The sequence below is a fragment of the Hemitrygon akajei genome, chromosome 6 (assembly GCF_048418815.1).
Source record: "Hemitrygon akajei chromosome 6, sHemAka1.3, whole genome shotgun sequence".
In the NCBI taxonomy this organism is placed as follows: Eukaryota; Metazoa; Chordata; class Chondrichthyes; order Myliobatiformes; family Dasyatidae; genus Hemitrygon; species Hemitrygon akajei.
The window spans coordinates 101,764,275-101,836,363 of record NC_133129.1 but is presented as its reverse complement, the minus strand read 5'-3'; the positions used below and the strand labels follow the sequence as shown (position 1 = coordinate 101,836,363).

Here is a 72,089-nt window from a genome sequence, read left to right as displayed (position 1 = left end):
TTAAAAACCATTTGCTCTAAGTACGGTGGAGTGTCTAACAGTCAGAAAATTCCAGGCGACAGATGTGAGTTAGAAAATGTTTGGTAACAACCTCCTGTCCCAATTAAATGGCAGAGTATCCCAAATAAATGAAGGGAACCCTGGCTATTTTCTCTATTAGTTTTTGTTCTTTAAGAAATAAGCAGCTGCCTCGATTAACCAACACGTACAAACAAGCTGGATGAACTCAGCAGGTTGGGCAGCATCCGTTGAGATGACCAGTCAACGTTTCGGGCCAAGACCCTTCGTCAGGACTGAAGAAGGAGGGGGCAGGGGCCCTATAAAGAAGGTGGGGGGAGGGTGAAAGCCAATCGGAGGAAAGATCAAGGGGTGGGGGAGGGGAATCAGGGAGGGGATAGCCCGGAGAGGTGAAGAAGGAATGTAAGGGGAAAGCACTATGGGTAGTAGAAGAAGGCAGAATCATGAGAGAGGTGATCGGCCGCTGGAAGAGGAGGCAGAGTGAAAGTGTGATGGGGGAAGGGAGAGGAAGGGAATTACCGGAAGTTGGAGAATTCGATGTTCATACCAAGGGGCTGGAGACTACCCTGACGGTATATGAGGTGTTGCTCCTACAAAGGCTCAATTAACCAGAATCCAATGACGTGGCCTTGCCAACTGTCTGTGGCGATGAATTCCACAGATTCACCATTTGACACTCAGTATAAAAACTGTCAAGTCATGTTGCAGCTGCATCTCATTTTGATTAGCAGAACATCACCGGGGTGCAAGTCTGCCATCTGCCCTCTTTACCACCTGTTACATCTTTCGGGTAGCTGAAGACTTGCAACCCCTCCCCCCCCCCACGATCTGTCTGCCCCTCACCATGCTCCCGTGGATCCTGCCCTTCAATGTGAATGGCCAGGAGGCCTATTCTGCCCTCCTCTGTAATGTGTTTATTAATGTACTGATGACGGCTGGGGGACTCCACTCAGCGGCTGGTTGTGCCTGTGGGATAACCACCCCTCACCCACACAAACTGTGCAGCTGTTCACAGCTGGACATGACAGCTGCTGAACCCCGACACCTTATCCTGCACCCAGAACCCTTCACCAGCCAGCTGGTCAGTGCTCACTATCTACGTCAGATTCACTAAAACATCGAACAAGCCCTCTCGGGGTGTTACATACCCCGTAACTGAGTTAACAAACCAGCAGAAGTGGAATGATACGTTGGAGTCTGGTGGTACTGTAACTAAAGGTGTTTGTTAGTAAACTAAGCAATGCAGTATCAAAAATGCAAATATACATATAAAACATTTTTTCCAGAGGTGCTGCCTGACCTGCTGAGTTCCTCCAGCATTTTGTGTGTCTGCTGCTCGGTAACTTCCAGCTTCTGCAGATGTTCTCTTCTTTCTGATTGGACACCTTGGATTGGACTGATTTTATTAATTCTGACTGAAGGAATGGGATCCAATTTTCACTGAGTGTAATGGTAAGTATTTCTGCTTCTTGCCCATCAAGATTCATAATTATTTATTTTCACTCTTCACTACAGAAGTGTAAATAACAACAAAATGATTGCACTGCGGATTCGATGCAGCATAAAAAAACAATAAATGAAAGAACACAATTTAAAAAATATAAAAACAATCCAATCACACACAACATGCAATTAACTGTTATATGCATAGAGTGACTGTATGTCCACAAGGTGATGCTCACTGAAATGTACTGTATGAAGTGGTTCATTGCCCTCTCGAAATGAATGTTAACGTTGCAGATGCTTTTCTTACCACCGACTCCTGGTCAGACCCCACTTGTGCTCAATTCTTATCGCCTCACTAGAAGAAGGATGTGGAATCCAAAGAAAGGGTGCAGAGGAGATTTACAAGGATGATGCCTGGATTGGAGAGCATGCCTTATGAGAATAGGTTGAGTGAACTCGGCCTTTTCTCCTTGGAGCGAAGGAGGATGAGAGGTGACCTGATAGAGGTGTATAAGATGATGAGAAGCATTGATTGTGTGGATAGTCAGAGGCTTTTTCCCAGGGCTGAAATGGTTTAAGGTGCTGGGGAGTAGGTACAGAGGAGATGTCAGGGGTAAGTTTTTTACACAGAAAGAGCTGAATGCATGGAATGAGCTGCTGGCAACAGTGGTGGAGGCGGATACGATAGGGTCTTTTAAGAGACTTTTGGATAGGTACATGGAGCTTAGAAAAATAGAGGGTTATGGGTAATCCTAGTAATTTCTAAGATAGGGACATGTTCGGCACAACCTTGTGGGCTGAAGGGCCTGTATTGTGCTGTAGGTTTTCTATGTTTCTACAGATGCGCTGGGCTGTCCGCACCACTTTCTGCGATTAAGGGAGGTACAGTTCCCATATAGGGAATCCTGTACGAAGCCTCGAATGTCCCTTTGCATCTCTGATTTCTAATATTTCCTCATCATTTAGAAAATACTCTGCGCCTTTATACCCTTTACCAAAGAGGATGACCAGTCACCTCCCTACACGTTATTGCTTTCAACAACCCCTGCGGCACAGTAGCAAAGTCAACCAACCATAAAAGGCTCCCTTTATTCCCACTCTCTGCCTCTTGCCAGTCAGCCAATCTTCTATCCATTAGTATCTCTCCTGTAACACCATTGGTTCTTGTTTAGCAGCCTCATGTGCAGCACCTAGTTAAAGGCCTTTTGAAAATCCAAGTAAACAACATCAACTGGATTTCCTTTATTGATCAGCCTGCTTTTTTCCTCAAAAAATTCCGACATTTGTCAGGCAAGACGTCCCCTCAAAGAAACAATGCTGACTTCAACCTATTTTAGCATGTGCCTCTCAGTTCCTTGAAACAATATCATTAGTAATCAACTCCAACACCTTCCCAGCTACTAGTCTGGCTAACTCTGATAATTTCTTTTTAACTGCCTCCCACTCTTCCTAAACAGTGGAGAGAAATCTGCAACTTTTCAGTCCTCAAGGAACTTTCCAGATTCTAGCAATGTCCGACAATCTCTTCAGCTACCTCTTCCAGAACCTGTTGCTATATTCCCTCTAGTATAGGTAACTTATCGACCTTCAGACCTTTCAGCTTCCGAAGCACCTTCTCCTTAATAATAGCATCTACACTCACTTCTAACCTCTGACACTCTCCAAATTCTGGCATACAGTGAAGACTGACACAAAAAGCTTAATAATTTTGTCCACCATTTCTTTGTTCCCCACTGCAAACTCAGCAGCGTCATTTTTCTCGCGGCACGATGCCCATTGTCACTTCTCTTTTACTCTTTGTATACTTGTTGCAGTGCGGTCTACCTCACCTGTTCCACCGGGACAGCTGGGAGCATTGCAGCCGTGCCCACTTTAGCTGCTGACATCACAGAACCGGTCTAGTATCAATCCGGCACGCAGAAACACTCGGTTTCTTTTGCCCTCTGAGTTACCGATGGACCAGTTCGTGGATAGTGCCAGGGTAACAGTGGAAGTGTGCTGCAGTAAGAGTGGGCCAGGGCGCACGCTGCAGTTACGTATTTGTAATGAGGGTACTGAATATTTAATGTTCGTCTTGTGATGACTTGCTTGCTCACCAGTAGTAAGTGTCTTCAGTTCCCACTAGCGGAACCCGCGAACATGATTTTATACAACAATTTGCAAAGCAACTGGCTTCAGATTGAACATGAAAAATATATTTAAAAGAAAACATAAGAAATAATTCCCCGTGTGAGGAATGCCGAGTCCCGCGGTGGGATCGATGACGGTGCGGTTGTCAGTAGACTGGTCAGATAAGCTGGTCTCCTGCGGGGTGAAAATGGGACACCACCTCGTGTCTGCATTTAACGAGGTAGGTGTCCCCTAGAGGAAGGGGAGCCTGAGGGATTTATTTGTGGATGGTGGTATACATAGTGAAGCAGCAGTACGGGATAATTTTACAGAAAGAGAAAGCGTTATATAGCTTGAGAAATGTTCTGGAAGTACTGAGCCAGCCATGTTTTACCATGCGGGAGGCAGCTCGGTCAGCGCAGACTAGGCTAAAGAGCTAGAGGATAGGAGTACAGAGATAGCCTGTCAGCCAGTAAAGGTGCAGCAGCTAGAACCTGCCCATTGGTGATTGGGTTCCGTTTAGGTCCGAGCCCTGATGTTGCGGGGTGGTGACCCCGACGCGTGGGTGGGGATGGGGATGGGGACATTTGGTTAGATAGTGAGAAGGGGGAAGAGAGGTTAGAAAGACGCTCAGAATTCCTCCTCGAATTGAGAACCCACAAAGGTGGTATGCAGTCTAACAGTGAGTAATCGCACTAGTCGCTTTTCGTGAGATCGCAAGACCCTGTCGGACATTGTTAATGCGGAATGTTGCAAGTTCGATTCCCTGATTTATTTGCGGATGATGGGGAGCTGCGTGATCTCGGTCATAGCGAGGATTAGGCCTCCAGCCACGATGTCGACTGTTTACAGCCGCCTAGGAGAGAGGCGTCCGAAGCGGCGCAGCGCGGGGTACAAGCTGGTGTCAGAGGTGCCCAGCAGTATTCGCTTGGCAGAAGACAAGCCACATTGTGTTCAACTGCACAGTTCCACAACACTCATGTACTCGTTGTCTTCCGACTATATTTTTGTATGACTGTACTTTACTAATATCTTATATTTGCTTGCTACCTTATATGCGAGTTGAACAGGTACTTTGGATCTGTCTTCACTAGGGAAGGCACAGACAATCTCTCAGATGTAATAGTGGCCAGAGGACCTAGGGTAATGGAGGAACTGAAGGAAATTCGCATTAGGCAGAAAATGGTGTTGGGTAGACTGATGGGACTGAAGGCTGATAAATCCCCGTGGCCTGATGGTCTGCATCCCAGGGTACTTAAGGAGGTGGTTCTAGAAATCGTGGACACACTGGTAATCATTTTCCAATGTTCTATAGATTCAGGATCAGTTCCTCAGGATTGGAGGTTAGCTAATGTTATCCCACTTTTTAAGAAAGGAGGGTGAGGGAAAAAAGGGAATTATAGACCAATTAGCCTGACATCAGTGGTGGGGAAGATGCTGGAGTCAATTATAAAAGATGAAATGGTGGCACATTTGGATAGCAGTAACAGGATCGGTCCGAGTCAGCATGGATTTACGAAGGGGAAATCATGTTTAACTAATCTTCTGGAATTTTTTGAGGATGCAACTATGAAAATGGCAAGGGAGAGCCATTGGATGTAGTGTACCTGGACTTTCAGAAAACCTTTGATAAGTTCCCACTTGGGAGATTAGTAGGCAAAATTAAAGCACATGGTATTGGGGGTAGGGTACTAATATGGACAGAAAATTGGTTGGCAGACAGGAAACAAAGAGTAGGGATTAACGGGTCCTTTACAGAATGGCAGGCAGTGACTTGTGGGGTACCGCAAGGCTCAGTGCTGGGACCACAGCTATTAATAATATACATTAATGATTTAGATTAAGGGATTAAGAGCAACATTAGCAAGTTTACAGATGATACGAAGCTGAGTGGCAGTGTGAAATATGAGGATGATGTTAGGAGAATGCAGGGTGACTTGGACAGGTTGGGTGAGTGGGCAGATGCATGGCCGATGCAGTTTAATGTGGATAAATGTGAGGTTATCCACTTTGGTGGCAATAACAGGAAGGCAGATTACTATCTGAACAGTGTCAAGTTAGGAAAAGGGGAAGTACAACGAGATCTAGGTGTTCTTGTACATCAGTCACTGAAAGTAAGCATGCAGGTACAGCAGGCAATGAAAGCTAATGGCATGTTGACCTTCATAACAAGGGGAGTTGAGTATAGGAACAAAGAGGTCCTTCTGCAGTTGTACAGGGCCCTGATGAGACCACTGTTGGAGTATTGTGTTCAGTTTTTGTCTCCAAATTTGAGGAAGGACATTCTTGCTATTGAGGGAGTGCAGCGTAGGTTAACAAGGTTAATTCCCGGGATGGCAGGACTGTCATATGTTGAAAGATTGGAGCGACTGGGCTTGTATACACTGGAATTTAGAAGGATGAGAGAGGATCTGATTGAAACATATAAGATTATTAAGTGGTTGGACATGCTAGAGACAGGAAACATGTTCCGGATGTTGGGGGAGTGCAGAACCAGAGGCCACAGTTTAAGAATAAGGGGTAGGCCATTTAGAACGCAGTTGAGGAAAAACTTTTTCACCCAGAGAGTTGTGGATCTATGGAATGCTCTGCCTCAGAAGGCAGTGGAGGCCAATTCTCTGGATGCTTTCAAGAAAGAGTTAGATAGAGCTCAAAGATAGCGGAATCAAGGAATATGGGGAGAAGGCAGGAACGATAGATAGATAGATAGATAGATAGATAGATAGATAGATAGATAGATAGATAGATAGATAGATAGATAGATAGATAGATAGATAGATAGATAGATACATAGATAGATACTTTATTCATCCCCATGGGGAAATTCAACTTTTTTTCCAATGTCCCATACACTTGTTGTAGCAAAACTAATTACATACAATACTTAACTCAGTAAAAAAATATGATATGCATCTAAATCACTATCTCAAAAAGCATTAATAATAGCTTTTAAAAAGTTCTTAAGTCCTGGCGGTTGAATTGTAAAGCCTAATGGCATTGGGGAGAATTGACCTCTTCATCCTGTCTGAGGAGCATTGCATCGATAGTAACCTGTCGCTGAAACTGCTTCTCTGTCTCTGGATGGTGCTATGTAGAGGATGTTCAGAGTTTTCCATAATTGACCCTAGCCTACTCAGCGCCCTTCGCTCAGCTACCGATGTTAAACTCTCCAGTACTTTGCCCACGACAGAGCCCGCCTTCCTTACCAGCTTATTAAGACGTGAGGCGTCCCTCTTCTTAATGCTTCCTCCCCAACACGCCACCAAAAAGAAGAGGGCTCTCTCCACAACTGACCTATAGAACATCTTCAGCATCTCACTACAGACTTTGAATGACGCCAACCTTCTAAGGAAGTACAGTCGACTCTGTGCCTTCCTGCACAAGGCATCTGTGTTGGCAGTCCAGTCTAGCTTCTCGTCTAACTGTACTCCCAGATATTTGTAGGTCTTAACCTGATTGTGGATGATCACATTGAATGGCAGTGCTGGCTCAAAGGGCCGAATGGCCTACCCCTGCACCTATTATCTATTGTCTATTGTGCTGTGTGCAGCTGTTGCTGCTGATCTTTGCACCTTGGCCCCGGAGAAACACTGTTTCGTTTGGTTGCATTCATGGGTATTCAAGTATGGTTGAATGACAAATAAACGTTAATTGAACGAATCATCTATCATGGCATGGAATGTGAACTGTAGCCTCTGAAGATGAAACAAAGTTACCTTGCTGTGACTCTGCACACAGAGCAATTACTGTCAGACACAACTGAAAGTTTTAGCTATCAGAGGTTGAAGGGGCGAAGAGGGTGTGATCAAATTTCTGGAATATTTTATTATCATCTCTGCTCGGTCTTGTAGATTGGCAATTAGGAATGATAGGTAGTCTATTTCTACGTGCACTTATGGACATGATTGGTTCAAAATTGTGGAAGGGATCTGAAGTGAATATCATTTTCCTCTCCTACTTTGTTAGATATGTAATTAGAGTAATGTTTGGAATTTCTGGAACAGATTTCTGTCCAGAGGCCCAGAGGATGGTGTATTAGGGAACATACTGTAGTTTTGTGAATGTGGCATATGCATCAGCCAAACGTTAAGACAGTGGGGCATGAGGAGGTTGGTAGACTGATGTAGTCCACTGTGTAGCAACTGGCGACTGATAGTTCTGGGTATTATGGTTTTACATTCTATATGTAGCAGAAAGGGACGTCCGCAGGGATTATACCAGTTTGGGGACTGGGTGTCACAGTTTTGTGCCTTTCGAAGGGTGCAATGTTGCAGTAAGTGTACATCTCACCTGTTCATCAAAAGCTGTTCACCTGGGGATTGGCCCGTTTAAGGAGCATTGCAGCTCCTCCCATGAGCTACCGTTTAGATGATGGTGCTACTGAAGAATAAATCTAGTGCGCTGAAGGAACTTGCTCTCTGGTTGACTGATGGACCAGGTCACGGATGGTGATATAGAGACCATGGAAGTGTGCTGCAATAAGAGACGACCTGGACGCAGACGTCAGATAACAGTTTGTAACTGAGTGTAACTTGAATGATTTACTGAATGCTTCGTGTTTGATGTGTCCTGTAAAATGGGTTTTTCGAATCTACCTGCATATTGAAATCCCCATCAGAATTGTAACAGTGCCCTTTTTACGTAACTTTTCTATTTCCCTTTGAAATTTATACCCCATATCCAGTTCTGAGGCCCATATATATTGTCCATAAGGGTCGTTTTATCCCTGAAGGTTTTGAATTCTACTCGGAAGGATCCTACCTTTTCCGACGTTAAGATACCACTTGCTGATAATTTGATTTCATTTTTTTCACCAAGAGAGCTATCCCAGCCCCTCTACCTACGTGTTTGTCCTTTTGATACAATTAGAATCCTTGGATTTTAAGCTCCCAACTGTGATCTTCTTTCAGCCATGACTCAGCAATGCCCACAGTGTCACATGTTCCATTGTTACTGCACTACAAGATTATCTATAAATTGGCGCTAGCAATACATGGTGGAAACAGCTCGCAAAAGTTCTCGGTATATTTCTAAATTACTTCACCTTGTAATTTCCCTTTAAGTCGCGTACTTTTGAACAGTCTAAAGGAACTGGTGATTTTGAGATATCCTGAAGGACTCAGCAGGCTTGTCTCTTGAGAATTCAGTTATGCTCTGACCGGAAGATAAGTTAGCAGGGAGGACTCCAGGCTAGACTAAAGTGGCAGGGTGTAAAATATCCTCTACTCAGTATTTTGTTAGCATATATACAGTCACCAGAAAACAAGACAGAGGACGTGAGGGGAAGAATGCTGTATTGGTGGGAAATGAGGAATTGCTGTGTCTTCTGTTTCACGGCGACATGGCTTACCCAGTACAAGCCAGATACAGTGGGAAGCATTGAGAGCTTCTCAGTCTACTGGATAAAATGAAGAGAGTGAAAAGTAGGGATCTATTCATAAAGCATGTGGTTAACATGGTCAGTTAAACAATAGCAGCTATTTTTCGGTAAGAAACCACTGATGATCAACAGATGCACTAAGCCACGCTGAGCCATATTTCTTCTTGGAGTTAGACAGTGTTTCAAGATCCCTGTCTCTCTGTGCAGTCCTGCACATAGGTAACGCCGGCTCCAGCTTGGTCTGTGTGGGAGCATGTGAATAACTATATCTTTCGTAAGAGGAACTGCCAGTTAGTTGGTGGACAGAGCAGGAACAGTCACAGACTGTTCCTGTTTGAGTGACTAACTGAAGTGCCCTGGAGGCTTTGAATAAAGGGTTTATACTTATACGGTCTCTGAGTGAGTTTATCAGGATTCAACTTCCACATTTGGTGCTGCAAGCAGAGTACCAACATGGGGATTGTGATACGGAGACGGGCTGAGTAAGCGACAGACCGAACATCCTCTGTACAGGGACCCATCAGGCCCACAAAGACAAATTGTCTTTGTCGCTCGCTACGATACCAGTCTGAGTCTCTGCCCCTCACCCAGTTCTCAGCACAGGACCCTATTGGGACCCGGATCGAATCTGCCGAGAGACTCGTATAAGGTAGGACAATTATTTGAAAATTGGACAGCTGACAGGTGTCGGGTAACAGTTAAAATCGGGTAAGAGTTAAAGTCGAGTAAAGAAAAACCAGGAGAATTGAGCAGCAGACACCGTGTCTGATAAAAAGACAAAAACATGGGACAAAATCTATCGTGCGATAAAAATAGCACAGGAACTTCACTGGGCAATAAGTATGAGTTGTTTCATGATAAATAGAGAGATTTACATGTTTTAAGTGGTATTTTACATAAGAAATTGGGGGACGAAGTGTGGCCATGGAGAGGGACTTGGGATGTGACAAGCTGTGACCAAGCTGTAAAAATGGTCTGGAAAAAGAACCGTGGTAACAAATGGAAAGCCTTGATCAAGGAATAAAACCGAGGGCCAAAAGCTACAAATGCAGGGACAAATAGGAAATGAGATATGGGATCCCGGGAGCATGTCTGGCTTACCGACCCTGTGTGATGAACTTCATCGCGATAAATAGTGGCTAGTAATAAGACTCGGGGTCCTGAAATTTCCCCAGGGTTCTCTGACACGGTGGGAGGAAGGGTGAAACAGAGGGGAAGGGGGAGGACAGATCCCCTATATCCAACCATCCCACGAGGTGATACTGAAGAACGGATAAGCTCAGTCCCGGAGAAAAGTCCCCCACCCGAACCCCAGAGACAGTTACCTATCCAAATGATGCCAAATCCTAGGGCGGGGGAGCAAGATCAGCCGGCGGTTATCTTTGTCTATACCCCATAGAAGCCATAAGAGATGATCATGATAATGTATCAGGCCCCTGACAGAAAGGAGAAACCGGCGCTTTTCGCACAAAATGTGCGGAGCACAATTCAGATGTATGATGATATTCCCCGGGATCTTTTCGGACTTTGTTGCATGATATTATCTGCGGACGAGGGACGGAAATGGAATGCAGAACTGGGATACCAGACTTACCAAGAACTGAGAGGAGGAACAGTCTAATCTGATAATGCAAGGCTCGGAAAAAGCACTTCAACAGTCTGTTCACATCACGAAAGTACGAGAATGTAAGCCGAAACCCGGGGAATCAGGGCCGGATTACTGGGAGCGCTTTCTATTATGCAACGGGACTTATGCGGGGTATCAGATCTTCAATAACGGGAATACCTCCCGTCAATTTAATGCGCTGCTGACCCAATGTCTCCCTTTTAAGTTAGCCACGACGGTTAAGACTAACAATATGGACTGGCCAGATAATGACCGTAATCGGATGCGGCGGGCCATAATTTACTACTGTAATCCCAGAGCAGAGCCCAGACCCGACTCAAAGGGAATTGCAATCAAGAATGAACATGTCCAACGGGGTGAGGGACACCGACGGGGGTCAGATAATGGCCGGCATCGTGAACATAAGCTGGGAAACCGGGATTGGGATCAATTCCCTGATTGTCCTTACCCCCACCCCCCATTTGATCCCATATGATGACCTATCTGCTCCAAGACACGGCCAAGTGATGGCAATAAGGGGACCCCAACGACCATATCCTCATGGGCGAAGGAATGGGTCAACCCAGCGAGCGCCCATGCCCGGGGGAGCTCAGCCTGGAGTGTGTTTTAACTGTAGCCGACCATGACACTGCAAGACAAGGTGACCCTGAGGACAGCAGAGACATCCAGAGCGAAACCGGGCAGTCACCATGAACATTCCTTTTGCTAACTGACCCTCGAAAATGTTGGCTGTTGTAAGTAGCGACCCGCTAGAGGAACCCAACATAATCCTTCAGGTAGCAGGAATTCAACTTCCATTGTGATTGATCACTTCCACCCTCGATAGTGTTGGAACATGGATTCCGGCTTTCCGGGGCCACCATTGCCCTCTCCGGTTTCGAACGAACATGCCAACGGCCGCAACCCCTATGGGTGGAGTTTCAGGGAAGGCAGTGTATACCCTGGTAGCTGCCGCTTCTAATATTACCCTACATCAGCTTGTAAATGTGCTCTCTTCCCACTCGGTGCTGGAGCTTTTGACCTCCCGACAGACACAGCACCTCACTCAGGCACGACAAAATCGCTATGAGACAGCCTTAATGAGCCACCCGCTGCTGACATTTTCCCACTGCTCCACTTTAAACCCGGCCACTTTCCTAACGTCGCCAGCCCAGGTTACAAACTATTCTGAACACGACTGCGTGCTGCGAGATCAACTCCTCACTACAGCCCACGAGGACCTCATGGACCAACCCCTACAGGACCCCGACATAACTTTTGTGTGTCAATGGTAGTTCTTCCGTGGGCCATCAAGGCCAGAGATATTCCTGCTATGCTGTGGTCACAGATGTCGTGGTGCTCGAGCAGGTGGCCTTTGAACCAGCCGTGTCAACACAAAAAGCTGAATGAGTTATTTGCCCTCACTCGCGCCTGCACCCTCGCCGCCAACAAACGTGCAAACATCTGCACTGATTCTCGATACGCCTTCGGGGTAGCCCATGACTATGGAGCACTTTGGGAATGCCGGGTTTTCCTCACCTCCTCAGGATATCCTATTAGTAATGCTGCCTTTGTACAGAATCTCCTCACTACCTTGCAGCTTCCAAAACCATTGGCCATTATCAAATGCTCCGCTCATACCCGCCAGACTGATAAAATCTCCACCGGTAACGCCATAGCCGGTGAGGCTGCCAAAGACACAGCCCAGACACTCGAAATCATAGACCCATCGGAGCCCCGCCAAAACCCCCTGCGCCTCTCACACAGCACGGGTATGCCAGATATGCAAGCCGTACGTATGTTCCAGGGGGATGCCCCTGAGGAGGAACGCAGACTATGGTCACAGATGGGTTGTAAGGAGGGTCCCGTAACGGGACTCTGGTACACCCCTACTGGGACAGGTTTGCGTCCCTACCCAACTTCTACCAATCCTCCTTGATTACATTCATACTTGTACTCACCTCGGAAAGGAGGGAAGGGTAAACAGTTTGCTGCAAACATAGCGGCATCCGAGATTGCAGCAAGCAGCAACAAAGAGGACAAAAGCATGTTTAATATGCCGTAAGAACAATATGAGAAAGGGGACACCCTGTGTGCCGGGCGCCACTCCCCTACCTGGAGGCTCCTTTTCATGTTTCAACTGTAGAAACCCTTCGGAATTTTTTCACCTTACTTGCCAAAGCAACCTCATATCTTCTTTTAGCTTTTCTAATTTTTTTCTTAAGATTCTTCTTACATTCTTTATATTCCTCAAGCACCTCATTTACTCCATGCTGCCTACATTTATTGTAGATATCTCTCTTTTACCAAACAAAGTTTCTAATATCCCTTGAAAACCATGGTTCTCTCAAACTTTTAATCTTTCCTTTCAACCTAACAGGAACATAAAGATTCTGTACCCTCAAAATTTCACCTTTAAATGACCTCCATTTCTCTATTACATCCTTCCCATAAAACAAATTGTCCCAATCCATTCCTTCTAAATCCTTTCGCATCTCCTCAAAGTTAGCATTTCTCCAATCAAAAATCTCAATCCTGGGTCCAGTTCTATCCTTCTCCATAATTATATTGAATCTATTGGCATTGGGATCACTGGACCCAAAGTGCTCACCAACACATACCTCCGTCACCTGACCTATTTCATTCCCTAACAGGAGATCCAACATTGCCCCTTCTCTAGTTGGTACCTCTATGTATTGCTGCAAAAAACTATCCTGTACACATTTTACAAACTCCAAACCATTCATCCCTTTTACAGTATGGGCTTCCCAGTCTATGTGTGGAAAATTTAAAACTCCCACAATTACAACCCTGTGCTTACTACAAATATCTGCTATCTCCTTGCAAATTTGCTCCTCCAGTTCTCGCTCCCCATTAGGTAGTCTATAATACACCCCTATAAGTGTTACAACACCTTTCCCATTCCTCAATTCCACCCAAATAGTCTCCCTAGATGAGCCCTCTAATCTATCCTGCCAGACCACCGCTGTAATATTTTCTCTGACAAGCAACGCAACACCTCCCCCTCTTGTCCCTCTGATTCTATCACACCTGAAACAACGAAATCCAGGAATATTTAGTTACCAATCACACCTCTCCTGCAACCATGTTTCACTAATAGCTACAACATCATATTTCCAGGTATCAATCCATGCTCTAAGCTCATCCACCTTTCTTACAATGCTCCTAGCATTAAAATAAGTGCATTTAAGAAATTCTCCACCTCTTCCTCTCTGTTTATCTCTAACAATACAAAGAACTTTACTGTCCTCTTTTTCTTCCTTCTCCCATACATCTGTTACTACACTCTGGTTCCCCTCTCCCCTCATATCTAGTTTAAATCCACTGGAGCCTCTCTAGCAAACCTACCTGCAAGAATATTTGTCCCCCTCCAGTTCAGATGTAAACCATCCCGCAGGAACAGGTCCTACCTTCCTTGGAAAACTGTCCAATTATCAATAGGTCTGAAGCCCTCCCTCCTGCACTATGTCTTCAGCCACGTGTTGAACTGCAATATCTTACTATTTCTAAACCCACCTGCACGTGGCACTGGTAGCAATCCTGAGATTGCTATCCTGGGGGTCCTGTTCTTTAACTTGGCACCTAGCTCCCTAAACTCACCTTTCAGGACCTCCTCACTCTTCCTACCCACGTCATTGGTCCCTACATGGACGACGACATCCAGCTGCTCACCCTCCCTCTTGAGAAAACTGAGCACTCGATCTGAGATATCGCGGACCCTGGCACCAGGGAGGCAACAGACCATCCAGGATGCTTGATCTCTTCCACAGAACCTCCTATCAGTCCCCCTAACTATTGAATCCCCTATCACTACTGCTCTCCTCGTTTCCCTCCTTCCCTTCTGAGCTGAGGGTCCAGTCTCTGTCCCTATCCGCTTGGGTTGATTCCAGTTCCGAGGGCAATGGGCTGGATGAAGACATAGCCTCCCAGGCTGGAATAACTCATGAGCCGCAAACTGCTGAATTTTATTGTAAAGGTAGAAATTCTAATTTTGAAAGCCTTTTGTCAATTTTCAATCCGGTTCAATCAATAGAGACTGCAGAAGATCCAATTTGACAAATGTTGGCAACCAATAATGCAGTTACATGACGGTTAATTGGGAGACAGATTCATACAACACAGACACACATCCTTCAGCCCACAAAGTCAATGTCAACAAGAACCGAATTACACTGTAACACAGTGAAAATGCTGGAGGAACACAGCGGATCAGGCAGCATCTATGGAAATGAATAAAAAGTCAACATTTCTGGCCAAAACCCTTTATCAGGACTGGAAAGGAAGGGAGAAGAAACCAGAGTAAGAAGGCATGAGGGATGGGGCAGTGGAAGGGGTACAAGCTAGAAAGTGATGGGCGAACCCAGTTGGTGGGGGGGGGGGGTGAAGTGAGAAGCTGTGAGGTGATAGGTGAGAAAGGTAAAGTGTTGGAGAAAATGGAATTTGTTTGGAGAAGGTAAGGGCCAGGCTGAGAGTGTGTGGAGGTAGAGGTAAAGTTGTGTTTGGTGTATGGTCCTGTGTTTGTGTCTGGTGTATGGTCCTGTGTTTGTGTCTGGTGTATGGAAGCTGTGGAGAATGATGTGCTGGAGGTAGAGTCTCATAGGCTGGTAGGAGAGGGCAAGAGGGCCTCTGCCCCTGTTAAGGTGACGGGATGGTGAGATGAGGGCAGATGTTCAGGAAATGGAGGAGATGTGGATGATTACTCCTGCACTGGTAATTTTGCCACTCCCCTTTCCCTCTTCTTCAATTCACGTCTCCAGCTTCCCTCTTCCATCTTCTCCTAACATTCTCCTGGTGTCCATCCTTCTTCTGATTTTCCCATGGTTTCCTCTCCTCTCCTATTGCATTCCTTCTTCTTCATCCCTTTATTTTTTACACTTATCACCTCCCAGCTTCTTATTTCATTCATCTCCCCCCCCCACCCACCTGGCTTCACCTATCACACTCTCACTTGTTCTCCTTCCCCTCTCCCTACCTTCTTATTCTGATTTCTTCACCCACACTTCCCCATCCTGATGAAGGGCCTCGGCCCAAAACATCAACTGTTTATTCATTTCCATTGATGCTGCCTGACCTGAGTTTTTCCAGCATTGACTGTGTGTTTCTCTGGATGTTCAGCATCTGCAGAATCTCATGTGTTCCTTACTATACTAATCCCTTTTATCAGCATTTGGTTCACAAACTTCAGTAATCCCAGTGCTGATCTATTTCTTAACATTCAAACAATCTAATCTCCAGCAGTCAGGTGGATCAATCCTTCAATTTATTTTTGTTTGGGGAAGAGGAGAATGTACTTCCTCCCCTCGCACTGTGGCAAAGAGATTGGCAAAAATACCTGGCTCTCAAACAAAGGACAAGAAAGTGTTTGCATAGATTAGCAGTGGATGGCTCCAGGAAAATAGCAGTGTGTGCATAATGCAAAGCACAGAATGACACCAAGACTGACCAGCGAAGAGCTGGTAAGCAAAGTAAATATAGAATAGGAAAACAAATTGAGCTGAGACAGAGCTGAGAAGTCACTGGGGTGGATTCACTAAGTTAAATTGTTAAGGCGTTTCCAGGAGGCTTAATATTGAGGCACTTTAAAGTATACAACCTGAATGGGTGGGGAGACCGGATTTCCTCTTTCTGAGTGTGCTTGCAGTAAATAGAAAGTGAACCTTTATCATACTCAGAAAAGCACAATCGGACCATTTCCTTTCAGATGGGATTGGACAAACGTTCACATTTCATTGCATTTATTTGGCACTGCCTGCATTTAAATGTTGTGAAGGCTCTGCTGAAATCTTTCGACATATTAGTTGAGACTCAGGAACTAGAAATGGAACCAGCCAAAACCCATCATGACCTCAATGACAGTACACTGAAATCTGTACAGAGAAATAGAGTCATAGAGTCACAGAAAACTACAGCAAAGAAACAGGCCCTTTGGCCCATCTAGTCTGTGCCAAGCCATTTAAGGTGCCTTGCCCCATTGACCTGCACTGAAAACACAGCCCGCCATACCCAAATCATCTATGTACTTATCCAAACTTCTTTTAAATATTGAAATCAAGCTCGCACGCACCACTTGCACAGTGGGTTCGTTCCACCCTCTCAAGACCCTCTGAGTGAAGTTTCCCCTCATGTTCCCCTGAAACGTTCACCTTTCACCGTTAACACATGACCTCTAGTTGAAGGCCCAGCCAACCTCACTGGAAGAAGCCTGGTTACATTTACCCTATCTACACTGCACATAATTTTGTATAACTATCAAATCTCCCCTCTGTCTTCTACATTCCAAAGAACAAAGTCCTCACCTATTCAATCTTTCCCTATTACTCAAGTCCTCCAGAACTGGAAACATCTTTATAAATTTCCACTGTGCTATTTTAACATTATACACATCTTTCCTGTACGAAGGTGACCAAAACTGCACACAATACTCTAATCACAAAGAAGAGAAATCTGCAGATGCTGGAATAGATTAGACTAACCAGTTCGCCTCCACCACAACTCTCGTCCGCCTAGCAGAACTCGTCCTCACCATAAATGATTTTCCTTTGTCTCCTCCCACTTCCTTCAAACCAAAGGGGTAGCCGTGGTCCTGCCTGTTTGTCGGCTATGTGGAACAGTCTATGTTCCAAGCCTACACCGGTGACCATCCGGCACTTTTCATACGCTACATTGACGACCGTATTGGTGCTGTTTCCTGCACTCGTGCTGAACTTGTCGACTTCATCCACTTTGCTTCTAACTTCCACCCTACCCTCAAAATCACTTGGTCCATTTCCAATGCCTCACTTCCCTTCCTCGATCTCACTGTCTCTATCTCCAGAGACATCTTATCCACTGATGTCTATTACAAACCCATGGACTCTCACAGCTACCTGGACTACACCTCATCCCACCCTGCTACTTGTAAAATCGCCATTCCCTTTTCTCAAGTCCTCCGTCTCTGCTGCATCTACGCTCAGGATGAGGTTTTTCATTCTAGAACAAAGAAGTCCTCCTTTTTCAAAGAAAAGGGCTTCCCATCCTCCACCATCAATGCTGCCCTCAATCACATCTCTTCCATTTCATGTACATCTGCTCTTACCCTATCTTCTCAACACCCTACCAGGGATAGGGTTCCTCTTGTCCTCACCTACCACCTAACCAGCGTCCACGTCCAGCACATAATTCTCTGAATCTTCTGCCATCTTTAATAGGATCCCACCACCAAGCACAACTTTCCCTCCTCTCCTCCCCCCCCACCTGCCACAGGGGTCATTCCCTACATGACTGCCGTGTCCATTTGTCCCTCTCCACTGATCTCCCTCCTGGTACTTATCCTTGAAAGTGGAACAAGTGCTATACATGCCCCTACACCTCCTCCCTCACTACCGTTTAGGGCCCCAGACAGTCTTTCCAGGTGAGGGGGCACTTCACCTGTGAGTCTGTTGGGGTCATATACTGTGTTCAGTGCTTCCGGTGTGGACTGCTGTATATCAGTGAGACAAAATGTAGATTGGGAAACCCCTTCGCCGAGCATCTATGCTCCATTTGCCAGAATAAGAGGGTTTTTCCAGTGGTCACCCATTTTAATTCCACTTCCCATTCCCATTCTGATACGTCCATCCATGACCTCCTCCGCTGTTGGGGTAAGGCCACACTTAGGTTAAAGGAACAACACCTTAAATTCTGTTTGGGTAGCCTTCAACTTGATGGCATGAACATTGATTTCTCAGAATTCTGGTAATGACCCCCAACCCCCCCCCCCCCACCTTCTCCATTTCCCATCCCCCTTTCCCCTCTCTCACCTTATTTCCTTTCCCACCCATTGTCTCCCTCTGGTGCTCCTTCCTCCTTTTTCTTTCTTCCATGATCTTCTGTCTCTTTTGCCAATCATCTTTCCAGCTCTTTACTTCATCCCTCCCCCTCCAGGTCTCACCTATCACCAGGTGTTTCTCTCTGCCCTCCTGCCACCTTTTAAATCTACACCTCATCTGTTTTTCTCTCCAGTCCTGCTGAAGGGTTTCAGCCCAAAATGTCGACTGTACTCTTTTCCTAGATGCTGCCTGGCCTGCTGAGTTCTTCCAACATTTTGTGTGTGTTGCACACAATATTCCACATTAGGCATCACCAGTGATGCTAACATAACATCCCATCTCCTGTATCAATAACACACACAGAATGCTTGAGGAACTCACCAGGCATCTTACCACAAGTCACAGGTCTCAAGTCAGAGAGGCAGCCATCTACGACCACTCTCTGGCTCTCCCACAAAGCCGCGTTATAGCTGGAGCTTCAATAAATCATTAATCAATGTCGTCTCTCCTCCAGAGGTTTCACCCTGAGGATTTCTAGTGAATAAGTAGAAATACCAAATACTAATTCCACTTTTAATAATTTATATCTTTAGTTAGTTTCTAATAGTTTATTGCGTTTCTGTCATTTGTCCACACCTATGTCAACCATGCCTCATTCTCACATAGGTATCTTTATCAAGTTCTCTTTTTTAAAAAATTATTTTCATTTTCATCCATCCTAAGCTGGAGGTTTCTAACATTACATCTTTGGGTTGATGAATACACCAGCAAATTTCTAGAGATGAATGGTGGAGAGCATTTTGAATGGTTGCATCACAGCCTGGTATGGAGGGTCCAATGTGCAGAATCAAAAGGGGCTACCAACACCATCATAGGCCAAAGCCTCTCTAACATCAAGGACATCTTCAAAAGGCAGTGTCTCAATGCACCATCTATCATTAAGAGCCCTCACCATCCAGGACATGCCACCTTCTCATTGCTACAATCAGGGAGGCAGTCAGGAGCCTAAAGACACACACTGAATGTTTTTGGAACAACTTTTTCCCATCTGTCCTTAGATTTCTGACCCATCCGTGAGAACTACTTTACTATTTCTCTTTTGCACGATTGATTTATTTTTTATTGCTGCCATAAAATGTCAAATTCCATGATATATGCCAGTGATAATAAATTTGACTCTGATTAAGATGAAGTTGAAACACAAAATAACAGTAAAACAAAATTTTCAAATTTCATGTCTTTAAATAATTAGATGCAACTATAGATGTCTTATTTTCATCTGCTAGTGCAGTGGATTCTGGTTAATTGGGATATTGGAACCAGTACGTATTGGCCGAATTAGCAGTTGCCCCAGTTAAAACAGTATGAAAAAGACAGACCACCATTCAACTGAGTAACAAATTATGCATTTAACTGAAATACAGACCAAACCAAAACTCCACTACTACCACCACTGTAATATAAAACTGTCTATTAGTTCCCGGTAGTTATGGATGGAGGAATTCATCCAGTGTATACCACCACAGACCCCAACCGGCAGCCAATGAAAAAAATCAGTGCAGACACTTAGTGCAGATAATGGACTATCTTCAAACAATGCCATGTGGAAACTTCCCTGTTTTTTGTGTATTTGGAACACAGGGTTGATTTTCATTCAATGATAATAAGGCTGATTTTCCAAAAAGACAACACTTGACATTCTGCCAATCAATAAAACAGTTATACTTCTTGTTTCTGACATTTTCTTTACCAAAACTGAAATGGGATTCTTGGTACAAGGATTCAAACCATTCCTGATTTCCCATCAGGAGAGAAAGAGTGAGGTAGTTCTCTTTTGGAAGAAGACAGCGAGGCTTTGAGAGGAAGTGCGGCGGCGGCGGCCATTTTCAAATTGCTTCTCAGATCGGAGTTCTGAGAGGCGGGACTGCGCAGGCGCGTGAAGGAGGCCTGGGAAGGAGGGAAGATATGAAAAGAATGCAGCCTTAAGCAGCGGGCAGCGGAGTGAGCCGGGAGCAGAGTGTAGGGCTTAGGCGGAAGAGGGCACAGTAAGCTTATCTTTTAGTTCTCCTTGTTATTTTCAGTTATTCGGGAAGTATGAGTGTGAGGGCAGCTTGTTGTTCTCGGTGTCGGATGTGGGAGATCCTGGAGTCTCCGAGCCTCCCGGACGTCCACATCTGCGCCAGGTGCGTCGAACTGCAGCTCCTGAGGGACCGAGTTAGGGAACTGGAGCTGCAGGTCGATGACCTTCGGCTGGTCAGGGAGAGTGAGGAGGTGATAGAGAGGAGTTACAGGCAGGTGGTCACTCCGGGGCCACGGGAGGCAGATAGGTGGGTCACGGTCAGGAAGGGGAAGAGGCAGGTACTAGAGAGTACCCCAGTGGCTGTACCCCTTGACAATAAGTACTCATGTTTGAGTACTGTTGGGGGGGACAGCCTACCTGGAAGAAGTGACAGTAGCCGGGCCTCCGGCACAGAGGACGGCCCTGTAGCTCAGAAGGGTAGGGATAGAAGAAAGAGGACCATAGTAATAGGGGACTCGATAGTCAGGGGTTCAGACAGGCGGTTCTGTGGAGGTGATCGGGAGTCCCGGATGGTAGTTTGCCTCCCTGGTGCCAGGGTTCGGGACGTTTCTGATCGCGTCCAAGATATCAAGAAGTGGGAGGAGAGGAGCCAGAGGTCGTGGTACATGTAGGTACCAATGACATAGGTAGGAAAGGGGAAGAGGTCCTGAAACGAGAGTATAGGGAGTTAGGAAGGCAGTTAAGAAGAAGGACCACAAAGGTAGTAATCTCGGGATTACTGCCTGTGCCACGCGACAGTGAGAGTAGGAATGGAATTAGGTGGAGGATGAATGCGTGGCTGAGGGATTGGAGCAGGGGGCAGGGATTCAAGTTTCTGGATCATTGGGACCTCTTCTGGGGCAGGCGTGACCTGTTCAAGAAGGACGGGTTACACTTGAATCCTGGGGGGACCAATATCCTAGCGGGGAGGTTTGCTAGGGCTAAAGGGCAGACTTTACACTAGTATGATGGGGGGGGGGGGGAATCAATTTGAGGAAACTATGGGAGAGGAGGTTAGTTCACCAGTAGAGCAAGTAAGTAGACAGTGTGTGAGGGAGGAAAGGCAGGTGATGGAGAAGGGATGCGCTAAGCCCGAAGATGTAGGGGAGAAGAAAGAAAAGGATAATAAATTTGAATGCATTGTTAGGGATGAAAAGAGAAGAGGAGGTGGAGAGTATCTTAAATGTATCTATTTTAATGCTAGGAGCATTGTAAGAAAGGTGGATGAGCTTAAAGCGTGGATTGATACCTGGAATTATGATGTTGTAGCTATCAGTGAAACATGGTTGCAGGAAGGGTGTGATTTGCAACTAAATATTCCTGGATTTAGTTGCTTCAGGTGTGATAGAGTAGGAGGGGCCAGAGGAGGAGGTGTTGCATTGCTTGTCCGAGAAAATCTTATGGCGGTGCTTTGGAAGGATAGATTAGAGAGCTCCTCTAGGGAGGCTATTTGGGTGGAATTGAGGAATGGGAAAGGTGTAGTAACACTGATAGGAGTGTATTATAGGCCACCTAATGGGGAGCGTGAGTTGGAAGAGCAAATGTGTAAAGTGATTGCAGATATTTGTAGTAAACACAAGGTGGTGATTGTGGGAGATTTTAATTTTCCACACATAGATTGGGAAGTTCATTCTGTAAAAGGGCTGGATGGTTTAGAGTTTGTGAAATGTGTGCAGGATAGTTTTTTGCAACAATACATAGAAGTACCGACTAGAGATGGGGCAGTGTTGGATCTCCTGTTAGGGAATGCGATAGGTCAGCTGACAGATGTATGTGTTGGGGAGCACTTCGGATCCAGTGATCACAATAGCATTAGCTTCAATATAATTATGGAGAAGGACAGGACTGGACCTAGAGTTGAGATTTTTGATTGGAGAAAGGATAACTTTGAGGAGATGCGAAGGGATTTAGAGAGAGTGGATTGGGTCAAGTTGTTTTATGGGAAGGATGTAATAGAGAAATGGAGGTCATTTAAGGGTGAAATTATGAGGGTACAGAATCTTTATGTTCCTGTTAGGTTGAAAGGAAAGGTTAAAGGTTTGAAAGCGCCATGGTTTTCAAGGGATATTAGAAACTTGGTTCGGAAAAAGAGGGATGTCTACAATAGATACAGGCAGCATGGAGTAAAGGAATTGCTCGAGGAATATAAAGAATGTAAAAGGAATCTTAAGAAAGAGATTAGAAAAGCTAAAAGAAGATACGAGTTTGGTTTGGCAAATAAGGTGGAAGTAAATCCGAAAGGTTTCTACAGTTATATTAAAAGCAAGAGGATAGTGAGGGATAAAATTGGTCCCTTAGAGAATCAGGGTGGTCAGCTATGTGTGGAGCCGAGGGAGATGGGAGAGATTTTGAACGATTTCTTCTCTTCGGTATTCACTAAGGAGAAGGATATTGAATTGTGTAAGGTGTGGGAAACAAGTAAGGAAGTTATGGAACCTATGACAATTAAAGAGGTGAAAGTACTGGCGCTTTTAAGAAATTTAAAAGTGGATAAATCTCTGGGTCCTGACAGGATATTCCCCAGGACCTTGAGGGAAGTTTGTGTAGAGATAGCAGGAGCTCTGACGGAGATCTTTCAGATGTCATTAGAAACGGGGATTGTGCTGGAGGATTGGCGTATTGCTCATGTGGTTCCATTGTTTAAAAAGGGTTCTAGAAGTAAGCCTAGCAATTATAGACCTGTCAGTTTGACATCAGTGGTGGGTAAATTAATGGAAAGTATTCTTAGAGATAGTATTTATAATTATCTGGATAGACAGGATCTGATTAGGAGTAGTCAGCATGGATTTGTGCGTGGAAGGTCATGTTTGACAAACCTTATTGAATTTTTTGAAGAAGTTACGAGGAATGTTGACGAGGGTAAGGCAGTGTATGTAGTCTATATGGACTTCAGCAAGGCCTTTGACAAAGTTCCACATGGAAGGTTAGTTAAGAAGGTTCAGTCGTTAGGTATTAATTCTGGAGTAATAAAATAGATTCAACAGTGGCTAGATGGGAGATGCCAGAGAGTAGTGGTGGATAATTGTTTATCGGGATGGAGGCCGGTGACTAGCGGGGTGCCTCAGGGATCTGTTTTGGGCCCAATGTTGTTTGTAATATACATAAATGATCAGGATGATGGGGTGGTAAATTGGATTAGTAAGTATGCCGATGATACTAAGGTAGGAGGTGTTGTGGATAATGAGGTGGGTTTTCAAAGCTTGCAGGGAGATTTATGCCGATTAGAAGAATGGGCTGAACGTTGGCAGATGGAGTTTAATGCTGAGAAGTGTGAGGTTCTACATTTTGGCAGGAATAATCCAAATAGAACATACAGGGTAAATGTTAGGGCATTGAGGAATGCAGTGGAACAGAGAGATCTAGGAATAACAGTGCATAGTTCCCTGAAGGTGGAGTCTCATGTAGATAGGGTGGTGAAGAAGGCTTTTGGAACGCTGGCCTTTATAAATCAGAGCATTGAGTACAGAAGTTGGGATGTAATGTTAAAATTGTACAAGGTATTGGTAAGGCCAAATTTGGAATATTGTGTACAGTTCTGGTCACCGAATTATAGGAAAGATATCAATAAATTGGAGAGAGTGCAGAGACGATTTACTAGGATGTTACCTGGGTTTCAGTACTTAAATTACAGAGAAAGGTTGAACAAGTTAGGTCTCTATTCATTGGAGCGTAGAAGGTTGAGGGGGGATTTGATCGAGGTATTTAAAATTTTGAGAGGGATAGATAGAGTTGACGTGAATAGGCTGTTTCCATTGAGAGTGGGGGAGATTCAAACGAGAGGACATGATTTGAGAGTTAGGGGGCAAAAGTTTAAGGGAAACACGAGTGGGTATTTCTTTACTCAGAGAGTGATAGCTGTGTGGAATGAGCTTCTTGTAGAAGTAGTAGAGGCCAGTTCAGTTGTGTCATTTAAGGTAAAATTGGATAGGTATATGGACAGGAAAGGAGTGGAAGGTTATGGGCTGAGTGCGGGTAGGTGGGACTAGGTGAGATTAAGAGTTCGGCACGGACTAGGAGGGCCGAGATGGCCTGTTTCCGTGCTGTGATTGTTATATGATATGATTATATGTGTAAATGTGTAAAAGACACTAAAGGCCAGGGTTCAGAAATGGGCAATATTTATTTTTCAGACAATGTCAAGTACAAGTCAGCATCTTTAAGTGAAAAATAATGTAATAACAAACAGTATTCCGTAACGGCAAACCACCCGTCGACCTGGAGCGGCCATCTCCCGTGGGCTGAGTACGCCCACAACTGTCTGGTGAGCTCTGCCATTGGAAGGTTTCCATTCGAGTGCTCCCTGGGGTACCAACCCCCGCTGTTCCCCGAGCAAGAAGAGGCGATTGCGGTACCGTCGGTTCAGGACCATATCGATCGGTGCCTTAAGGTTTGGGAGGAGACACGCACGGCAAATCGCAATAAGAAGACGGCCGACCGACACCGGCCTCCGGCGCCTGAGTACCAACCGGGGCGGATGGTGTGGCTTTCATCGCAAGGACATCCCGCTCAAGAACGAGCATAGGAAACTCGCCCCACGCTTCCTGGGACCATTCAAGGTGGAAAGTGTAATCAATCCCGCAGCGGTCTGCCTAAAACTGCCAAGATCTGTGCGCGTCCACCCGAATTTTCTTGTTTCCCAGTTAAAGCCATTTTCGTCAGCCCCTTGTGTCCCCCGGCTGAGACTCCCCCACCTGCCCGTATCATCGACAACCACCCAGCATACACCATCCGACAATTACTGGATGTGCGCCGTAGGGGCAGGGTTTACCAAGACGTGGTAGACTGGGAAGGGTACGGTCCAAAAGAGCGTTCCTAGGTCCCCCGCTCCTACATCCTGGACCCTTCCCTCATCCAGGACTTTCACCAGGACTATCCAGACAGGCCTGGAGGATCGCATGAAGGCTCCCGTTGAGGGAGGAGTACTATCACGGTCCCTTCTGACAATCCCCACCTTGCTATTTACCTCAGGAATTGGGCCTCAATCCCCTCGTTTAGTTTCCAATCATTCCCAGGTTCCACTAACTACACACACCTGCTTTCCATCAGAAAATGCAGGATAAAGACCCTGTGATCACAACAAGGAGCTGCCAGTTCGTTTTGTCGACTCCGGTGTGAGTAATCTCTTTTCATGGTTCTTAGGACTGTCAGTTCTAAGTCTCGCATCGCTCCTGGATTCTCTCCATACGCAGGGCTCCGGGTAAAAACTCTCCTGGATACCTGTTCCACCATCGCTACGTCAATAACGTCTCCAAACTCTGCCTCCGCTCCCGTGTTCTGCACTTGGGTTCGCCCACCGCCACGCTCGTGTAACATATTCCTTGTGTGTGCTTTCAGAGGGAGGGAGAGCTCTTAAAACAGGGGTAGACATTCCTTGTATTCAGAGTGAGCCCCTGTGAAACTGAGCCCTGACCCAAACCCTCACTCACGGTCTTTGAGGGGCTGTGTCCGGCGGGAAAGCCCGTCAGCTGGAGGCTGAATTGGCCAGGAATCTGTTAGCCCCTGTTCTTGCCTCAACTTGAAACATTTTTTCTTATTTTAAAACAGATTTTATTCATGATGATAAATTATTTACGAGAATTATTTTCATTCTGACATTCACAGTCAAGGCTTTCGGTACTGTTGTATTAGTTTTCGTAAAAACAACAGATTTATTGCCACTCCTTGGTCTCCTGGGGTGGTTCACGATTATAATAATCGAGGGGCTTACTCACCCAACCCGGCCACACCATCTGCAGTTGCGGAAGAACATGTATCGTGGTGTTTTCCCACCGAGTCCTTGCAGTGGCGACACGACTTTCTCCGGCCTGGAATGTGCCAGTTGGCAGCATTTCCTGACGGATATCTCGAAGTGCTGACAGACCAGGGTGGCTCCACCCCCTATTCTATCCGATATAAAGAAGCAGAGACACCTCCACACACCGTCGTCTTCACCTCAGTGTCGAGATGTCTGTTAGATACCACGTTACCGTATATACTGGGGACTTGCCCCTCGCAGGCACAACGGATAAAATTTCCCTGTCTTTAGTGGGGTCGCTTCGGAGCTCGAAAACATTTCGTTTCTGCTGCCTGACTCTGTTTAAAAGAGGGGGCGTGAGTATCTCCTTTCTTTCAAATATTTTCTTTGATTGATAATGAAAGAACTGCCGAGGACGGAGTGCTGGGGTGGAGTCGCAGACCTCGCTCAGTGTGGTACAGAGCACAGCTCACGTACGCAGCTGCTCCGGTTGGGTCTGTGCTCAGTGTTCCCGGTGCCGGACACAGTCGCGTTGGTATCTTCTCCTCTAGAGATTCCTGGCTGATTCAGCCTCCTAGTGACGGGCTTTCCCACCGGACACAGCCTCTCGAAGACCGCGAGTGAGGGTTTGGGTCGGGGCTCAGCGTATGGCGTTCAGTGGTTAGCGTATGGTGAGGGTGTGGGTTTGTGGTCACCGTACAGTGAGTTAGAGCTCAGCGTAGCTGAGGCTCGGGGTCAGTGTACAATCATAGACCACTACAGCACATAAACAGATTCACCAGCTCAACTAGTCTGTGCCTAGTACCACCAAGCCGCAGCTACTGCAGCCTCACTCAGGGTCACGTACTTATCGAAAACTTACTTAAATGTTGCAATCGAACCCACATCCATCAATTCCACCGGCAGCTCGTTTCACATTCACACCACCTTCTGAGTGAAGATGTTCCTCCTCATTTTCCCTTAAATAGTTCATCCTCTTGTGGCGACCCACTTCCTAGCGCACTCGAACCGGCTCACAAATAGCCAGCGCGCCGGCATAAAGGCCAGTCCCAAAAGGGTACCAGGTCTGCTTCACCAACAAAGGGAAAAGCCCGCTCGGGACTGTGAATATGTGCCCCCTACAGCATCCGCGCCCGGGGAGGGCGGGATCAGGGAGGCTTTAAAGCGAGGCCGCGAAGTTCGAATAAAATCTTTTTTTAACTGCAGTTTACCGACTCCGTGTCGTTATTTCAGCGCTGCGTGTAGCACACCGCTACACTCTACCCTTAACCAGCGTCACTAACGTCTTATCCAACTTCAACATAGCGCCCCGACCCCTGTACTCAGTACTTTGATTAATAAAAGCCAACGTGCCCACAGCTTTTCTCACGCTCCTATGTACCCGTGACACCGTTTTTAAGGAATTATAGATCAGTATTCCCAGATCTCTCCGTCCTATCTCACTCCTCAGCGCCCTCCCATAGACTGTGTACGCCATAGAGTGGCTCGTTCTCCCAGAAGGGGAGACACGACAGTGTAACGGTTAGCACAACGCTTTAGTGCGACAGTGATCCGGATTCAACACTTCATGCTGTCCATAAGTAGTTGATACGTTATCCCCATGACTGTGTGGGTTTCCTCCGAATTCCTCCTCAATTCTAAAGACTTTCGGGTTAGGATAAGTAAATTGTAAACATCCAATGCTGAACCCGGAAGCGTGGTTACACTGGGGTCTGTCCCCAGCTTAATCCTCGCTGACTTGACAGAGGTATTTTGCTATGTACATGTGACAAATAAAGCTGATCTTTATCAAAGAGCGACACTGAACAATGAGGGCTCAGCAGACTTCGCAATGTGAAGGTCGGTATAGAGTGAGGGTGGAGAACGCAGAACACAGCACAGTGCAGGCGTTTCACACACAGTGTTGTACCGATCTTTTAAAAGATACAGTCGATCAAGTGCATCCTGATGTTCGCATCTCTTCTGTAATTCAGAAGAGGTAGATTTGTAAGCAGTCTGCAACGTGTCGTTGTGGATCACCAGCACCATCCTGGATAAAATTAACCAATCTCGTTAAAATTTTACTCCCTGCTATTAGTTATTTCCACTTTGTGGACGTGTCTCTGGTTGTCCAAATGATCAATGCCATTTAGCATTTTGTATACAGTACCTCTATCAAGTAACCTCTCACCCTCTTTCGCTCCAAAGAGAAAAGTCCACGCTCGCTGAACTTATTCTCATACGTCATTCTCCCCAATCCAGGCAGCATCCTGTCAAATCCGCACTGAACCCTTTCTAAAACTTCCACATACTTATTTCATGAGGCGACCAGAACTGACCACAATATTCCAGTAGGTATAGTCTAACCAGGGTTCTATAGTCTTGCAACATTACCTTCCGGTTCTTGTGCTCAGCCAACGCACGGTACGACTTCTTAACAACCCTGTCAACTTGTGTGAGTAGTGTAGATCAGGGGTCAGTGTATGATGAGAGTTCTGGGGTGACCACAGTCTGAGGTTGAGTTTTGAGTTCAGTGTATGGTGAGGGTTCAGCGGTAAGTGTACAGTGACGGTTCAGGGGACAGCAAGCTTTGACGGCTTGTATAGGGGGTCACTGTACAGCGAGGTAGAGAGTCAGGAAATAGCGTACAGTGAGGGGACAAATCTCAGTGTACGGTCGGGTGAGGGGGCATTACAAGAGTGACATATGTGTCCAGAAGTCTCAGTCTGGCCACTGTGTTTGATGTTTCCTGTGCAGAGTAAAAGCATGGAGGTGAAAACACAGTCCGACCTCGGCGACATTCTGCTGGTGAAGCTGTTCAAAAAGAAACGCTTTTTGCTGGAGGACAGCTGGTATTGTAGTCACATCACGGTGAAAACTCTAAACAACATCTACTATTTCCCATGCTACACTTGGCTGATTGGTGGTGATTCCCTGGATGTCATTGAAGGAACTGGTATGATTATATCATTAAACTTTAAAGGATGTAAATGTAAATGTTTTAAAGTTTGTTTCTTGTTTCTTACTGATTCAGCAACAGAAAGTATGCGCAAACAGATGAGTCGCTGTACGCTGTTGAACGTTATAAGTAATTACCTTCAAGAAAAAGTTACTGGAACACTACCAACTCTAACCGGTTTATACGAAGAGTAAAATAGAGAAAGAAAATGTTAATAAAGTAATAAAATAGACAAAATAAAAATTATGAATCAATCACTAAGCCGGATACAATATACAATACACAATATACAGCCGGAGAACCGAAAGTGTCCCAAAAATCTTTCTCTCTCGTTCGCTTTCTCTCTCTCTCTCTCTCTCTCTCTCTCTCTCTCTCTCTCTCTCTCTCTCTCTCTCTCTCTCTCTCTCTCTGTCTGTCTGTCTCTCTCTCTCTCTCTCTCTCTCTCTCTATCTATCTATCTATCTATCTATCTCTTCCTCTCACCCCATCTCTCTCTCAGTGTTCTTGTCTGTCTCTTGTCTTGTTCAGCTCTTTCCACCAGTCATGACCCTGTCTAGGATTCACACTCGCATCTCCAGACCTTCAACACATTCCAAGCTGACACCATCTTGTCTTCCAGTCTGTGTTTGGCATATGCCAAAGAGGAATTGGAATTTAACCCATTCCTTACAATGGTGTAATTTCCACTTGGTTGTTACGCATCACAGATTTCACAATCTGTATTATTCAAATTACATGAACAGAACACTTACAAATAACCAAAAGGTGCAGAAAAACCAACCACGTCATTCAGTAACATGTACCGTCCTCCCAGCCAGACTGCAGTTTGGTTTTACTGTTGAAGGGCCGAGGAAAGAAGCTGCAGAAAGTTGTGAACTCAGTCAGTTCCATCAGAGGTACTAGTCTCGGTATCATCCAGAATATTTTCAAGGAGCGGAGATTCAAGGACCTTTAAGCATCTTTAAGGACCCCATCACCCAGGACATTTACCCTTCTCATTGCTACCATCAGGAAGGAGGTATGTGAGCCTGAAGACACACACTCAGTGATCCAAGAACAGCTTCTTCCCCTCTGCCGTCAGACAATCAGGAGGGAGGAGAAGATTGCGTCTGGTGAATGATAACTGTTATTTGTTAAGTAGGGTACCGTGCACAATTCTGATTTGATGGAGACAGAAGTGAGAGCGTGGAGGAACATCTGGAGAAACTTCTGAAATGCCCGCTTCGCTGCTGCTGCTACTGTGCGGTCCGGAGTAGGCGTCCGAGACCTCGGCTTTGCTTGTTTCGGCGGCCGGAACGAGGTCGAAGGCGCTCGGCAGAGGATTGCGCTCGGGAGGCTGTATCGGAGGGGCTGGTTGGAGGCTCGAAGATTTCAGGCAGACTCAGAGTCTGCTGTGGTCGGGTGCTTCCAAGGCATCAGTTGTCGGTGCCTGGAAGTTTATGGCAGGGCGAGTTTCTCCCTTTTTGCTGCCTGATATCGGGGACTATCGGAGTCGATCGGGACTTCAGACATTTTTTTACCGTGCCCATGGTCTGCTTTTTGTCAAATTATGGTATTGCTTTGCACTGCTGTAGCTATATGTTATAATTATGTGGTTTTGTCAATGTTAGTCTTTGGTTTGTCCTGTTTTTTTTTGTGATATGACTCTGGAGGAACATTGTATCATTTCTTAACGCATGCATGCATTTCTAAATGACAATAAATGAAGACTGAGTGTCCTCATAATCTAAATCTAAAACATGCGGAGCCCCACACCCTGGCACTGGCACTGGTCCATGGTCCGGCAGTGATCCATGCCCCACCAGGATCTACAGCCCTTGGTGAGATTCCCACTCATGGGCTGGCAGTGACACATTGCCCTTGGTCAGCTTCAGACCCAAGCACTGGCGGTGTCTGGCAGCCGTCAGTGAACTCAATGCTAATGCCCTAGCGGTCACCCGCAGCCCTCAGTGAGCACCACGCTAATGACCTGGCACTGACACACAGCCCTCAGTGAGCACCATGCTAATGCCCTGGCACTGACCCACAGCCCTCAGTGAACACCACGCTAATGCCCTGGCACTGACCCACAGCCCTCAGTGAACACCACGCTAATGCCCTGGCACTGACCCACAGCCCTCAGTGAGCACCACGATAATGCCCTGTCACTGACCCACAGCCCTCAGTGAGCATCATGCTAATGCCCTGGCACTGACCCACAGCCCTCAGTGAGCACCACGATAATGCCCTGGCACTGACCCGCAGCCCTCAGTGAACTCCACGCTAATGCCCTGGCACTGACCCACAGCCCTCAGTGAACTCCACGCTAATGCCCTGTCACTGACCCACAGCCCTCTGTGAGCACCACGATATTGACCTGGCACTGACCCACAGCCCTCAGTGAGCACCACGATAATGCCCTGGCACTGACCCGCAGCCCTCAGTGAGCACCACGATAATGCCCTGGCACTGACCCACAGCCCTCAGTGAGCACCACGATAATACCCTGGCACTGACCCACAGCCCTCTGTGAGCACCACGATAATGCCCTGGCACTGACCCACAGCCCTCAGTGAGCACCACGCTAATGCCCTGTCACTGACCCGCAGCCCTCAGTGAACTCCACGCTAATGCCCTGTCACTGACCAGCAGCCCTCAGTGAGCACCACGATAATGCCCTGGCAATGACCCGCAGCCCTCAGTGAGCACCACGCTAATGCCCTGTCACTGACCAGCAGCCCTCAGTGAGCACCATGCTAATGCCCTGGCACTGACCCACAGCCCTCAGTGAGCACCACGCTAATGCCCTGGCACTGACCCGCAGCCCTCAGTGAGCACCACGAAAATGCCCTGGCACTGACCCACAGCCCTCAGTGAGCACCACGCTAATGCCCTGGCACTGACCCGCAGCCCACAGTGAGCACCACGCTAATGCCCTGGCACTGACCCACAGCCCTCAGTGAACTCCACGATAATGACCTGGCACTGACCCACAGCCCTCAGTGAGCACCATGCTAATGACCTGGCACTGACCCACAGCCCTCAGTGAGCACCATGCTAATGACCTAGCACTGACCCACAGCCCTCAGTGAGCACCATGCTAATGACCTGGCACTGACCCACAGCCCTCAGTGAGCACCATGCTAATGACCTGGCACTGACCCACAGCCCTCAGTGAGCACCATGCTAATGACCTGGCACTGACCCACAGCCCTCAGTGAGCACCATGCTAATGACCTGGCACTGACCCACAGCCCTCAGTGAGCACCATGCTAATGACCTGTCACTGACCCACAGCCCTCAGTGAGCACCATGCTAATGCCCTGGCACTGACCCACAGCCCTCAGTGAGCACCAGGATAATGCCCTGGCACTGACCCGCAGCCCTCAGTGAACTCCACGCTAATGCCCTGGCACTGACCCACAGCCCTCAGTGAACTCCACGCTAATGCCCTGTCACTGACCCACAGCCCTCTGTGAGCACCACGATAATGCCCTGGCACTGACCCACAGCCCTCAGTGAGCACCATGCTAATGACCTGGCACTGACCCACAGCCCTCAGTGAGCACCATGCTAATGACCTGGCACTGACCCACAGCCCTCAGTGAGCACCACGATAATGCCCTGGCACTGACCCACAGCCCTCAGTGAACTCCACGATAATGACCTGGCACTGACCCACAGCCCTCAGTGAACTCCACGATAATGACCTGGCACTGACCCACAGCCCTCAGTGAGCACCACGATAATGCCCTGGCACTGACCCACAGCCCTCAGTGAACTCCACGATAATGACCTGGCACTGACCCACAGCCCTCAGTGAGCACCACGATAATGCCCTGGCACTGACCCACAGCCCTCAGTGAGCATCATGCTAATGCCCTGGCACTGACCCACAGCCCTCAGTGAACTCCACGATAATGACCTGTCACTGACCCGCAGCCCTCAGTGAACTCCACGATAATGCCCTGGCACTGACCCACAGCCCTCAGTGAGCACCACGATAATGCCCTGGCACTGACCCACAGCCCTCAGTGAGCATCATGCTAATGCCCTGGCACTGACCCACAGCCCTCAGTGAACTCCATGCTAATGACCTGGCACTGACCCGCAGCCCTCAGTGAACTCTACGATAATGACCTGGCACTGACCCACAGCCCTCAGTGAACTCCACGATAATGACCTGGCACTGACCCACAGCCCTCAGTGAACTCCACGATAATGACCTGGCACTGACCCACAGCCCTCAGTGAGCACCACGATAATGCCCTGGCACTGACCCACAGCCCTCAGTGAGCACCACGATAATGCCCTGGCACTGACCCACAGCCCTCAGTGAGCATCATGCTAATGACCTGGCACTGACACACAGCCCTCAGTGAACTCCACGATAATGACCTGGCACTGACCCACAGCCCTCAGTGACCACCATGCTAATGACCTGGCACTGACCCACAGCCCTCAATGAGCACCATGCTAATGACCTGGCACTGACCCACAGCCCTCAGTGAGCACCATGCTAATGACCTGGCACTGACCCACAGCCCTCAGTGAGCACCATGCTAATGCCCTGGCACTGACCCACAGCCCTCAGTGAGCACCAGGATAATGCCCTGGCACTGACCCGCAGCCCTCAGTGAACTCCACGCTAATGCCCTGGCACTGACCCACAGCCCTCAGTGAACTCCACGCTAATGCCCTGTCACTGACCCACAGCCCTCTGTGAGCACCATGCTAATGACCTAGCACTGACCCACAGCCCTCAGTGAGCACCATGCTAATGACCTAGCACTGACCCACAGCCCTCAGTGAGCACCATGCTAATGACCTGGCACTGACCCACAGCCCTCAGTGAGCACCACGATAATGCCCTGGCACTGACCCACAGCCCTCAGTGAACTCCACGATAATGACCTGGCACTGACCCACAGCCCTCAGTGAGCATCATGCTAATGCCCTGTCACTGACCCGCAGCCCTCAGTGAACTCCACGATAATGACCTGGCCCTGACCCACAGCCCTCAGTGAACTCCACGATAATGACCTGGCACTGACCCACAGCCCTCAGTGAACTCCACGCTAATGCCCTGTCACTGACCCACAGCCCTCTGTGAGCACCACGATAATGACCTGGCACTGACCCACAGCCCTCAGTGAGCACCATGCTAATGACCTAGCACTGACCCACAGCCCTCAGTGAGCACCATGCTAATGACCTGGCACTGACCCACAGCCCTCAGTGAGCACCATGCTAATGACCTGGCACTGACCCACAGCCCTCAGTGAGCACCGTGCTAATGACCTAGCACTGACCCACAGCCCTCAGTGAGCACCATGCTAATGACCTGGCACTGACCCACAGCCCTCAGTGAGCACCACGATAATGCCCTGGCACTGACCCACAGCCCTCAGTGAACTCCACGATAATGACCTGGCACTGACCCACAGCCCTCAGTGAACTCCACGATAATGACCTTGCACTGACCCACAGCCCTCAGTGAACTCCACGATAATGACCTGGCACTGACCCACAGCCCTCAGTGAGCACCACGATAATGCCCTGGCACTGACCCACAGCCCTCAGTGAACTCCACGATAATGACCTGGCACTGACCCACAGCCCTCAGTGAGCACCACGATAATGCCCTGGCACTGACCCACAGCCCTCAGTGAGCATCATGCTAATGCCCTGGCACTGACCCACAGCCCTCAGTGAACTCCACGATAATGACCTGGCACTGACCCACAGCCCTCAGTGAACTCCACGATAATGATCTGGCACTGACCCACAGCCCTCAGTGAACTCCACGATAATGACCTGGCACTGACCCACAGCCCTCAGTGAGCACCATGCTAATGACCTGGCACTGACCCACAGCCCTCAGTGAACTCCACGATAATGACCTGGCACTGACCCACAGCCCTCAGTGAGCATCATGCTAATGACCTGGCACTGACCCACAGCCCTCAGTGAACTCCACGCTAATGCCCTGGCACTGACCCACAGCCCTCAGTGAACTCCACGCTAATGCCCTGGCACTGACCCACAGCCCTCAGTGTGCACCATGCTAATGCCCTGGCACTGACCCACAGCCCTCAGTGAGCACCATGCTAATGACCTGGCACTGACCCGCAGCCCTCAGTGAGCACCACGCTAATGCCCTGGCACTGACCCACAGCCCTCAGTGAGCACCATTCTAATGCCCTGTCACTGACTCACAGCCCTCAGTGAGCACCATTCTAATGCCCTGTCACTGACCCACAGCCCTCAGTGAGCACCATTCTAATGCCCTGTCACTGACCCGCAGCCCTCAGTGAGCACCACGCTAATGCCCTGGCACTGACCCACAGCCCTCAGTGAGCACCACGCTAATGCCCTGTCACTGACCCACAGCCCTCAGTGAGCACCACGATAATGCCCTGTCACTGACCCACAGCCCTCAGTGAACTCCACGCTAATGCCCTGGCACTGACCCACAGCCCTCAGTGTGCACCATGCTAATGCCCTGGCACTGACCCACAGCCCTCAGTGAGCACCATGCTAATGACCTGGCACTGACCCGCAGCCCTCAGTGAGCACCACGCTAATGCCCTGGCACTGACCCACAGCCCTCAGTGAGCACCACGATAATGCCCTGGCACTGACCCACAGCCCTCAGTGAGCACCACGCTAATGCCCTGGCACTGACCCACAGCCCTCAGTGAGCACCATGCTAATGCCCTGGCACTGACCAACAGCCCTCAGTGAGCACCATGCTAATGCCCTGGCACTGACCCACTGCCCTCAGTGAGCACCATTCTAATGACCTGGCACTGACCCACAGCCCTCAGTGAGCACCACGATAATGCCCTGGCACTGACCCACAGCCCTCAGTGAGCACCACGCTAATGAACTGGCACTGACCCGCAGCCCTCAGTGAGCACCACGCTAATGCCCTGGCACTGACCCACAGCCCTCTGTGAGCACCACGATAATGCCCTGGCACTGACCCGCAGCCCTCAGTGAGCACCACGATAATGCCCTGGCACTGACCCACAGCCCTCAGTGAGCACCACGATAATGCCCTGGCACTGACCCACAGCCCTCAGTGAACTCCACGATAATGACCTGGCACTGACCCACAGCCCTCAGTGAGCACCATGCTAATGACCTGGCACTGACCCACAGCCCTCAGTGAGCATCATGCTAATGACCTGGCACTGACCCACAGCCCTCAGTGAGCATCATGCTAATGCCCTGCAGTGATACACAGCCCTCAGTGAGCACCACGCTATTGCCCTGGCACTGACCCACAGCCCTCAGTGAGCATCATGCTAATGCCCTGCAGTGATACACAGCCCTCAGTGAGCACCACGCTAATGCCCTGGCACTGACCCACAGCCCTCAGTGAGCATCATGCTAATGCCCTGTCACTGACCCACAGCCCTCAGTGAGCACCACGATAATGACCTGGCACTGACCCGCAGCCCTCAGTGAGCACCACGATAATGCCCTGGCACTGACCCACAGCCCTCAGTGAGCACCATGCTAATGCCCTGGCACTGACCCACAGCCCTCAGTGAGCACCACGATAATGCCCTGGCACTGACCCGCAGCCCTCAGTGAACTCCACGCTAATGCCCTGGCACTGACCCGCAGCCCTCAGTGAGCACCATGCTAATCTCCTGGTGGTGACCCACAGCCTTCAGTGAGCTTTACACAAATGACCCCCGTCTCTCATTGAGCTTCACACCCATGACCTGGAGGTGACCCGAGGCTGGTGCAGAACTCCGTGTGTGGCAAGACGGTGACCCACAGTGTCAGAAGGCTGAAATAAATTGGCAGAATTGAAAATGCTCAATACATTGGGCAGCATTCTTGGGGAGAGAACATTTCAGGCACCAGGTCAGTTGGTATGACCCACAAAGTTCTAACCACGGGTCCAGCATCCAACTTCGAGACGGCAGACCAGAGAATGGGAAAGTTCTGGAAAGACTTGGTGTGATGCTCCATTCTAAGTGTTCCCTGATCTTTGATTCTGTTCTTGGCCAGCCTGGAAACAACATGAGTCCGGTTCAGCCATCCTGGAGGAATATCGGAAAAAGGAAATGCAGAAGAGACAAGACATGTACCAGTGAGTATAAAGCCATCAGTCTCTCGGGAAACAGGTCAAAATCCAGTGGTGTAGAGGAACTGTTATAACAAGGGTCATAGAATACAAGCAGGGTCTCTGTACAATCTCCTTCAAGTGATCACCCTTCCACGATGCCCTCTTTCTGGGCACAGGGTGCACCCGCCTCTGATAAGGAGGGAAAGACTGGCCTTGATGACCAGTGGTCAACGTGTGAACTCTCTGCTGTTACACAGACAGTTCAAGCTTCTGAATAAACAGTCATCCCTATAGAATAGAAAGAAGTAGGTTTTTTTAGCCAGAGAGTGGTGAATCTATCAAATTCATTGCCACAGATGGCTGTGCAAGCCGTGTCATTGGGTACATTTAAAGCGGAGTTTGACAGATTATTGATTAGTTGTGGCATCAAAGTTTGCATGGATAAGGCAAAAATTGGGTTGAAAGAGATAATAAATGAGCCATGACAGAATGGCTGAGCAGACTCGATGGGGCGTATGTCCTAATTCTGCTCCCTATATATTATCGTCTTATGGTATTAAGGAAAGAATCACAGTAGGTCACCGTGGACCATACTGAATCACACTGATCACAATGGACCACACTGAATCATACAGGTCCAGTGGATCCTACTGCATCACAGTGGATCATACAGAAACAACAATGTACAGTATCATACTGAACCAGACTGGATGACACTGGACCACAATGGGTCATAATGAACCACATTGGATCATACTGAACCTCCGTGGATCAGACAGAATCACGGTGGATTACACTGAACCAACTGCATCACACTGGACTACAGTGGGTCAGACTAGACCACATTGGACCATACTGAACCTCCGTGGATCATAATGGACCACTGTGAAACACACAGCTGAACAATCTCTCCAATGCCAATTTCCTCAGTTTCTTTCCTCGTAGTCTATACATTCCCATGAACTCCTCACAGCTTCTACATCCCACCAACGTAGAGACAGGGTGGGTGTTGCGGGGGACTTACAGTGGCCAGTCTCAGATCAACGACCCATTGTCAGATATACACTGTGACTGGGCTGTATTGTACCTGAACTGGTGGTGCAGACGGTGACTGTAAACATCAAATTGAACATTATTCGTATTTCCAATTACTTCCAGGAAGAGTTTGAGGAATTTTCACCTTGTGTTTTAGGTGGAGAACTTTTGCACCAGGAATTCCAAAAAGCATTAACTGTGAAAAGAGCAGTGACTTACCGAGAGACGCAGTGATGCCATTTGGCAGGAAGGTCCGCACCTTCTATAACATAGATGCTGCGTAAGTATTGGAACAGAATGGGCCAATGTTCAAACCCACTAAGTCTTTGTTTGGGTTGTGTGGTAAATGGGTGCCTGCAGTTTGCCCAGAGTTAGAGTCATACAGTACAGAAGCAGGCCCTTTGCCCCAACTTATCCATGCCAACCAAGATGTCTACCACAGTTCGTGCTATTTCTCAGATTTTGGCCCATATCCCTCCAAACCTTTTCTATCCACGTACCTGTCCAGCTGCCTCATAAACATTGTAATTGTCCCTAATTCAACCACCTCCTCTGGCCACATACGGGCCACCCTCTGTTTGTAAAAATGGATCTTCAGATCTTTTCCCTTTTGCCATATACCTGTGCCTTCTAGTGTTAGACTCCCTACCCTGGGGAGGGACTGTGACCATCCAGCATATCTACACACCAGCCTCCTACACTCTCCTGTGTCACATTGTGCCTGACGATCACACTGGTAAGTGAGTTACTTGACCTTTCTGAGTCCCTGAACAGGAACAGGGAACATTTATCTCCCCGTCCTCACCCGAATGGTGTTGATTTTAGATGGTTCAACTTCCCAGTTATCCCACTTTCCTCTTCATTCACTACCCTATGGTTATAGCACAGCCCTATGTCAACCAGGATATCAGTATCTGCTCCCTGTTCTTCTCTTAATGTCACCACTCAGCCTCCTTCACTCCAGGGGAAGGTCGCAACCTTATCACTCAGGCCCTCTAATCCAGACCACACCAATGTGGATACCTTCTGTACCCCTCCAGCTCAATCCCATCCTTTCCGTAGTGTACAGACCGGAAACTGCCCGCAGGACTCCAGGTGCAGCCTGACTAACGTTCAGTACAGCTCAAATGGAACCTCCCAACTTTAATGCTCAGTGCCTCAGACAACACTGGCAAGCACGCCGTACACCCCCCACACTATCCTGTCTTCCTGTGTTCCCATTTTTACCAAACCAGATCCTTGTATCCCGTGTTCAGCAGCAATCCGCGGGATCCTGCCATTCACTGAGTATACCCAACCCCGACTTAACTCATGTCTCCACGTTGGAGTAATGATAAAGCAGGGCACAGACTTTGTCCCTTCCTGTGGAATGATGTGAGGTGCCTAATGAGTGTTAGTCCAACAGTCTAGATTCACTGTGATGTGTTTTGTTGATGTAGCATTGTGGAGCTCGGACTGCAGCCACTGAAGATGTGCCATGAGGTGTGGAGTATGCTGAGTGAATTACAAACCCTCTGTGAGATCAACAGAGATCCAGTGTCAGGTGAGTACACCAGTTGCTTCATTGTCACTGTCAGCATCAGGGAGGTTCCTGTGATAAACAGGGATGTTTAGCTGGCAATCTACTTCCAATAGGAAGGGTCTGGTGCAAGAAGATTATGACCCAGCTGTGACAGATGTGATCAACTGTGTGTCTCCTCTGTTCCCTAGAATATGTGAAGAAACATTGGAAAGAAGACAGATTCTTTGGCTATCAGTACCTGAACGGATTAAATCCTGTTCTCATCCAACAGTGCAGCGAGATCCCAGCAAAGTTCCCCGTTACGGATGAAATGGTCGCCCCCACCCTGGCGAAAGGCACCACTCTCCAGCAGGAGGTCCAGGTCAGACTCTGGGTTGCGGAGTGTGGGAAGTGGGAATGATACAGAGACATGAGATATGGTAGTGTTGGGGCATTACAGAAGGAGGAGTGATGTAGAGTCCCAGACCATCTCACACCATCTCACACCATCTCACACCTTGCCGCACTGTCCCACAGTAAAACACACACCATCCTCCACTACCTGCACCATCCCATACCCAAGTGCACCATGGGAGACTTTAATTTCCCAAATATTGTGTGGGAAAATCCAATGACGAATGGATTACTGGAAAGTGAATTCATTGAGTTGTTGAATAATTGTTCACATTCTGTAACAATCAGGATAGAAGTTTGAGTAAGGATGTCGTTCAGCCTTTAGGAACAAGTGACCAAGTAAAAAACTTTGTAGTTGGATAGCTCAGGGGCATGAATGGTTACTTAGAATGCCAGACTTTAGATGTTTCAGAAAGGGCAGGGAGGGAGGCAAAAGAGGTGGGGTGTGGCACTGCTGATCAGAGATAGTGTCACGGCTGCAGAAAAGGAGGAAGACATGGAGGGATTGTCTACAGAATCTCTGTGGGTGCAAGTTATGAACAGGAAAGGGTCAACAACTCTACTGGGTATTTTTTATAGACCACCCAGTAGTAACAGGGTTAGAAGGTACAGATTGGGAGACAGATTCTGGAAAGGTATAATATTAACAGGGACGTTGTGGTGGGAGATTTTAATTTCCCAAATATGATTGGCATCTCCCTACAGCAAGGGGTTTAGATGGAGTGGAGTTAGTTAGGTGTGTTCAGGAAGTTTTCTTGACACAAAATGTAGATAAGCCTACAAGAGGAGAGGCTGTACTTGATCAGGTATTGGGAAATGAACCTGGTCAGGTGTCATTTCTCTCAATGGGAGAGCATTTTGGAGATAGTGATCACAATTCTATCTCCTTTCCCACAGCACTGGAGAGGGATAGGAACAGACCAGTTAAGAAAGTGTTTAATTGGAATAAGGGGAAATATGAGGCTATCAGGCAGGAACTTGGAAGCATAAATTGGGAACAGGTATTCTCAGGGAAATGTATAGCAGAGATGTGGCAAATGTTAAGGGGATATTTGCGTGGAGTTCTGCCTAAGTACATTCCAATGCAATATGGAAAGGATGGTAGGGTACAGGAACCGTGGTGTACAAAGGTTGTTGAAAATCTAGTCAAGAAGAAAAGAAAAGATTATGAAAGGTCCAAAAAACTAGGTAACGGTAGACATCTTGAGACTGTAAGGCTAGCAGGAAGGAGCTTAAAAATAAAATTGGGAGTTGCAGAATGGGCCATGAGAAGGCCTTGGCAGACAGGATTAAGGAAAACTCCAAGGAATTCTAGAAGTATGTGAAGAGCAAGAGGATAAGACGTGAGAGAATAGGACTAATCAAAGGTGACAGTGGAAAAGTGTGCATGGAACTGGAGGAGATAGCAGGGGTACCTAATGAATACTTTACTTAAGTACTCACTACAGAAAAGGATCTTGGCAAATGTAAGGGTGACTTACAGCAGACTGAAAAGCTTGAGCATATAGATATTAAGAAGGAGAATGTTCTGAAGCTTTTGGAAAACATCAAGTTGGATAAGTCACCGGGACTGGACGAGATGTACCCTAGGCTACTGTGGGAGACAAGGGAGGAGATTACTGAGTCTCTGGCGATGATCTTTCCATCATCAATATGGACGGGAGAGGTTCCGGAAGATTGGAGGGTTGTGGATGTTGTTCCCTTATTCAAGAAAGGGAGTAGAGATAGCTCAGGAAATAATTGACCAGTGAGTCTTACTTCAGTGGTAGGTAAGTTGATGGAAAAGATCCCGAGAGGCAGGATTTGTGAACATTAGGAATAGTCAGCATGGCTTTGTCAAAGGCAAGCCTGATTGAAGTTTTTGAGGATGTGACTAAACACATTGATGAAGGAAGAGCAGTAGATGTAGTGTATATGGATTTCAGCAAGGCATTTGATAAGGTACCCCATGCAAGACTTACTGAGAAAGTAAGGAGGCGTGGGATCCAAGGGAACATTGCTTTGTGGATCCAGAATTGACTGACCCACAGAAGGCAAAGAGTGGTTGTAGAAGGGTCATATTCTGGTTGGAGGTCGGTGACCAGTGGTGTGCCTCAGGGATCTGTTCTGGGACCCTTACTCTTCGTGATTTTTATAAATGACCTGGATGAGGAAGTGGAGGAATGGGTTAGTAAATTTGCTGATGACACAAATGTTGTGGGTGTTGTTGATAGTGTGGAGGGTTGTCAGAGGTTACAGCGCGATATTGATAGGATGCAAAACTGAGGTAAAAAGTGGCAGATGGAGTTCAAGCCAGATAAGTGTGAAGTGGTTCATTTTGGTAGGTCAAATATGATGGCAGAATTATAGTATTCCTGGCAGTGTGGAGGATCAAAGGGATCTTTGTTCTGAGTCCATAGGACACTCAAAAATGCTGCGCAGGTTGACTTTGTGGTTAAGAAGGCATACGGTTCATTGGCCTTCATCAATCATGCGATTGAGTTTAGGAGCCAAGAGATAATGTTGCAGATATATAGGACCCTGGTCAGACCCCACTTGGAGTACTGTGCTCAGCTCAGAGTTGCTCAGAGTTACTGTTGCTCAGAGTACTCAGCTCTTGTTGCCTCACTGCAGCAAGGATGTGGAAACCATAGAAAGGGTGCAGAGGAGATTTACAAGGATGTTTCCTGGATTGGGGAGCATGCCTTATGAGAATAGATTGAGTAATCTTGGTCTTTTCTCCTTAGAGCGACGAGAGGATGAGCGGTGACCAGATAGAGCTGTATAAGATGATTTGAGGGATTGATCGTGTGGATAGTCAGAGGCTTTTTCCCAGAGCTGAAATGGCTAACATGAGAGGACACTGTTTTTAGGTGCTTGGAAGTAGGTACAGAGGAGATGTCAGGGGTGAGTTTTTTACGCGGAGAGTGGAGGGTGCGTGGAATGGGCTGCTAGTGACTGTGGTGGAGGCAGATACGATAGGGTCTTTTAAGAGACTCCTGGATAGGTACATGGAGCTTAGAAAAATAGAGAGCTATTGGTAACCCTAGGTAGTTTCTATAGTAATGACATGTTCGCCACAGCTTTTTGGGCCGAAGGGCCTGCATTGTGCTGTAGGCTTTCTAGGTTTCTATGTTTCGATAACAAATAAACTAGCCAAGTTTTGCAGATGACACAAAATTACGGGGGTGAGCTGATAGCATTCAGACAGCAGAATCAATGCAGTTAGATCTGAACAAAATCCAGTTATGCCTTCCTCTGAAGGACTTTGAGAATTAGGCAGGGAGTGTCAAGGATACCTCCTCTTGTAAGATTCCTTTACACAGACACTGAAGCGACCGTTCCTTGTTCTCTTCCAGAATGGCAATATCTTCATCGTTGACCACGTGTTGCTGAATGGAATTGCAGCCAACACAAAGCCGAAGCAGCAATACCTCGAAGCACTGATGTGTCTCTTGTACCTGAATCCAAGAAAAGAATTAGTTCCCATTGCAATCCAGGTATGGACTCTAATCCTCCTCTTCCCTTTCCCTCTGCCACCCTCCCTTTCTCATGCCCCATCTCCACCTCTCACCCTCCACCTCCTTCCCTCACACTCTACTCACTGTCCGTCTCCCAGCACCCTCAGCCTCCATCTCCCTCTCTCTCTCTCTCTCTCTCTCTCTCACCCCACCTCGGTTTCTCATCCGCTCCGCTCCCAACAACACCCCTCATCACGCACATACCCCAACTATCAACCCATGTCCATCACCCACCCACCCACCCATCTATCACATCCTCCAGTTATCACCTTTTCCCCAACTATGACATCACCCACCCTGTCTATTAACCCTTCCTGTCTATCAGCCCCCCATCTGTCACCCCTTCTGTGTCTCACACACCCCATCTCTTGCCCACCCCATCCCTCACACAACCCCAGTCTCTGATCCCCGCTCCTAAGCCTTTCACACTACTCTCATCTCTCACACCCCACCATCTTTCACAGTATGTCCCACCTCTCATAGCCCCCACCCACCCAGTCACTCTCCCACATCTCTCACTCTCAACTTCTCTCATCCCCATTTCTCAACCCCTCCCAGGTCTTACAAACCCCACCCCATCAACTCTACTTCTTCTCCTACAGAAGCCACTCCAATTTCCCAGCAGGTAGTTTGCAGAAAGCTTGATGACCCTCAGCCCTCCCAATCACTAGAGCCTCCTACCTGAGGATCTCCAAACTGGACCTTCTGAGCAATTCCGTGTTCCCTACTTGGCTGAAGCAGTTAGTCTTACTCGCTGCAGTTTCCAGCCCTGATGTCTGTCTTTCCTTCCTCACGCCCCACCCCATCGTGTTACTGGAAGCTGCACAGCAAATCTTTCAGTGAAGGGAATTATTGTTGCTAAAAAGCTTCAATAGAAATTGTCCACTCTTGTCAGCTTGATCAAATGCCCTACTAAACCAATCCCTTCTGCCCACAAGATATTCGTATCCCTTCATTTCCTGCACCTCCATATGCCTATCCAAGAGCCTCAGGCTCCCCTGTCATAATTGACCCCACCACCACCCCTCACAGTGTATTCCAGGTGACCACCATTCTTTAAAAATATTGAACCGCACTTCCTCTTTGAACTTAAACTATCTCATCTTAAATGCATGCCTTCTTGGATTAAACATTTCAACCCTGGTGGAAAGATACTGTCTGTCTTCTCAATCGACGCATCTCGGAATCTTATAAACCTCTATTGGGCCTTCCCTCAACCCCACCGCTACATAGAAAACAATTTAAATTTGCCCAACCTCTCCTTAGGGTGCATGCGCTCTAAGACAGGCAGCATCACTGTAAATCTCTACTCTGCCCTCTCCAAAGCCTCTAATCGGTGAAGGGAAAAGGCAAGGCTATATGGGAGGGGAGAGTTTGATTGATCTTTGAATAGGTTAAAGGGTTAGCAGAATATTGTGGGCCAAAGGGCCAGTAGTGTGTTCCAGAGCTCCATGTTCTATGTACTCTGGATGTATCTAGAATTATATAAAGCTTTCAAAGATTTGTTTTATTTGTCAAGTGTACATCGAAACATACAGTGAAATGCATCTTTTTGCGTTAAATCAAATCAGTGAGGATTGTGCTGGGCAGGCCGCAGTTGTTGTCATCATAGTATGTCCACTACTCAATAGCCCTGACCGTACATCTTTGGAAATGCGTCTTTGAAACGTGGGAGGAAAGCAAAGCACCTGGAGGATACACACACGGTCATGGGGTGAACATACAAACTCCTTCTAGACAACGACGGTGATCGAACCCTAATCAGTGAAAGCTGGTGTTGTGAGTGATTGTGCTACACTACCAACCTGCAACGTAACTTTCTGACTCATGAACTCAGTATCTCGACTAATAAAGGCAAACATACCTTCTGAGATCTTTACCACCCGAACAACCTGTGCAGCCACTTTCAGAGAGTTATGGATTTGGACTCCAAAGCCCCTCTGTACAACACTCGTATTAACATTGTGCTGGCTCTTCACATTTGAGCTAGCAAAGTGCAATACTCCACATTAGCTCAGGTTAAACTCTATCCGCCTTTTCTCCACACATCTCTGCAAATGATCTATATGCTGCTGTATTCTTTTCCAGCCTTACACACTATCTACAACACACCAATCTTCAGATCATCTGCAAACCTAATCACCTACCCACCTACATTTTCATCCAGCTCACTTATAAACATTCAAACAGCAGAGGTCCCTGCATGGATCCCTGCAAAGCACCACTAGTCACGGAGTTCCAGTCATTGCAAGTCCGATCAATCACTACACTCTGTCTTCTGTGGACAAGCCAGTTTTGAATCCAAATAGTCAAGTCATTGCGGATACCATGACTCTTAATCTTCTGGGTGAGCCTTTCCTGAGTAACCTTGTCAAAGGCCTGACTAAAATCCACGTAGACAATCTTCATCACACTCCACCTTCATCACCCACCCTCATCACCTTGTCAAAAATCCAATCAAGGTAGTAAGACACAACTTGTCCCACACAAAGCCAAGTTGACTGTCCCAAATTAGGCCACACTTTTCCAATTGTTCGTACATCCAACCCCTAATAATTCTCTGCAATAACTTCCCCACCACTGATGTGAGACTTCCTCTAGAGGGGTATATAGTTTCCAGGATTATCTCTGGTTACCTTCTAAAATATAGGAACAACCTTAGCTACTGACCAGTCCAACAGTATCTTGCCTGTGGCCAGAGAGGACACCAAGGTGACACATGGATAAAAGGAAAACGGAGGGCTATGTGTGAGGGAAGCATTAGATTGATCTTAGTCAAGGTGTAGAGGTCAACACCACTTCATGGGCCGAGGCCCCGGTACTGGAAGGTCCTCTGCCATACCAGAGACACGTGGTGCATGCAGCAGGAATATTCCATGTTCTGAGCTCTTGATCAAGGCTCCAGCATTCTCAGCTCTTTCCTCTCAATAATCTGGGGTATAACTCATCAGACTCTGGGACCTATCCACTGTAATGTTCTTTAGACTGTATTTCCTCATGATAACTGGCCCTCTGAGTGTAAAATTCTCTCCCTCCATCTTTTCGGGATGGACCACCTCAACATAGTTCATAACTCTGCAGCCTGGGACATGAGGTTCTCAATCACCTGGGATTCACCACCACCCTGGGTAGCTGTTAACAACAGATGCAGGAAATCAGGCACAATACACCAAACTGCCGAAAGGACTCAGCAGGTCAGGTGGCATCTATTGAGAATCTCTTGTGTTTCTGATCTGTGTACATTGCTCTGTTAACGGAGGGATTCAATTGGCCCTGTCCCTCAATTTCTTTCAAAATCTTTTAGGCTCACGGCAAACATAGTCTGTAAATTGTGTGTTTGACAGCTCAAACAGGAGCCGGGTCCAGAGAACCCCATCTTCCTTCCGACGGACAGCAAATACGACTGGCTGCTGGCCAAGGTCTGGGTTCGTCACGCTGATACACAGGTCCACCAGCTCATCTCACACCTGCTGAACACTCATCTGTTTGCCGAAGTCTTCTGCATCGCCACCCTCCGGAAGCTTCCGAGCGCACACCCGATCTTTAAGGTACTTTCAGATGGTCTATTGTACTGAACAGGGGAGCCTTTCCAGTGACAGAAGCATTGCCGGGATTCACCAGAGTTCGATCTCCTCCGCGTATAGAGGTGTCCACGGTGATTTCTGTTGCGTGTGGAGATTAGAATGTGCAAGAAGAACAGGCCGACCGTGGCAGATGTCTGACGAATCCCATTTGCTTGTCCAGTCCATGTCCCTCCATCTCCTGCCTGTCTGAAGGCTTCACAAAGACCTGTGTCGTATCTGCCTCCACCACCACCCCAGCCAGCGCATTCCAGATACCCACCATTCGTTGTTTGAAAACCTGCCTGGCAAATGTTACTTTTGCCTTCCCCCTCTCACCTGAAATCAATGCTCATTAGTATTTCACATCTTATCTCCGGGAAAATTGTGTGTGTGTGTGTGTGTGTGTGTGTGTGTGTGTGTGTGTGTGTGTGTGTGTGTGTGTGTGTGTGTGTGTGTGTGTGTGTGTGTGTGTGTGTGTGTGTGTGTGTTTTGCCTTCTGCTTTAACGAAAGCTGGTGATGCACCTCAGAGACGAGCAATGGAAACACGCGTGTGAGACGTTCCATCAGTGACAAGGATGAGCTGAAGATCTTGCTCACATCCCGTTAACTAATGTACATCGTAGCCACTTACTTAAAGTGTTTGAATTATGGGGCAGACTTGCCGCCTCTCAATGTGCAGCAGAAATGGCCGATGACATTGCTCGTGTCTTTATCTTGTGTAAAGTTACTCAATGTGCTAAAACCTTTAATATTACAGCTTCTGATGCCTCACCTGAAATTCACTTTACACATCAACACCGAAGCAAGAGGTCTCCTGATCTCAGAGGGTGGGGTCTTTGATCAGGTGAGCATCTTATTTCAATACTTTTTTTAATTGAAAGAGTTTTTTTGTAACTTCCACACCAGGACTACCAGACTCAAAGGTAATTACCTTCCTCAAGTAGTGAAGCTGACTGACGTCACCAACCACTAACCCACCCCTCCACAACCCCACCATCACTACCTCTGCCACTGTGGTTCCACAGTGAGCGTCCAGTAATCCAAGAGTCTGGAGACTGATGTACTGGACTGTCAGTCACCTTATGTACAGACACTCCTGTGCCCAGCATCACTCTACGGACATGCAATCAATCGGTGTACTGTACATAAGCTATCTTATATATTTATATTTATTGTGTGCTTTTATTATTGCGGTCTTTATCTCATTGCATGTTTTTGTCCTGCATTGGATCTGGAGTAACAATCATTTCATTCTCATTTACACTTGAGTCTTGGAAATGACATTAAACGATTTTGAATCTTGAGGGTTCAAAGTTACTTAGTCGCGCACCACAGAAACAGGCCATTCGGCCCACCATGACCATACTGACACACACTAATTCGCTTGGCCAGGACTTTGTCTGTAGTCTTTTATCACTGACCCGAGAGCTTGTCCTGATATTTCTTAAACTCTGTGATCACCTTCGCCTCTGGCACTGTGTTCCTGATTCCAACATCCTTCCAGGTTAAAAACAATGTTCCTTGCAACCCCGTAACCATTTCACCCCTGAAGTTAATACTTGTCCCTGGGTCTTAGTTGCAATAACCACCGAGAAAAGTTCACCCAGTTGATCTCTTCCCTCAAACCTCTCCATGGCCTGCCTCGGCCTCCTCCACTCCGAGGAAAACGGATCCACAACTCTTGTCTCTCCTCATAATTCAATCCCTCCATTCCAGGCTACGTCCTGGGTAATCCCTCAGCTTCCTCTTCTGAGCTGACCAGAACTCCACACGATCCACCATCTGTGTTTGCACCTCCCTGCTCCTGTGTTCATGTGTTCTGTCTAATGAAAACAAGTTTCCCATCTGCCTTCTCCACCAGTCTATCTACATGTGCTTCCACATTCCACATTCCTGACAAATGTTCCACCACCACCCTCCCCCCCCGATCCTTGGCCCTCCTGTGCAACCACATACCAACAGCCCCACATTCTCATGTTGTGTCTACCCATGAGCTACCAAGACTGAACTCTGTTTGATTTTACCCTACCCGGTCACACTCTGACCCTCACCATCCTGTTGTCATGACAACATCACCACCATCAGTTCTCTCCCGTGTAAACTGTGAGCTTATCGGACTTTCCAAATTCCCATTCAAGTTCTCCGACAACTCTGATTCATAGTGTGAGCTCACATCAGCAAAGTGACCATGTTGGGGTCCTGGATTGTGGCAGTAGTGTAGGTGACTCTGGTTGGGATTACCAGGTTTGTGAATATGGGGAGGACTGAGTCCAGATCTGGGATCTGGAGTGCTCGTGTGCTTCCAGCTCCCTTTAATCTCACTGGCTGACTGGAAAAACTTACGCCACTGTATTACATGTTCAGAAATCCCAGCGACATCCTTGTAAATGTTGTCTGTGCTCTTTCAACCTTATTTAGATCTTTCCTGTAGGTAGGCAACCAAATCTGCACACAATACTCCAAATTAGGCCTGCACAAGATCATATGACTTCATCATAACACCCAATCTCCAAAACTCAGTACTTTGATTGATGAAGGCCAATGTGCCAAAAGCTTTCTTTATGGCCCTGTCTACTTGTGACACCACTTTCAATGAATAATACACCTATAGTGGCAGATCCCTTTGTTCTGCCACACTCCTCAGTGCCCGACCGTTCACTGTGTCAGCCCTTCTCTGGCTGGTCCTACCGGTGCAAACTCATACTTGTCTGTATTAAATCCCATCTGCCATTTTCCAGCTGGTCCAGGTCCCACCCCAAGCTTTGATAATCTTCCTTGCTGTTCACTACACCCCCAGTCTTGGTGTCATCTGCAAATTTGCTGATCCACTTTACCACATTATCATCCAGATCATTGATATAGATGACTAACAACAAAGAACCCAGCACCAATCCCCACGGTACTCCACTAGTCACAGGCCTCCAGTCAGAGAGGTAAACCATCTGCTTCCACTCTCTGGCTTTTGCCACAAAGCCAATGTCTACTCCAATTTACTACCTCATCTTGAATGCCGAGCGACTGAACCTTTTTGACAAGCCTCCATGTGGGACCTTGTCAAATGCCCTGCTAAAGTCCATGTAGACAACATCCACTGCCTTACCTGCATTCACTTTCCTAGTAGTTTCCTTGAAAAACTCTATAAGATTGGTTAGACATGACCAACCATGCACAAAGCCATGCTGACTATCCTTTATCAGTCCATGTCTATCCAAACCCCTGTAATCTGCATATGGTCCAGGAAGCTGATGTCGCCTTGCTTCACTTTTATAAGCTCTGTGACTGTCTCCTGAGTAGACACAGATGCAAAAATATTATTTAACATCTCCCCCATCTCTTTAGCTTCCATACATGGATAACCATTCTGATCTTCCACAGGACCAATTTTATCCCTTCCAATCCTTTTGCTCTGAACATATCTGTAGAATCCCTTAGGATTCTCCTTCACCTTGTCTGGTAGCGCAATCCAATGCCTTCTTTTAGTCCTCCTGATTTCTTTTTTAAGTGTTCTCTGTATTTCCTATACCCCATAAGCACCTCATTTATTCCTAGTTGCCAATACCTGCAATGCACTTTCTTTTGTTTCTCAACCAGGGCCTCAATACCTCTTGAAAAGCAAGGTTCCCTACACTTGTTATCTTTACTGTTTATTCTGATAGGCATAAAGCTTTGTACTCTCAAAATTTCACTTTTGAAGGTCTCCCACCTACCAAGTGCAGCTTTGCTAGAAAGCAGCCTGTCCCAATCCACACTTGCCAGATAATTTCTGATACCATCAAAATCAACGGTTTCAAAATAGAACTTCTGAAAGTCCATTTACTGTTTCCTCATTCATGACAATGTGTCCCAGGGGACATGTTTTGAAAATGCCTCTTCACACTCCCACTGCTCAATGTCTTGCAGGTGGAGGTAGGGCAATGAGTGGGCTCCGGTAGCAGGTCTCCCAGTGTCTGCTACCAGGTACTGTGTTCCGCATGTGTTCAAAGGATGCTCCCGGAGAGTTCCTGTAGTGTTCTGCACCGGTATGGGCAGCAGGTCTTCAGCTGGACAGGAGACTCTGCAGATGCTGGAAATCCAGAGCAACAGACACAAAATGCTGGAGGAACCAGTAGGCCAGGCAGAGCATCTATCGAGGGGGATAAAGATTAGACGTTTCAGGCAAAGACACTTAATCAACACTGGAAATGAAGGGGCAAGAAGCCAGGATAAGAAGCTCTCACCTGGTCTCACCTGTCACCTGCCATCTTGTAGTCATTCCCCTCCCCCACCTTACTCTGCATTCTTCCCACTTCCTTTCCCATTCTGATGAAGGGTTTTCACCTGATTATTGTTTATTCCCCTCCATAGATGCTGTGGGTTACTCTGGGTTTCAGCTACTTTGGTTCCTGGCTGACTCATTCCCCTCCCAGTATCGTGCCAGGTCGAACACTCCGATCTGTCATTCCAGGCTTTTTCTACGGGAGAGATGGCCAAACTGAGAATCCTGCAGCATGCTCTGGCGAACACGACCTACTCATCTCTGTGCCTCCCGGACAATGTAGCCTCTCGAAGAGTGGACAAGATCCCCAACTACTATTACAGAGATGACGCTCTGAAGATCTGGCACGCCATCAACAAGTGAGAGAGTCTATCGCTAAATGTTCTCCCTCTCCGATATCTCTCCCATTTTACACAGCACTGGCCATTAAATCCCTCATGGGAAAGGAACACAGGTCACTCCACTGGGCACCAATGTCACAGCTTCCATCACCATCATGGATGATAACTGGAGCTCTCCACGTAGGAGGTGCTGGAACCACTTACCAGGAGTTCCCCGGTGTGGGCAGGCAGCCACTTTATCACAGTGCCTCTGTAGAGTTACTATGAATGGTGTTAATAACAGGGAGGAGGAGGATGATGCCAGAGGTTGGAGCATCAAACAGTACAGCTCAGAAACAGGCCCTTCAGCCATCATCTCTGTGCTGACCACAATAGAAGGTTACCCATAAGAACATAAGACTCTAAAATAGGAGCAGAATTAGGCCATTCCATCATCACTGATTTATGTTCCCTCTCAATCACATTCTTCTATCTTCTCCCTTTATGACTGACACCCTTACTAATGAGGAACCAATCAATCTCGGCTTGAAATAAAGTACATTCTGGTTAACTGGGACACATCAGGAACAGTACATTTTGGCCCAATTAAGCAGCTGTTTCATGGAAATAGTTAAAAAGGTAGAAAAATGATAAACTTCTATATAACTAAGAAATTATATATGTAAATAAAACAGAAAAAAATTAGAACATTACAGCATTATAAACCTGTGTCTTAGTTCCTGATTGTTTTCGATGGTGGAATCCGTCCAGTGTATGTAAGCTGTCACAATCTTTTGATTGACTGTGATTGATTAAATTCAGTGCAAGCACCTAGTGCAGACTCTAAACTCCCTTCATACAATGCTGTCGATTTTATCCCATAAATCTTCAGTTTCATTGTAACCTTCAGGGTGATTGCCAATACATTTCAATTCATCGTAGTATATAACTTGTTGAAAAACTGAAATAATTTCATTTATACTTCCAGCTGTTTCTGGCATTTCCAAGTCTGAGTGTTTGAAATCGCAGAGAGCAACACAATTCTGAATTGTATTACTGATTATTTCTCACCAAGTGTCAGTGACAAAATCCATTGCTTGTTGAATAGAAACACAAGCAACTGACACAATTTAAAAACCACTTGCTGTAAGTACAGTGGAGTGTCTAACAGTCAGAAAATTCCAGGTGACAGATGTGAGTTAGAAGCTGTTTGGCAACAGCCTCCTGTCCCAATTAAGCAGCAACTTGTCCCGAATAAATGAAGGGAATCCTGGCTATTTTCTCTATTAGTTTTTGTTCTTTAAGAAATAAGCAGCTGCCTCGATTAACCGATGGCTCAGTTAACCAGAATCCAATGACATGGCCTTGCCAACTGTCTGTGGCGATGAATTCCACAGATTCACCATTTGACACTCAGTACAAAAACTGTCAAATCAGGTTGCAGCTGCATCTCATTTTGATTAGCAGAACATCACCAGGGGTGCAAGTCTGCCATCTGCCCTCTTTACCACCTGTTACATCTTTCGGGTAGCTGTAGACTTGCACCCCCCCCCCCCCCAACGATCCGTCTGCCTCTCACTATGCTCCCGTGGATCCTGCCCTTCAATGTGAATGGCCAGGAGGCCTATTCTGCCCTCCTCTGTAATGTGTTTATTAATGTACTGATGACGGCTGGGGGACTCCACTCAGCGGCTGGTTGTGCCTGTGGGATAACCACCCCTCACCCACACAAACTGTGCAGCTGTTCACAGCTGGACATGACAGCTGCTGAACCCCGACACCTTATCCTGCACCCAGAACCCTTCACCAGCCAGCTGGTCAGTGCTCACTATCTACGTCAGATTCACAAAAACATCGAACAAGCCCTCTCGGGGTAAGCTGCTCCAAAAGATGAAGGCATGTGGGGGTAGATGTGAACGGTGGGAGTGTGTGATGCGGAACTGGTGTTCTTCTGGCATCAGTGCTGGGAGCTCTGTTATCAAGTCAGAGTATTGCTGCAGAGAGTCCCTTTGGCCCATCTAGTCCATTCTACCTTGATTTCTGTCTCATCCCATCCAACTGCACCTGGATACCTGCCCTCATATCCCTCCCATCCGTCCCTGTCCAAATTTCTGTCAAAAATATTGCAATCAAGCTGACATTCACCACGTCACGAGCAGCTCATTCCCCACTCACACTGCCCTCTAAGTGAAGAAATTCCCTCTCAGGTTCCCTTTAAATATTTCACCTTTAACCCATGACCTCTATTTCTGATCGCAGCCCTCAGTGGAAAAACAAACCTGCTTCCATTAATTGTAGCTCTGACTCTCAAATTTTGTACACCTCTATCAAATCTTCCCTCATTTTCCTACGCTTCAGGAAATAAAGTCCCAACCAGTTCAACCTTTCCCTATAACCAAGGTCTTCCTATTCACAGTAAAATCCTTGTAAATGTCTCCTGCTCTGATTTGGGCAAAGATGACAGAGTTTTTGCAATTGTCCTGAAATTCTCTGCACTACCCTTCAGCTCTCTCCACACTGCTCTGTGCCTCCCTCTGGGGGGAAATTCACCGTCTGAATGTCATCTGATTTTCAATTCCAGGAAAGTGATGTCCCAACCTGCGCGACCAGCAACAACTCGACCATCCTGCCCGACCACTTCCGTAGTGGCCCTTCCCTTCCTCATCCTCTTCTCTCCCACCCTCCCTCCCTCCTACCTCACACCTGTGTTCACTTTGAAACTCTCTCCTTCACTTACTTCCTCACACACTTCCTCCAACCCACTCACAATCTCTCCCTCTCCATCACTCTCATCCCCACTCCTTTCCTCCCTCTCCCACCCTTCCTGTTTCACTCCATTCATTGTCTCTCTCCCTCTGTCCCTCTCTCCCTAAATCACTCCTTTCATTGTCCCCTCACTCACATCCTCTCTCCAGTATTGTTTGTCGGTTTTCTGGTGTTAAACCAGTGCGGCCTCGGTTTCCCCTCCGTCTCCAGCAGTTTGCTCTCCTTCTCTCAAAGGTTTGTGGCAAACATCATTGACATTTACTACAAGAGCGATGCATCCGTCCAGGAGGATGAGGAAATTCATGAATGGGCAAAGGAAATCTTCACTGAAGGATTCCTGGCTAAACAATCCTCAGGTTCCACTTCCAATTATCTGAATGATCTCCCTATCACTGTGCACTGTCTTCACCCCTCTTGATTTAATAAATTATGTATTGTGTGTCTTCTGCTCTGGGCCTACTGTCGGTTCACTGATTATGGGCAGCACACTGATCTCGGATTGTTATTGCGTCCTGGGACTCGGAATACTGACCCTCGGGTGACTGGTGAGGCCCGCGCGGAACTGGTGGACTTTGACACAGGTGGAGGGAGCAGGGTTCTGGTGGGGTTGGGAGTACGTAATTTGCGTGTTACAGCCCAATGCAGTAAGCCAAGGTTCTGAGTGCTGTCCTATCAGGGCCAGAAGTTCAGAGGAGTTGGTGGGACGTTATCTTACAGTTGTGCAAGACTTTGGCGAGGTGCTTTGGGAATATTGTGTTCAGTTTTCCTCGTCCTGCAATACAAAACATGCCATTAATCTGGGAAGTATGCAGAGGAGATTTACAGAGATGTTGCCTGGTCTTGAGGGACTGAGTTATTGGAAGTTGAACAGGTTGTGTCTTTTTTATTGACGCATAATAGAATGTGTTACTTCATATTTATTGTGATTGCCAGCAAGGAAATAAATATGCTGGCATATATTTACTTAGAACTTTGAATGATGGGAGTACTTATAGAGCCGTCTAAAGGTGTAAAGAGGTTTTTGCGCAGTCGTTTTCACAGAGTGGGAGAGCAAGAACTAGAGAACATTGGTTTAAGGTGAAGGGGGAAAGATTTAAGAGCGACCCCAGGGGCAACGTCTTTACCCCGAGTGTGGTCCATATGTGGAATGAGATGACAGAGGGAGTGGTTGAGGTAGGTACAGTGACAACCTTTAATAAACAATTGGACAAGTATGGATAGGAATGGTTTAGAGTGATAAATGAAGGCAAGTGGAACTGGCATTGATGGGAATATTGGATATCATCCATTTGTTGGGCTGAACAGCCTGTTTCTGTTCTGTGTGCCTGTATGACTCTGACATTAGAAGTCATGGGATCAGAATTAATCCACTGAGTCTGCTCACCATTGCATTGCGGAGGATTTATTATTCCTCACAAACACATTCTCCTGTCTTCATAGCATTTGACACCCTCACTAATCAAGAGTCTATCAATCTCTGCTTTAAATGAACCCAAATGACTTGACCTCCACATCTGTCTGTGGCAATGTATTCCACTGAATCACCACCCTCTGGCTCAAGAAATCCCGTGTTCTCTGTTCGAAAGGGACGTCTTGTTCTGATCCACTGCCCTTTGGTCCTAGATTCCCCCAGTTTAGGAAACATATTCTCCATGTCTTCTCTATCTAGCCCCCAACCCCATTCTTGTAACCTCCAGCAGGTTCAGGCCCAGAGCAATCAAACCCTCCTCATACATGAACCCCTGCATCCCTGGGATCATTTTCTCCAACCACCTTTGGTCTCTTTCCAATGCCAGCACACCCTTTCTCAGATAAGTGGTTCAAAACTGCTCACAATATGAGGTGAGGCTTGGTGTTATTTTCTAGACTGATAAAGTTGGAGGACTTTGGTTAATGTTTGTTTAGTAATCCTCGAAACACAGGGACATGGACAGAGCAGTGTGAGGACCTCCACTCCCCGAACACTTTGACGGAGTAGAGGAAAGATTATTGGTGGGACAGGACCATGAGATGACGCGCTCATGTCCACACATTGCGTACTCTGTGCTGAGTGATTGTTTGCCTCCCGTTAATTTCACTGATGGCTTCAATATTCTCTCTTTAGGTTTCCCCACGTCATTCTCCACCAAGGGCGATCTCGTCAAGTACCTGACCATGGTCATATTCACTTGTTCTGCCCAGCACTCTGCAGTGAATGCCGGACAGGTCAGCTCAGGTTTCATTGAATTTACACTCCACTGCATCAAGTAGAGCATGACTGGTCAAAAACAGACCTCACACAAACAGAGACATTCCGAGCAGTGTCTGGTGACTGAACACAATTTTCAGACCGTTAAGAATTCAGTCTGAGCTGGATATTACTCAGTAACGCACACAAGTAGCTGCAGGAACACAACAGGTCAGATGCAGCCACCAAGGGGAATAAACAGTTAACATTTCAGGCCGAGTCCTTTCATCAGGACTGGAAAGAAAGCTGACAGAGACCGGAATTAGATGCTGGGGGAAGGGAAAATAGTACAAGGTGCCAGGAGACAGGTGAGGATAGGTGACTGGGAGAGAGAGGAGAGCTGAACTGAGAAGCTGGGAGCAGATAGATAAAAGGTAAAGGGCTGGAGAAGAAGTCAATCACAGTGGAAAAGAAATAAGGAGACGTACCTATCAAGAGCGAAGAGATGGGCAGTTGCGAAAAAGGGATTATAGGGGAGAGGATTTCTCAACCGTTTGCTCCCAGCAGTCCTCTCCCTCACCAAAACGTCATTCCCTGCTCAATCAAAGCAATCAGAATGATGGGATGCTCAGGAGCTCTATTCTCTGATCCCAACAGGTTATCATCAATCGTAGCATACAGCAAATAAGGCCATTCAGTCCATAATGCTCTGCTAGCCAAGAGTGTGGCTGACCATAATTTTATTACTAGTTTCCAACTGTTCTTTCTCAGAACTAATGTAATCTTTGGTTTCACAATTCCAAATGCATTACATTCTGCCGTGGCTCAACAGGATTCATATGAGAAGCAATTTAAATGACTCTTGTTTATCTTTCCCCATTTCTAGCTCCATCCAAACTCCCAAGGTTTTCCTGCTGAGCCAAATATTCCAGATGTTTCCCCAATCAAATATTTCTGGTATGATGACATGAAGATTGGTGGAGTTGTGGATAGTGTAGTAGATTGTCAAGGGTTGAAAAGGACATTGACAGAATGCAGATCTTAGCTGAAAAGAGGCAGATGGAATTTAATCCAGAAATGTATGAAGTGATTCACTTTGGAAGGATCGATTTGAAGCAAAATACAAGGTTCGTGGAGGATTCTTATTAGTGCGGAGGAACTGATAGATCTTAGGAGTAATGGAGGGTGAGATGTGTCTTAATGATAGTATAGGAGATTGTGAAAGACAATAAGGTATTTGATTGTGAGCTTTCACAGTAGAACAAAGTACAATAGAATCAATTACAGTCTGTAAGCTGAATGTGTGGCAAAGGGCCTATGCTACGATGCCATGTTCTGTTCCATGTTATATGCACTCATGTTGCTGTTGCGAGACCGTGGTACAGCAAAACCTCAGGTAAGAGTAAGCATTGTATCTAACACCTGAATTATTTCACAGTTTGACTGGGGATCCTGGGTCCCAAACAGTCCTTCCACCATGCAGAAACCAGCACCCACAGAAAAGGGGAAAGTCACTGAGGAAGACATCTTAAACACTTTGCCGATGAAAAGTGCCTCGGTGCTGGTGCTTGCGACCATCCATCTGCTCAGTCAACCATCTCCCTCTGAAGTAAGTAGTATAACACCAAAGGACCATAAGACACCTAGACGCCAACTCTGAGATGATGCCTTTCAATTACATGATGTCATTAAACTGGGAAGAGTGAAAAAGAGATTGAGTCTCTGGAGTTATAAGGAGAGGTTGTGCAGGTTAAGACTTTACTCCAGGAGTGTTGGAGACTGATGGGTGACCATATGGAGCTGTATATGATCATCAGGGGAACAGGCAGGTTACAGTCTTGCTCCCAGGGAAAGGAAACTAAAGACAAGGCACAGGTTTAAGGTGAAAGGGGAAAGATTAGGGACAGAGCTTAGGGACATCTTCTGCACAGAGGGCGTGGAACAAGCTGCCAGACGACGTGGTTGAGGCAGGAAAAATAACGGTGGTTAAGGGACATCAGGACAGGCCCATGGACAGGAAAGTTTTAGAGGAACATGGGGAAATGGGATTAGCTTAGTTGGCATGGACCAGTTGATCTGAAGAGTCTGTTGCTGCATTCCGTTTTACTAATGGAGAAGAATATGGAACGCAATCTGTGTGGAGGGAGACCTGACTTACCTCAACTTGTAGTGAGTCAAGCCAAGGCTACCCATACATCACCAATGCTGCCATTGTAAACACCACGTGGCCCGAGCACAGCTCCACCGTATGGAACAGCAAGGGAAGGGTCCGAGGGATTTTTATTCACATCACTCATGGGGTGAAGGAAGCAGCCAACAGTCTATGTGGAGAGATCAGTGTCCATCGCACCAAGTCAGGATATGGAGAGGGGTATCAGGAAGTGTGTGTGTGTGTGTGTGTGTGTGTGTGTGTGTGTGTGTGTGTGTGTGTGTGTGTGTGTGTGTGTGTGTGTGTGTGTGTGTGTGTGTGTGTGTGTGTGTGTGTGTGTGTGTGTGTGTGTGTGTGTGTGTGTGTGTGTGTGATTACTGATTATTACCCCCATCCATCAGGAATAAATCTCTCTACTTCCCGCAAACAAGCTTGGGTACGTACATGGAACAACGCTTCATTGAACCGGAAGCTAAGGAATGCATCGAGAAGTTCCAGAAAGAACTCGTGTACATCGAGAATGAGATAAAGAAGCGCAATGAGGGTCTTGAGCTGAAGTATACGTACCTTATGCCAAGCGTCATCGAGAACAGTGTGGCGATATGAAGGCCCATCCCACCGCTGGCCATTGCTTCCTCTGTGCTTTATGCTTTGGGGTCAGATGAGAATTCAAGCTGCAAATTTCTATAGCGCTTATTGCCGAACTGACTCCACTTCTTTCTTCCTACCTTCCTCTCTCTGACCTGGCTGAGGCAGATATGACACCTACATCTCCTCAATGAATGCCAAGTCCCCTAATTCGCAATTGCCAGCGAGGGATCCTCCTCGAGACAGAATCCTCATCCAATGAACCTCTTCTGCATTCTCTCTAAAGGCTCCAAGCCCTTGCAGATCGTAACTGCTCACAATACTCCCAGTGTGACCTAACCTATAGTGCAAATTACACTCATGTACACAGTCTCCCAAAGTCTGTGGCTGGGAAATTGCTGAAACGTGTTATGGGGTAAAGCCCCAATTCCCCCTCTCCCTGTGTCCCATGCAGGGGGGACAGATGGTAGGCACGTACACCCAGAAATGGGCTGAACACTGGGAACTGGTGAAGAGGAAGGAACCATGGGGTGTTGGAGGGTGGGGTGGGTGATTCTCAGGTATTGCGACCCCACCCAGTGAGAGTTCGGCCCAGTGCATGACCGGTGGGAGATACACCCCAGGGTCTTGCTGGTGGTGAAAACAGAACTCAAGTACCAGGGCTGCAGATTGTGCCCCGGGGAGTAGTAAACACTGCCGCGGGAGCCCAGGAACCCCAGCATGCATGGGGAATGTGGCCAAGTACCAGGGGTTCTTAAGGGAGGTGGGGGAGCAGTGGCAGGCACTGAGGTGGGAGCCCAGAAAACCTGGAAGGGCAGGGGAATATGCCTGGGGGGTCAGCAGAACCTTCAAGAAGTAATAGATGAGAATGAGACCTGAGAGGGCAACAGGTGATGAAGACTCCATTCCTTCGGGGGTCACAGGGAGGCAAGAACAATCGGCGGAGGAGACCACTCGGCCCCTCAAGTGTTTCTCCCAGGTATGGCTGACCTGCTCATTTCAGTGATTTACCAAGTGTATCTCTTTAGAGACAGCCCTAATATCCTGTCCGAAGTAAGAAGAATAGAACTGCAAGGGAACAATACTGAGCAACACACAAAGTGATAGACGGACTTGGGATGTCAGGCAGCATCTGTAGAGAGGAGCTTCCATCCGGACTGGACAGAGGCCATGTAATCTGTATAAAAATCTGGGGTTGAGGGGAATGGGTGGGGAAAGAACTGGCAGGTGACATCATACTGCATCTGTAACCTTGCTAGCATCCTGTACAGTTGGAATGATCTAGACTAAGGACAGCGGCCGGTGACGGAGGAAAATCAGGGTGATGGTGGGTGGCACAGAGATATAATGGGTAGAAACGCTGGTCACGGCTCCTGTGAATAGGGTTCGATTCCAGCCTCTGGTCTGTGGGAGGACTGCAGGCCCACGGAAAGGAGATGCATCTGTTTGGGGGGCTAGGAATGTAGGGAATTCTGATATTCTTGGGGAGTAATCGTTCGAGTTCCTGAAGAACATGAAGGTGGTTAAGTCCCAGGGGAGTCTTACATCAGAGGGAGACGAATTGTCACAGAAGTTACGTAGGAATAGGGCTGACATCTGGACTACAGTTAGACAGACAGGAGAGTTGTATCAGTACAGTAAACACTGCCCATAATGGTACTGTACAAGCTCACGGAATACAGGTATAGGTAGGCAGACAGGTGGAGAGTTATATGGGGAATAACTATGGTGAGAGAGGGGTCTCTGTCCCTACGGTACCTGTAGCTGGACTGACTCCTGCTGGGCTGGGAGTTACACTGTGACAGATGAATGGTGCCTCCACTCCAAGCTCAGCACTAACACTCATTGGGTATACAGTGAATTCTGGGTATTTGGGACACATCGAGACTGGTACATTTGGGCTCAATTACACGGCTGCTCAATTGTGCGTGGGAACTCGAGCACCCATAGGAAACCCACGTTCTTGCTCACAGAGGACACTGGAATTGAACTGCAATGCCCCAAGCTCTTACAGTTCATGGTAGTTGATCCCTATGGGGGGCATTGTGGGGGTGGGCGCAACCGTCATTGATCCCCCCCCACGGGGGGAGGAGCCAAACTTCCCTCCAAAGGGCAACACCTCACATGCCAGCATTAAGTTCTATCTGCCATTTTTCGGCTCATATTTCCAGTTAGCCCAGATCCCGTTGCAAGCTTTGGTCATCTTCTTCGTGTCCAATACCCTCCCAGCCTTGACATCATCGACAAATTTGCTGATCAAGTTTATCACATTATCATCCAGATCGTTGATATAGATACAAACAACTACAGACATTGCACCTATCTCTATGGCACACCATTAGTCACTGACCTCAAATACAGAGGCCACTACCATCTGCTACCACTCAACTGTCCTATCCTCACTCGTATCACTCCGGTTCCTATCCCTTCTGCCTAATTAGTGTGGATACTATCGGAGGTTCGTGAAGGGCTACATGAAAGTGAGTCACCCATTAAATCAGCTTCTGTGTGGTTACCCTCCCTTGGGGAAGGAAGGGAGGAGGACAAAAGGAGAGGAGGGTAAAGAGTTTCTTAGCCCTTCAGAGCCCTTTAGACCGAGGTGGGGTGTGAAATGTGGAGGCCTTTCAGTCTCGGAGTTGCTGCTGACCCAGGCACCCATGCTGGCTTTTGCAGACCCGCGATTGCTATATGTACTGAGCAAGGATGCCAGCTGGGAGGGTTTAGGGGATGTCCTGTATCAGGATCAGGGCTCCGGGTTGAGACCTGTTCCATTTGTCAGCCGCAGTCTGTCACCCTCCGAGGGAAAACTAGCCCACAACACAAGTTGGAGTTTAGAACCGTAGAACATTACAGCACAGAAACAAGTCCTTTTGACCCTTCTTGGCTGTGCCAAATCATTTTTTTGCCAAGTCCCACTGACCTGCACCTGGACCATGTCCCTCCCTACACCTCTCATCCATCTACCTGTCCAAGATTTTCTTAAATGTTAAAAGTGAGCCCGCACTTACCACTTCATCTGGCAGATCATTCCACACTCCCACCACTCTCTGTGTGAAGAAGTGCCCCCCCCCCAATGTTCCCTTTAAACATTTCTCCCTTCACCCTTAACCCATGTCCTCTGGTTTTTTTCTTCCCTAGCCTCAGTGGAAGAATCCTGCTTTCATTCACTCTATCTAGACCCATCATAATTTTATACACCTCCATCAAATGTCCCCTCATTCGTCTACACTCCAGGGAATAAAGTCCTAACCTATTCAACCTTTCTCTGTAACTCAGTTTCTCAAGTCCCGGCAACATCCTTGTAAACCTTCCCTGCACTCTTTCAACCTTATTAATATCCTTCCTGTAATTTGGTGACCAAAACTGCACACAATACTCCAAATTCAGCCTCACCAATCCCTTATACAAGCTCACCATAACATTCCAACTCTTATACTCAATACTTTGATTTATAAAGGCCAATGTACCAAAAGCTCTCTTTACTACCCTATCTACCTGTGATGCCACTTTTAGGGAATTTTGTATCTGTATTCCCAGATCCCTCTGTTCTACAGCACTCCTCAGTGCCCTACCATTTACCTTGTATGTTCTACCTTGGTTTGTCCTTCCAAAGTGCAATACCTCACATTTGTCTGTATTAAATGCCATCTGCCATTTTTCAGCCCATTTTTCCAGCTGGTCCAACTCCCTCTGCAAGCTTTGAAAACCTTCCTCACCGTCCACTACACCTCCAATCTTTGTATCATCAGCAAATTTGCTGATCCAATTTACCACATTCTCATCCAGATCATTGATATAGATGACAAATAACAATGAACCCAGCACTGATCCCTGTGGCACACAACTAGTCACAGGCCTCCACTCAGAGAAGCAATCCTCCACTACCACTCTCTGGCTTCTCCCATTGAGCCAATGTTTAATCCAATTTACTACCTCACCATGTATACCTAGCGACTGAATCTTACTAAATAACCTCCCATGCGGGACCTTGTCAAAGGCCTTACTGAAGTTCAGGTAGACAACATTCACAGCCTTCCCTTCATCCACTTTCCTGGTAACCTCCTCAAAAAAACCCTAATAGATTGGTTAAACATGACCTACCATGCACAGAGCCATGTTGACTCTCCCTAATAAGTCCCTGTCTATCCAAATACTTGGAGATTCTATCTCTTAGTACTCCTTCCAATAATGTATCTACTACTGACATCAAACTTATCAGCCTATAGTTTACCGGATCACTTTTAGAGCCATTTTTAAACAACGGAACAGCATGAGCTATCCTCCAATCCTCCGGCACCTCACCCGTAGATACCTACATTTTAAATATATCTGCCAGGGCCCCTGTAATTTCAACACTAGTCTCCTTCAAGGTCCGAGGGAATAGCTGTCAGGTCCTGGGGATTCATCTACTCTGATTTACCTCAAGATAACAAGTACCTCCTCCTCTTCAATCTATATAGGTTCCATGACCTCACTACCTGTTTGCCTTATTTCCATTGACTCCATGCTAGTTTCCTTAGTAAATACAGATGCAAAAAAACATTTACGATCTCCCCCATTTCCTTTGGTTCCATACATAGCCAACCACTCTGATCTTCAAGAGGACCAATTTTATCCCTTGCTATCCTTTTTCTCTTAATATACCTGTAGAAGCTCTTTGGATTATCCTTCACCTTGACTGCCAAAGCAACCTCATGTCTTCTTTTAGCCCTCCTGATTTCTTTCTTAAGTACTTTTTGCACTTTCTATACTCCTCAAGCACCTTATTTGCTCCCTGTTTCCTATACATGTCATACCTTATCAGAGTTCCAATATCCCTAGAGAACCAAGGTTCCTTATTCTTATTCATTTTGCCTTTAATCCTGACAGGAACATACAAACTCTGCACTCTCAAAATTTCTCCTTTGAAGCCTCCCACTTACCAATCACATCCTTGCCAGAGAACAACCTGTCCCAATCCACACTTTTTAGATCCTTTCTCATTTCTTCAAATTTGGCCTTTTTCCAGTTTAGAACCTCAAACCGAGGACCAGATCTATCTTTATCCATGATCAAGTTGAAACTAATGGTGTTATCATCACTGGAACCAAAGTGTTCCCCTACACACACTTCCTTCACCTGTCCTAACTCATTTCCTAATAGGACATCTAATATTGCATCCTCTCTAGTTGGTACCTTTACATATTGATTTAGAAAACTTTCCAGAACATATTTTACAAACTCTAACCCGTCTAGACCTTTAACAGTATGGGAGTCCCAATCAATATGTGGAAAATTACTTTACTTTACTTTTACTTTATTACTTTATTGTCACCAAACAATTGATACTAGAGCATACAATCATCACAGTGATATTTGATTCTGCGCTTCGTGCTCCCTGGAGTACAAATCGATAGTAAATATAATTAAAATTTAAATTATAAATCATAAATAAAAAATAGAAAAGGGAAAGTAAGGTAGTGCAAGTCAGGTCCGGATATTTGGAAGGTACGGCCCAGATCCGGGCCAGGATTGATTCAGCAGTCCTATCACAGTTGGAAAGGAGCTGTTCCCAAATCCGGCCATGTGAATCTTCAAGCTCCTGAACCTCCTCCCGGAGGGAAGAGGGACAAAAAGTGTGTTGGCTGGGTGGGTTGTGTCCTTGATTATCCTGGCAGCACTGCTCCGACAGCGTGCGGTGTAAAGTGAGTCCAAGGATGGAAGATTGGTTTGTGTGATGTGCTGGGCTGTGATCACGATCTTCTGCAGCTTCTTCCCGTCTTGGACAGGACAACTTCCATACCAGGTTTGTGATGCACCCTGGAAGAATGCTCTCTACAGTGCATCTATAAAAATTAGTGAGGGTTTTAGGGGACAGGCCAAATTTCTTCAGCTTTCTCAGGAAGTGAAGGCGCTGGTGGGCCTTCTTGGCAGTGGACTCTGCTTGGTTAGACCAAGTCAGGTCATTTGTGATATTGACCCCGAGGAACTTAAAGCTTTTGACCTGTTCCACTTGCGCACCACGATGTAGTTGGGGTCGTGCGGTCCGCTACTCCTTCTGGTCAACAACCAATTCCTTCGTCTTGCTGACATTGAGGGATAGGTTATTGTCTTCGCACCATGCCACCAGGTTCTTAATATCCTCTCTGTACTCAGACTCATCATTACCCAAGATACGGCCTACAATTGTGGTGTCATCAGCAAACTTATATGTTGAGTTTGATGGAAACTTGGCTACACAATCATGGGTGTCCAAGTTTCCATCGATCTCAATATATGTTTGCTGAAATCCCCTACTATCACAACTTTATGTTTCCTGCAGTTGTCTGCTATCTCTCTGCAGATTTGCTCCTCCAATTCTCGTCAGCCTTCCCCACAATACTTCTCGCATTGAAATAGACGCACCTCAGAAGATTATTACCAGCACACACAACCCTTCGATTTGTGACTTTGCACGAACTTTTTACATTATTAATTTTCAGCCCTGCTCCACTATCTGCACTGGTACTCTGGTTTCCTCCCCCTGCAATTCTAGTTTAAACCCTCCCCAATAGCACTAACAAACCTCCCTGCAAGGATATTGGTCCCCTTGTAGTTCAGGTGTAACCTGGCTCTCTTGTACAGGTCCCACCTGCCCCAGAAGAGGTCCCAGTGATCCTGAAATCTGAACCCCCGCCCCTACACCAGTTCCTCAGCCACGTGTTCATCTGCCAGAGCATCCTATTCTTACCCTCACTGGCATGTGGCACAGGTAGCAATCCTGAGATTACCACCCTTGAGGTCCTGCTTTTTAACTTCCTACCAAGCTCTCTATACTCACTCTTCAGGACCTCCTCACTCTTTCTTCCTATGTCATTGGTACCGATGTGTACCACGACATCTGGCTGATCAGATAGATAGATAGATAGATAGATATTCATCACCATGGGGAAATTCAACATTTTTTCCAATGTCCCATACACTTATTGTAGCAAAACTAATTACATACAATACTTAACTCGGTATAAATATGATATGCATCTAAAATCACCCTCTCAAAAAGCATTAATAAATAGCTTTTAAAAAGTTCTTAAATTGTTTACTAAAATACATTGAATGGTAACTTAAGCTCAGTCCTAACCCCGGCACTTTAACACATCTTACCCCTGGCGGTTGAATTTTAAAGCCGAATGGCATTGGGGAGTAATGATCTCTTCATCCTGTCTGAGGAGCATTGCATCGATAGCAACCTGCCGCTGAAGCTGCTTCTCTGTCTCTGGATGGTGCTATGCAGAGGATGTTCAGGGTTTTCCATGATTGACCGTAGCCTACTACCCTCCCACTTCACTTCAGATCACCTCTTGCTTCGATTTCTGGCATTGAAGTGGGTTGTGGTGGATTAATTGAGTGACGACCTCTATGGTGCAAAGTGGTTCAGTGTGCTGGACTTGAGGAGTGCATATTACCAGATTCCCATGTGTGAGGCTGACAAAGAGAAGATGGCATTTATATATCCACTGGGATTATTCTGGTTCGAAAAGATGCCCCAGGGCATATCGGGAGCCTCTGCGACCTTCCAGCGTGTCATGAAGAAAACGATGGCCAAAGTGTCCTGGGAGAAGTATTTCATTTATTATGGCCTCCCCAGGTGGATACATAGTGACTGGGGACGGGATTTCGAGAGGAGGCCCATACATGAGTTACAGGGCATGCTCGGAGTTGAGAAGTTGAGGACTACGCCCTATCACCCACAGGGTGATCCCCAGCTCGAGAGGTTTAATCGGACCTTGCTAGACATGCTCAGAACCTTGGAAATCAGCAAGAGCAAGTGGAGTCGACATAGTGGACATCTGGTTCTCTGTACATGGAATGAAGCTACCAGGTACTCGCCATATTATCTGAGGTTGCCCATCGACCTTTGTTTTGGGACTGGCGAGGAAGACCTACCACTGAGGACTTATCTGAAGTATGCATCTGATATGACAATGGAGCTGAAAAAAAGTCTTATGAATTAGCTGAGGTCGTTGCTGCCAAGCAGAATCGAGGAAATATGATCAAAAGGTTAGGTTCTCCCAACTCATGCCGACAGACCGAGTCCTCATAAGGAATCTGGGGCTAACTGGGAAGCATAAGTTGACCAACCGCTGGGTGGCTACGCCTTATGTGGTGGCGAGTCAGATGCCAAATGTACGGCGGGGCGACTGAATGACCAACAGCAGAAGAGATTAGACTGGCCCCCGTCCTTGAATCAGAGGATAAGGAAATGGGGGTGTGGTATATGCTGCCTTTTGCTAACTCCCCACTGATTGAGTAAGAGATCCCCAACCCTTCTCACGCTGAGTCAGGTGAAATTGATGGGTGCGGGGGATATCTGTGGACAGATTGGGTTTCACTGGGACCCTACAACAGATAAAGTGGGGCTCAGTCAAGGGACAAAGGGGTCCAAGTTGCAGGAGGGCACGGGTGATAGACCGGGGAGGCCTCGCCATGTAAACTCCAAAGAGTGTCTGAACCTGAAGTAGATGAGGGGGTAAGAAGGTCTCAAAGAATCAGGAGACCACTGGATAGACTGGCCTATGTAGCACTAGGGGAACAGAGTGTGGCACCTATTGTCTTGGTGAGCTATGTCACTGCCATTTGACTTTTTGCTTTGTATGAGGGGGTGGCAAATTATCTCAATGCTATGAGGACATGACTAATTTTGGCGGGGGGAGAGTGTAACACGCTGGGAAAGGTTTCACTGCTAATGTAATGGTCTTTCTGTAGAAGCAGTGTTAGGGTTATGGTTAGAGATAATGAGTGTTTTGGAATGTGAGTATCCAATGACGGGAGGGTGTTTTTGTGCCGTGTTTACGACCCAGGGGGATCTGGGTCTTTTGTTTGGCGGGAGATGAAGAGAGAAGACACCGGAGCTGAGCCATGAACCGACGAATGCCGGGGAGATCGATGGAGGATCGGTGACGGGGAAACTGTGAGCTCCAACTGTGCACGTTAGACTGTTTCATTAAAATGGGCCCTTTTCTCTTTTTTTTTTGCTTTTTCTTCACTAACCCTGCAGTCAAATTAAGAATTATAAAGCTAAATTGTTTAATTGTAAATGGTGTACTGTCTGTTATTTCGTGGTACTGATTTGTAACAGGGTAACGAATCACGCAGCATCCACACAAACAGGGGTTTTCAGTGTGGACTTGCATCTTAATCTTACCCATTTGCAGGGCAGAGATCATCTTCCCTAGACTTACACAGCCGACCGAACCTGAATTCGCCCTAAAGCTCGAGCAAACTTGCCTGCAAGAATATTGGACACCACGGGTTCAAGTGTAACCCGTTCTTTCTGGACAAGTCATACTGCGCCTTCTGCAGAATCCCAATAATCCAAAACTCTGAAAGCCTGCTCCCCGCAAACGTTCTTCAGCCACACATTCATCTGCCAAATCATCCTATTCTTACCCTAAGTGGCACGTGGCACAGACAACAAGGCAGGGGTTACGGCCCTGGTGGTCCTCCTTTTCAGATTTCTACCTATGTCCACTCTTCAGGACCACTTCCCCTTTCCTACCTATGTCACTGATACCAACACCATGACATCTGGCTGTTGACTCCTCCCTCCCCTTCAGAATGGCGTGAACCCAATCCGAGACAGCCCTGACCGTTGCACCTGGGAGATAACATATGATGTGGCAACAGACCACAACTATTCTAAGTGGACTAGCTATGCACTAACAGGGGAAAGCTACTAGGAACTTTGTTACTTACGTTACTAACTTCGAACCTCTGCCTGTGCTTCCCCAAGCCTGTTCTCACCTAAGACATAAGACCACTCTAATAATGCCCACTCACACAATGGCCGCTCCGTTTACTCTTCCTTTCTTTTTATTAGCTCCGTGCTGATAACTGCCCAATGAGAAAAATAGTTGTGGGGTAGAACAAAGCCAGGGGGCACAGCCTCATCACACCAGGATTTTCCTTTAGAACAGTGACAACGAGGAATTTCTTGAGCTATAGTATAGTCAATTCAGCACCATAGTAGTCTCTGAAGGACACGTCATTGCATATATTAATGACGGTGTGGTAAGGGGGTTACAGAGAGAATGGGGTTGAATAAGATTGGCAGTGTGCCTGATGGGCCAAATATCCTCACTGTGTTCTTATATTTCATGGATTTTTCTGACAATAATGAAACAATTAGCAAATAATTTGTTAATTAATTAATTAACCTCCTCCAGGTTCCCATATCACAAGGAGGAACTAGACTCATTAAGGTGCAGCCGTCAGTCGCTCTGCGGTGTACAGTCCACCTTCTGACCCTGAAAAGATTCAGCGGTGAGCCGGGCTCTTGCCGCAGATTCCTCACTCAGAGTTCATTGGTGCTTGAACTCCAGCCGTCCGGTTCCCTGCAGAACGCGGAAAGGCCTTCGTGATCTCTTTCCTGACCGGGAGAGACCTGGACGGGGCTACCGCGCATTGGAGCGCAAGTGGGAAATTTGCACGGATTCCGAGGAATTCATGGATGCTATGAAGAGGGTGTTCCGTCATCCCACCGTGGCAAACAGAGCCTCGGACTGTCTGATGTAGGAGTGTCAGGGTTGTCGGTCAGCAGGCAACGGTTTCGGACTCTGACCGAGGATTGAGCTGGAACGCGGAGGTCTTGGCCATTCTGTACCGTCACCGTCTCCGAGACGAACTAACGAACTTTCTTGCCTTGGGTCAGCTGGTCGATAATCGCCTGGCGAAGCGAGAGTGGGACTAAGCCCGGCCTCGACGCATTGCAGTTCCACTTCCCTGCCTTGGACAACGGTCAGCCCCTCTCCTGCTCAACGTCCTGTCGAACCAACTGCACAGGACTCTCAGCCCATGAGAGGTCCCGGCGTCGGAGTCGAGGTTGCTGCTCTTCCTGCAGTGAATCAGGTCATCGGCAGGCAGAATGCCCGAAGCTGCAGCTGTTGGGAAATTGCTCAGAACCATCCAGCGTCCGGAGAACTGTGACGGTAGCAGCCACTGATTGTAGTGTCTCGCTGAAGGCGGAGACCGGCAAGAGAGCAATGCCTTTGTGGACTTCGGGGCAGCTGCTAATATCCTGGACTCGCGCACTGCCCGACGGCTCAACATACCTCTGAAGGAGCTGAGCCAGCTCTTGCCCACTTCCTTCCTGGACTATCGACCTCTTGTGTCCGGGCAGATCCTGCGGCAGGCATCGGTTTTGCGACGGAGGATAGAGGAATATGCGGAGGACATTTGTTTCCATATCATCGATTCTCCTCATATACTCGTCGACAATCCTGCCTAGTCGGGGATGCGCTGGAACTGGAGACAGAGTGTTTCTGGTTCAGGAGCAAGCCACTGTGCAAGGAGGCGTCCAAGCAGCCTGGAGCCCTCGCAGCCAAACCTAAGGGAACCAAGCAACACACACAAAATGCTGGTGGAACACAGCAGGCCAGGCAGCATCTATAGGGAGAAGCACAGTCGACGTTTCGGGCCGAGACCCTTCATCAGAACTAACTGAAAGAAAAGATAGTAAAAGATTTGAAAGTAGGAGGTGGAGGGTGAAATCAGAAATGATAGGTGAAGACAACGGTGGGGGGGGGGTGAAGCTAAGAGCTGGAGAGTGATTGGCAAAAGGGATACAGAGCTGGAGAAGGGAAAGGATCATGGGACGGGAGGCCTAGGGAAAAAGAAAGGGGGAGGGGAGCAGCAGAGGGAGATGGAGAACAGTCAGAGTGATGGGCAGAGAGAGAAAAAGGGAGGGGGAATAAATAAATCAAGGATGGGGAGAGAAGGGGAGGAGGGGCATTAACAGAAGTTAGAGAAGTCAATGTTCATGCTATCAGGTTGGAGGCTACCTAGACGGTATATAAGATGTTGTTCCTCTAACTTGAGTGTGTCTTCATCTTGACAGTAGAGGAGGCCATGGATAGACATATCAGAATGGGAATGGGACGTGGAATTAAAATGTGTGGTCACTGGGAGATCCTGCTTTCTCTGGCGGACAGAGTGTAGGTGTTCAGCGAAACGGTCTCCCAATCTGCGTCAGGTCTCACCAATATATAAAAGGCCACACCAGGAGCACCGGACGCAGTATACCACACCAGCTGACTCACAGGTGAAGTGTCGCCTCACCTGGAAGGACTGTCGGGGGCCCTGAATGGTAGTGAGGGAGGAAGTGTAAGGGCAGGTGTAGCACTTGTTCCATTTACAGGGATAAGTGCCAGGAGGGAGATCGGTGGGAAGGGATGGGGGGGACGAGTGGACAAGGGAGTCGCGTAGGGAGCGATGCCTGCGTAAAGCAGAAAGGTGGGGAGAGGAGAGAAATATGTGCTTGGTCGTGGGATCCCGTTGGAGGTGACGGTAGTTACGGAAAATTATACGTTGGACCCAGAGGCTGGTGGGGTGGTAGGTGAGGACAAGGGGAAACCTATCCCTAGTGGGATGGCGGACGGATGGGGTGAGGGCAGAGGTGCGTGAAATGGGAGAGATGCGTTTGACAGCAGAGTTGATGGTGGACGAAGGGAAGCCCCTTTGTTTAAAAAAGGAAGACATCTCCTTCATCCTGGAATGAAAAGCCTCCTCCTGAGAGCAGATGCGGCGGAGACGGAGGAATTGTGAGAAGGGGATGGCATTTCTGCAAGAGAGAGGGTGGGAAGAGGAATAGTTCAGGTAGCTGTGAGAGTCTGTAGGCTTATAGTAGATATCAGTAGATAGGCCGTCT

The 72,089-nt window shown here is 47.2% G+C and overlaps 1 protein-coding gene across 3 annotated transcripts; it reads left to right on the top strand.

Moving 5' to 3' along the window:
* Positions 1-26,362: 26,362 nt before the first annotated feature.
* LOC140729360 (polyunsaturated fatty acid 5-lipoxygenase-like) lies at positions 26,363-68,481 on the top strand. Of its 3 annotated transcripts, XM_073049018.1 has the most exons (14): positions 26,363-26,516; positions 28,897-29,095; positions 37,109-37,190; positions 38,359-38,481; positions 39,641-39,744; positions 39,912-40,084; positions 43,455-43,595; positions 46,961-47,164; positions 47,938-48,024; positions 51,625-51,794; positions 54,756-54,877; positions 56,626-56,726; positions 58,127-58,297; positions 68,245-68,481. In XM_073049018.1, the coding sequence occupies exons 1-14, from the start codon at positions 26,370-26,372 to the stop codon at positions 68,275-68,277; spliced, it is 1,857 nt and encodes a 618-aa protein (XP_072905119.1). In that variant the 5' UTR covers positions 26,363-26,369; the 3' UTR covers positions 68,278-68,481. The 3 variants fall into 3 exon arrangements, with proteins under 3 accessions (XP_072905119.1, XP_072905118.1, XP_072905120.1); XM_073049017.1 differs by lacking the exon at positions 68,245-68,481 and having other exon boundaries at positions 58,127-58,367; XM_073049019.1 differs by lacking the exons at positions 54,756-54,877; positions 68,245-68,481 and having other exon boundaries at positions 58,127-58,236.
* Positions 68,482-72,089: the final 3,608 nt, after the last annotated feature.

Coding starts and splice junctions, on each gene's coding strand:
- LOC140729360 (XM_073049017.1), top strand. CDS start 26,370: ATGTCTGTTAGATACCACGTTACCGTATATACTGGGGACTTGCCCCTC. Junction 29,096..37,108: donor GGATGTCATTGAAGGAACTG/GTATGATTATAT, acceptor GTTCTTGGCCAG/CCTGGAAACAACATGAGTCC. Junction 56,727..58,126: donor CTGCAGTGAATGCCGGACAG/GTCAGCTCAGGT, acceptor ATTATTTCACAG/TTTGACTGGGGATCCTGGGT.